The 65,077-nt window shown below is 32.4% G+C and overlaps 2 protein-coding genes across 3 annotated transcripts; one reads left to right on the top strand and one right to left on the bottom strand.

The window, feature by feature from the left end:
• Positions 1-9,690: 9,690 nt before the first annotated feature.
• Positions 9,691-46,386, top strand: VGlut (Vesicular glutamate transporter). 2 transcript variants are annotated; one of them, XM_013321444.1, is made up of 13 exons: positions 9,691-9,926; positions 17,762-17,899; positions 18,278-18,395; positions 40,746-40,858; positions 41,056-41,195; positions 41,486-41,740; positions 43,133-43,326; positions 43,734-43,896; positions 43,970-44,077; positions 44,209-44,394; positions 44,561-44,746; positions 45,423-45,599; positions 45,926-46,386. In XM_013321444.1, exons 3-13 carry the CDS (start codon positions 18,328-18,330, stop codon positions 46,121-46,123), a joined length of 1,788 nt encoding a protein of 595 aa, XP_013176898.1. In that variant the 5' UTR covers positions 9,691-9,926; positions 17,762-17,899; positions 18,278-18,327; the 3' UTR covers positions 46,124-46,386. The 2 variants fall into 2 exon arrangements, with proteins under 2 accessions (XP_013176898.1, XP_013176890.1); XM_013321436.1 differs by having other exon boundaries at positions 17,740-17,899.
• Positions 46,387-53,259: 6,873 nt separating this feature from the next.
• On the bottom strand, positions 53,260-62,713 carry LOC106124535 (phospholipase A1 member A). The gene is made up of 7 exons (XM_013321300.1): positions 62,479-62,713; positions 55,898-56,030; positions 55,495-55,720; positions 54,909-55,089; positions 54,588-54,779; positions 54,235-54,403; positions 53,260-53,990 (listed from the first exon to the last, which is right to left on the bottom strand). Exons 1-7 carry the CDS (start codon positions 62,534-62,536, stop codon positions 53,888-53,890), a joined length of 1,062 nt encoding a protein of 353 aa, XP_013176754.1. The 5' UTR covers positions 62,537-62,713; the 3' UTR covers positions 53,260-53,887.
• Positions 62,714-65,077: the final 2,364 nt, after the last annotated feature.

Here is a 65,077-nt window from a genome sequence, read left to right as displayed (position 1 = left end):
GCAGACGGGGTCGCGGACGAGAGCGAAAGCGTGCACGTGGCCCCGTCCCGATACGATGGAGGAACAGAGTGGTTTAGTGGGTATGCCTCCGCTATGGAGGAGAAACCCACATAACTACCGCGTCCCCCCCGGGGCGCGGAGTAAGCTTAAAGCATTCCTCTCTGGAAAAAAAGGTGTCTACCACCGTTAAAATGTAAATAAATGAATCTAGGAGCTAGATTGATAGAAAATTAGTGTTTAATTGGTCGTCTATACCTAGCACCATATAAAATGTTTATTATGTATTGAGAAATCATTATGTACCGCCCATATAAAAACGCATAAAAACTGTTTTATGCTAGAGCTATAGGTAAACTACGTGAAAAATAAAGGTCTAATGTAGTTGTGATGTTATCGAAAGTGCTGTAAAAGCTTTGAATGTATTTTTCTATAGAAATTAATGGTTGTGTGACCGCGTGACGAATGGCCGCTACCTCACCGTCGTATGGTTGACCGGAGGGCCGGAGTCCGAATCACATCAATATTATTTATAAAGTAGTCACATTGTGCTAGAAACATCCTTTTTTGTTTCTGGCACATTAAGAAAACTTTTAAAAACTATTTCATATTCATATTTTATTACTTTACTAAAAATCGTTTGAGCGAATTCAAACAAAGGAAATCTCTCTAGATTTGGAAGTTTAAGTTGGGTAACTTTAGTCCAAAGCTTGTTTTCGATTATAAAGCTTACCAGTTTTGTTAGTAGTTTATAAAATATAAATTTCTAAATAACTCGTTTCTCATCTTACGAATTCAATAATTTTTAATTAGTTATTTTTATTTGCTTAATTTATAAAGTATTATTGCAATCGACAAACCCAATGTTACCATTTTTAGGACACTTATTTTGGAGAACTTCTTTCTTAATAGTGATTTTAGATTGCTAAATAAGAATTAAGGCACTTAACTAAGAGACTTTTGGTTATGATTTGTACGTAAACGTTCTCATTACTGAGAGTTTCTGTATAAAATCGATACTGGCAATATAAAGATGAGTGGGCATTTAAGTATTGTTTGCTACGGTATAATAGGGAGGGAGGCGATATTGCATCCTTGTCAATAGACCGCTCGTCGACATGTTTCAAATTACGTACACATTTTTTTCTTTATAGCTCTTTTGCATTCACGGTAATAATGTGCCAATTTCAATGGTTTTTGTATAATAATATTATAAGTAATAGACTTTCGTATACGATTCTTAAAAAGCAAGATATTCAAAAACGTTAAGCGTAGATAAGCAAAAATGGATGGCTCTTAACAGATCTAGATTATTTAATTGGTAGATCAGAGAAGTTATTTTACAAAACTCTTACAGCCTCAAAATCTTTAAATATTTACTTAAGCTGTTCCTTAATGTACATTTTGTACAGAATATACGAATGATTTTGGTTCAAGATTATTTTATTCTGTTGTTTTCATTGTTTGCTACTCAATTTTGATTCCTTCCAATGGGAAAGTAAAAGTCGATAAGATTTCTATTTAAGTAGTAAAGTTTTCCTTTGCCTTAAAGTAGGCATCATTGTTATCTAATAGATAGGTTTCGCAATTCAGTCCTCGTTTCACGCTCGGTGACCATGTCCTTAAAGATATAGTAGAAGTGTTTGTCTTAGTAGTTACATTAAAATAAACGATATTTATCGTTCATAGTGCAATAATTCTGGAACAAAGAATCTTAAGTTTTTTCAAAACATAAGTTCGGAGAATTTTTTAATAGCAGCTTTTTTTATAGAGAATGCCAGAGATGACATTTTTTTAGGGTTCCGTAACTCGAAATAACGGAACCCTTATAGAATCACTTTAATGTCTGCCCCTCTGTCTGTCAACACCCTTTTTCTGAGGAACGCGTGAAGGTATCAAGCTGGAATTTATTGGTCATGAGTGTCACCAGTGTAAGCCCATGTTAATAAAGACAGCTTACTTATTTCAAATTTGTACATCTCTAGAATGTGTCAAAGATTGGATGTCTCTGTATTTTCCTAAGTTGTGTTGTCACTGTAGTTCATCGTGAACTTAAACTAAGGGGTCTGTTGGGAAGATGCTTATTGTTTCCGTTAGGGACTGTGCTTATTGAGGATTTCATTAGGATGAGAAGTCGCTTTTTTCTATCGCGAGTACAATTTCAAAGAATGTTTAATTTTGACATTAAAAATAAGTTAAGAAGCTCTCTTTTTACTAGTTTTAATATATTTATTTATCTTTTAAGAACTTAATTATTTAAGGGTAAGGTAATTGCGACAGTAAGCAGTCTGTTATTAACACCGAAAAGCTCATTAACACAAAGAAATAAAAACAAAATCATAATTATATTTTAACTAGACATTTCGTATTCCCTGCGACCCTTTTTATTGCAATATTTGTTATACGGAACTGAATTTAAATAAGAGATTTATATCCATTTGCAACTGCTTTAAAATTGCCCGTTTTTATTTTGGCATTTTTATTAGTTCTCGTTTGTCTTTAAGTAACAGGAGCTCGCTCACCCTCAGCTCGACTTTATTTAAATTCCTTTAAGAATATTCCCTTTTTCGGCTTCTTTCTTTTCGTTTGTGAAGTCTTAAGTGAGTTGGTTAGAGTTACTGTCCTTATTCGCTTTCTAAAGAGATTCTTATCTCGTTTTATTTGAATAAAGAATTTCGTTTTATAAATATTCACTTAGTTTATCCAAATGAAGGTAAATAGTACCAGTTTCTTTCTATTAATAAAATACAACATATTTTCTTTCGTTAATTAAATTTGAATACTTCTTAATCTTTTTTAAAAGTGAATCTGATATTTAATTAATATAAACAGTGTGAATTTTAAATTTCAATTTAAACTATACATTAAGAAGGCGTTGCGAATCACGGCGTAATGTTAATTGAAATCTATTCCCTTTTAGCTACCCCATAATTAAATGCTGGTACAGTTTAGTATGTACCCTTCCCTGGAGACTGGAGTGACACCAGCGCACATCAAATATTCACGCCCTAAAACCCGTTAATAGCCGCAGCTTTGGACTCATGTATTCTCTTTAGGTTTATACAATCAAATTATCTCATAGCTTATTTCAACCGTTATTTTACACTTTACAAAGTAATAAATAATTTTTATGCTTCGCTATTACATTAAAAAAAATAGGCTAGTATTGAAATTTGCTTTTTTTAATGCTACTCATATGTAGAAAATACAGCGCAGAGATGCGTTTAAATATCTCTTTATAAATGGCAGTTTATTATAAATTTATGTTTACTTTGAAGCCCTCGAATTTCATTTAAATCTATTGCGTATCGAATGTAGCCGTGATTGCGAGTACGTCATTATCATATCAAGCCCCGATTGTGGTACGGAAGCGGGCGGGCATCGCCGGGAGGCGCAGTGATATTGCTGTTTGCCGTCGACAAATATTTGCACGGCTCGCGAGCCTCCGCCTCCGCCCCGCTACTTACTGGAGTTAAATCAATATTTAAATTATTTCAAACTTTGATTAATTTGCAGATATATTGTTTGCTATGATGTCGTTCGGGATGGATTAACAGTATACTAATGTACGATTATTACTAAAACGAAAAGCAACGACGCAATTTTATTCGAAATTTTTTACATTTATTTTTAATATTTTGTTCAAAAGTTGTTAGGGTTATAAAGGACTTTTTTTTAAATTAATTAATAAATAAGTTACGACGTCGATTCTATTTTCTTTCAAAGTTTTTGTATCAATACGTAACAATCACGAAACGTACCATTGTGTTTCGTAAATTCGATGAGTCGAATGTCACAATACGTTTGGAATGTAATCCATTAAACTGATTACAGCATGATCTTGCCATTGTATTGTAATGTGCCAGTGAAATTAATAATATAGTAAGTTTGTAATCTGTCTAGAGATAATACTGTAGAAGATAATAACAACTTGACCTATTTTAGTCTCAACTGACCTGGTTTTGTAAACAATTCTTTCGCTCTAGATAAGTTTTTTATTACCGATTAACCTAATGTTTCTTATTTTTAACTTATGACTAATATATTATGTATTCATTAATGCGAGAGTTTAGATGGATGGATGGATGTTTGTTAGAAGATATCTCCGAAATAACCCTTTACTTCGGGTAGGCTCCGAGCCCCTCGGTGGGGACGTATAGTGAGCTGATGATGATGATCTCCGAAATGGCTCAATGGATCTTGATGAAATTTGGGACAGATGTAGAACATAGTCTGGAAGAACACATATTCAACAATTATTTCTTTTAATTACGCGCGGACAGAACCGCGGTTGACAGCTAGTATATACATACATTTCTATTTGGCTCAAAAATGGTAAACCTGCTCTGCTAGTAGATACTTCCAATATTCTATTGTTCTTGAACTAACAATTTTAATTAGAATGTAACTAATACTATAACGAGCCTTTGTGGCTTTGTAAAGGCAACGTTACCTACAAAAGGTAATTCTATAACATTATTGATCAACTTCAATCAGTTGTCAGTTTTAATGAAGCATATCTCACAAAGGACTAAAATGTTTGGATATTTTCACTAAAAAAAAAACTTATCTCTCTTTGATGTTTGTTTGAAGGTACCTCTAGAACGGCTGCATGGATCTCGCGGAAATTTGATATACATGTAGAGCATAACCTGAATGAACACATAGGCTAATAATTAAGTTTTTTTTAATACCGCGGGGACGTACCGCGGGCGACTGCTAGTATAAAAAGGAGTAGGTTATGTTAAATTCTGAAAGTTTTATATCAATAAAGACATAGTCATATTATACAAAATTTTAAAGTTGTAAATCATGAAGTTTAAAACTTTAAAAGCTCTACGCTGTAGTTTAAAATCTTAGCTGCGAAGGGTAATATTGGCCGTCTGTGTAAAAGCTCGTAAAGATCATCTCTAAGCTCCGATATCGACTCATCAAACTTTCTCGAGAGTAATGAAGACTTATGAGTCTGGCTTCGTAACTCCTAATTGTCATTTTAGTTATTTGTCGGGAGCTGCTCGTTAAGTGGCAGTGACGTCAGAGGACGTTGACACATTTCCTGAGAGTCGATTTTTAATTAACTTAATTACTCACCCTCAACGGAAAATGGCAGATGCTTTGTGAGCAGAAAACTTTGAAATCATATTAGGGTAATGGTTTTATAAAAATTATAAATGCTGATGTTTGTGGGGTAATATTGTTTGTTAATTATTTTTTAATAATATTAATCAGAAAAATTAATTACAAAATAGTAATTTTCATGAATAAGAGTCACAGAGATTCGTAAAAATGTTCTGTAAATGGTACTGATAATTGAATAAATATTATTCATTTGCTTAATTGAGATATACTGCAGAATTGGAAAAGTTTTAGCTATTTCGACTTTCATACAAAATGACAAAAAATATCTCGTCAGAATATTTAAAAAGTGAATATGGAAATTTTTAATGTTTTAAAGCTTCGTATAAAGTACAAGATAAACCCTTTGCAAGTCTAAGCCCTCTTCAGGCGGTTTATCGAGGCTTTAATGCGTTGTACATCGTTCCACGTGAACGGGCATGATTCATCAGGGCCCATTCACGGCGATCTCTGGATTCAGCTGCGGTTTATCTAGTGATGCTACTTTGAAATATATTCTTCCAATATATCGATATAGACAAATCAATTTCAATTAATGTCTTGTAGTAAAATAGTTATAAGTTGTTATAAGTATATAAGTTGTTCAAAGTCCTTGTGAAATGATAATAATTAAAATGTTGCTTAACCACTTTAAGAAATTAACTTACTATCTGCCATTTTATCCAATAATACGTCCGTTGTTCAAGTCAGTAGCTCAATGTTAACGAACTATTGTTTTGCTCATAAGTGTACTTTAATAATGTAAGAATAAAATAAAATTGTGGTTATCTTTGACGTTGTAAGTCACTATGTGGTAGATTTATCGATATCGACAGTATGCGGACATCACTATGTTCACTCGACAGAGATTTAGCCGACGCGCTGTCGACGCACGGATTACCGTGATTTCCCGGGGGGCTCGGACCGAAAAGACACCTCCGTTGCATCGACGATATTACTTTCCAGCGACAGCTTTTGACGTATCAACCAGTAATTATTTTGTGGATGATTATTATTTGTTTAGTTATACTCTAGCGGGTAGGTTTTCGCGTCCCGAGTGTAATCCTGGGTGATGAAGCAATGACATTCTGAGAATTAACGATGAAATATTGTAGCAACAGAACTTATGCAACCGATCAGTATGTGACATTGACTTTACGCAAGTTGGACTGCGGATTCATAAACAGATCGACTAGCAAATAAAAATACATGATATTTAAATTAAAATGTGGAACCATACATATTCAGACTTATTTTTTTTGGAAGATCGGATTCTTTTGTAACAATGATGGAACAAAATGCAGTTTTTATTGATGGAGATTTGAGCTGTAATTACTTCAAATGGCACTTAATGTTTTTTACATATTGAATTCAATTATTGTTTTTCTAACAAAGCCGTATATATTAGGGCAACATATTACTCTTGTAGATGGGTTAAGAGTGCGTCATCCGCGCGTTCTGATAACTTAATGTTATGACGAAAATGAAAACATCGATGTCCACCCTCCTAAGGCGACGACAATGCATCACGAGCCGACATCCGCCGGAAGTGGAATAACGAGGTCGTTGTTCCGCCCGATCCTCCCCCTCCCGCACTTCATCGCTCCCAACCCCGGACTATTTTTATCCAGCACCCCATGGAGATTATTTTTGGTTGGCATTCATTCGATCTCAATACCATGGTGATGAATACCGGTTCATATTAACAATTTGTCCGGAGGCTGTTTATGGACGTGAATACATCGATGTTATCAAAGTAATAACTCTTAATGAGGACGCTTTTGAATAGAATATTATGAATATACATACTCGTATTTTATGATACAAGATGATTCATATCAGTTTTTTTAATTATTTTTTTTAGACTATGATACGCTTCGTTGATGTAAAAACAAAATAATGTTTGAATTAAGAACCGAACTTGAGTTCCATTTTTGAAATTCATAGTAAAATGTCTTCTAATGAGCTTTAAAAGGCAACTTTATTTACAAATAGACTTTTGTACATCACACGTAAAACTAACTCTACATTTTGTTAAAAATAATATATTTAATTTGTTATTTATTTCACCTGTAGAGGTTCATAATACAATTTATTATTAGCGTAATGATGTTCTGGCTGCGCACGGGGCGCGGCCACTAGAGTAAAGCCTCTTAGTTATAAGCCTCTCTAATTAGGACCTTTGACGACTAACATCACTCGCGATCGCCTCGTTATTATAACTTCTGGGGATTTAACTTGATATTTTGTCAAAATTGTGTGTATAATTTTTTTGGTTTGTAATATTATCGTTATCTCCGATTTTTACAAATGAATTATAGATGTCAAATTATGGTTATGTACACGTGTTTGTACAGTAAACAACTCATAGTATGTCTCAATAAATAATTTCAAACGAAATGTAAAATTTTATAGATATTCCAGACTCTTTTGTAGTCCGTACAGTTTCCTGTTTCATACAATAGTTCAACTCCATAGGTAACAATGGCTTTCGTAAGTTACAGGTCTGAAAATGGAAAGGTCCTTTGACTCAATTATAAAATTTTATCATAAGTCTTTGCAGACAAAGTTGCATTTTAATTTTTCAATACGTTTCAACGGAAGGGTTGAAAATTGTTAAATTTATCACCGACATTACAAATCCAATCTCATAATTTGTACTCAGCGTGATACAAAAAAGGGTACCTTAATTATTTTGCTTTTTGTTTTGTGTTGGTGTAGTTCAAAAATGTGATCAAAAAAAATTTAAGTCTATAATGGAAACAAATTCTAGTATTTTTAGGTAAAACAAAATGCATTCGCTCCAAATTCCAACGAACTTAAAAAATGTATACAACTGACAACAACTTTCGATAAGTCATATGATTGTCGCGCGTCGGTTCCATACATTTTTAAAGTTCGTTATGGAATCGATTCGAAGCGAATGTATTATATCTAACCCTGCTTACCTATTACTTTTTATTGGCTTTGTCGATCTCATGTGTCAGAATTCAAGACCAGCCTATTTATTAGGAATACTCAATTTTTTTTATGATCTTGACAAAAGAAAATCTATCGTAACTTAATATAGCTCCCGAATATTATATAATAGATATGTTTATATTAAACATTAATCTTAATTTTTAGTTATCTATATACTGTTAAATGCACACAGTATAGTGGACTAAGTGATCAGTAATATACAGTTTCATTCACTGCCTCCACTGGACTGGAAAAAGCGATAAGGAGCTTTAAGCAATAAAAATGGGCTTTCACTGAGGGCGCAAATCGATTGTACTGCCTGGAAGACAAAGTTTAATATAATATGTTTCTATTAATAAAATCTGTCAAGTAAGAAGTAAAGTAATCCCTTAGAAGTAAAGTAAGTCCTTATTAAATTTGCAAAAAACAAGCTTGTCTTGTGTAAAAATTAGAAAAATATATTTAATCATACTAATATATTTATGGAGCGTCGGTGGCTCAGTGGTCAAGCACTTGACTTGCAATCTGCAGGTCCTGGATTCGAATCCCGCCATGTACCAAAGTGTTTTTCGATTTTCGATTTAGAAGATACGTGTGAAGTCAACCAACCCGCAGCAGGCCAGCGTGGTTGACTATGGCCTAATCACCCTTAACTTAGGGTAGGCTCCGAGCCCCTCGGTCGGGACGTATAGTGAGCTGATGATGATGATATATTTATACTTATACTAAATATTATAAATATTAATGTTAAGATGGATGGATGTTTGTTAGAAAGTATCTCCAGAACAGATCAACGCATCCTGACGAAATTTGGCACAGATATAGAACATAGTCATTAGGTTTTTTCTAATAATAGGGTGACGGAGTCGCGTGTGACAGTTAGTGGTAAATATATTAGAAATCAAATAATAAATAAGATTTGCGGCAATAAACAATGAATATAATTATTGTAAGATTTAACTTCGTACATTAAACAATGTTCGACTAATGCATTTCCGTCATTAACTAGATGTTTGACGATATCGCAACCTGTTTGTAGCACGCAATCATTCATGCTGACACGATACTCAATAATTATATTTCCCGTCATTTGATTTGGCGCGTTGAGACCATTTGTACTCTACTGCACGACGTGCCAACTCAAGTAACGGGTACTATTGCATCATTGTAATTATTTTGAAATACATAACCAACTATTCAGTAAACAATATAAATGAAATACGTAATTTTATTATTTTAAAAATGATATGCTAGTTAAGATCATACAGAAAAAAAATGGAATTCGTTTTTAAAAAATTATGCAAATAGTCTTCGTAAAATGACTACCATTATAAAAAAAAACTATGCATAAAATTGCAAGCGCAATGCTTTTCCGTCATGTTGGAAAAATTTTAACGTGCGGTGGTAAGTGGGGATAGGATGTTGGTAGGGGCGGGTGGATGCGGGGAGGTAGCGAGGGGTGAGGGATGGATGTAAACACAAAGGTTCCGCCGAGCCGGCAGTCACGTGGCGCGTCCGCCGGGGGCGCATCACTCTTAAGGGCGATTTCCACTCTGTACATAGCAACAAAACAAAAACAAACTTTAAAAAAAAATTAACATCTACGGACGTGAAATCGTCCTTAACAGTGATGTGCCCCGTGAGCTTTCGTTCATATCTAGTCACCATATCGTGATTCGAAATCCTTTACGAACTTTGAATTTGTATTGTCTTGGAGTTATTATTGTATATAATACAACAACCACTCTAAAGAATATCGATACAAAACATATCAAAATTAATTTTAACATATCTAAGGTTTAAAATTAATTTAATACTAGTGTTAGTTTATGTCTATGGGAGATAATACAGAGGTGAGTTTTTAATTTTACCCTACATATTTATATTTTAATCTACAGATGTTTCAGTTCTAAATAGAAATAAGTATCTTATAAACTCCCATCTTATCTTACTTCTTAGTAATATTATAAATGCAAATGTTTAGATGGATGGATGTTTGTTTGAAGGTATCTCCGGAACGACTTAACGGATTTCGCTGAAATTTGGCGTAGCTGTAGAACAAAGTCTGGAATAACATGTAGGCTACTTATTAAGTCTTTTTTAATCATTGATATATCATTAAGCAATTTTTTATCGCCTTTTTACATTTTAAAGAAGGTAAGCAATGTTAGGTAGTTGAACAACATTGATTTTATATAAAGTAGTTAATATTAAAATTATAGATTTTGTATTTATTCATTGTTTTCAATCTAAAAACAATAAAAAACATATTTCAACTATATTTATGCTAAACAAAGATACTGCGTACCTATGCAAAATTAAATATCATATTTCAATTGAATATTTACTTTTTAATATAATCTTAAAGTTGCTGCATATTATGCTATTTTCTTAACAATTAATTTATTCAGTTATTTTGCGCAATTTGGATAATTAACACAGATTTCTGTGTTATGTTAAACGTTTGTGTGAGTTTGGTAAATACGTAAAGCTTTATCATTCTGCTACTGCCAACATGAAATGCGTATGTAACTTTTATTTGCATATTTAAAAATAGAAATCTATACTAAATAGTATTTGATTGAATGATCTTAATTGTCTTTTAAATTCGATATATTATTTAATAATCAAATCAATACATACCGATCTAAGACTGTTTGTACACAAGGTGATGTAAATTTTCTAAATGTGCTGATTTTAGTCGAAAAATCGTAACGGGTGTAGCGGGCTTAAAGCAACAAAATTACATAAAACTTGTACTTAGGTACGTATCGTCGGCATGTCTATCTGTTATCGTAAAAGCCAGTATTTGTAACCTATTTGTCAAGATTATCTTGAGAGAAGACGTTGCGATTTGAAGATTATTTTTATCATAAGGTGGCAAATAAGCAAGCGATCGTCTGATTTTCTTGCTGTAATCGCGAAGTGACTGTTGCCCATAGACATCCGCAATTACTTTTAATCGAAAGAGGAGATAAAAAGATATCACGCCTTCTTTTGCGTGGTCGTGGTATTACACTGGGTCAGCCACACCATTCGTGCAACTAATATTGTTGCTGGCGTCTACCACTGTTAAGATGGAACAAATCTATACAAGCAAACCTATGGGTTAATACATCAGCCGTATCGTACGTCGCTATATCTGTACTGATCGAATGGACAATTCTTCGTTGTATGTACGAAACGCTACGAGATACGGGCGCAGGGATGCAATATTAGTTTGAATGATTTACGTTGCTTGTATACTAAGAGCCTCATTGAAGCCATATTGAATCAAACTTTAGTTGTTTCATGGAACTGTCAGTTGAAAGCATGATATCCAAAGGTATGGGTTTTTCATATTCACAATCTTTACTTCTTGAATATTTTCTGATGAAAGAAAGATTTTTGTACACATACGCACTCGTTAAAAATGACCCTTGTTGGCCATTTAAAGATTTTAAGACACATTAATAATTTAACAGGAAAATCTTTTCATAGATTAACTTCGATTGTAATAAATCTATAGATTAATAGTTACTTTCATTCAGACTGTTTATTAATATAAAGTATTGGTTGTTTGTCATATTTTTAATATCAAATGGTTCCTATTCATGATGCATATTATTGACAGAGAATATTTTATGGAATATACACTTCAATACTAGAATGTCTATCGGATCATTCCTCTCAATGTTTAAATAATAATGGGTTTCTAAGAGAAATATATTGGAAAATAAATTGGCCCCAAACTAAGAAATGGGCACGTTAAAGATTTAATTTTCCCAAGTTACAGAGAAAACAAAGAAGTCTCGTTGTTTCATATAAATATTGGTAACTAATAAATTTATTTACAAACATATATCTATGAATGTATATTTTTTCTGAACAATGTTTAGTTTGGAACTTTATTAAAATGTTTCATGACATGTTATTAAACTTTTATCTTATCTTTGATTATCTTCTGACATATCTAAACTATATCAAATCAATTACGACATAAAAAGCTCTCTGCACCCCCTTCTAAACATCGGAAGCTAACTCAATAAACGATCGAGCCCCTGAAAATATTTCAACTAGTGCCCGTCGCGAGTTGTTTATATCGTTGAAACGTTAATAGAGTTATTAAATTTAGCGTTAATTTATTCAATTTGCGTCGGGACCGAGACAATGGCAGCGAGGGGCGGAGTCGCCGGGGCGCCGCCCGCTCGCACCTGCAATCGATATTCTATGTATACGGTTAATTCATTCCGTACATATTATACATAAATAAAGGTATAAGGTACCTTTGTTATAATAGATACGTATTATTCATGACACAAGTTGTGTGGTTTCAATATACTTAGTTTCATGATATCCTACGATAATACTACTTGCCTTTGTGTTACTTATAGCCTTAGTAACTGGCATGTTTCTCGGTAAAAAAAAGTTAATGATGAGAGTTGACGGCTAAATTTGGAGAAAATAGTTATTTAAAATTTATTAAATTCAAATATAGGTTAACTCGTTCCCTAAAATCTTAATAAACAGATTAATTGTTTTATAGAGTAATTAATTTATTCAGAGTTTATGATATTATGTATTATATAATTTATTTATGATATTTAAATGAAATAATTTAAAAAATGGACACCATGTTTGTAGCATTTAAACTGATATACCTTGCTCGAGCTTCCGACGGCTAAATAGCTACTATGAATTTTTAACCCTTAGTAGCCTGATTTACATACGAAAGTTATTTATTTTTAATATTACTGTGTTTGCTTGATAAAATAAAACAATAATGAAATTTGTTTTTTTTTTTTAAATTTCGTTGGAAATAATATAATACAACAGTAAAATAGGTACAGCCAATCTATAAAAAAACTAATAGTAATGTGAACATTCGGTTTAAAAGATTGGTATCAAAATTGAAACTCTAGGCTAATAAGGGTTAAGCATTCTGATGCTTGGTTTGTTTGTACCATGCTAACAATAATTTTTATATTATATTATCATTGGTTAATATTTAATTAAATTTTTGGTTTAACCCTTTTTCTTTTACGAAAATACAGTGTTCTTAAATTCTAATTAACTCTCTCTGTACTATTAATTTGAAACAAATATTGTTTATATATAAATGTAATGCATCGATGATATTATTAAATACTCCTAGTTAAATCATATAAAAGATACGAATAAGCTATAACATTTTTAAGGAAATACAGAGGTATGTGTGTGGTTTGAACTGAATTTTATTGCGTCCCGAGCGAGAAAAGGTCTCGTCTCCCCAAGGAGCGATCGGTGGGCAAACATCGCGATCCGACGGAATCGAAGCTTTCGCTTATTTTGTGCCGCATCTATTGCTGTATTTTCTTTTAAAATAGGAATGCTTTACAATTTAATCGTTTTTATTTTGCAGTAAAAAGTTGAAATCATATTAGAGTTACACATAACATGCTAAATTATGTTATGTAAGATTTTATCTACATAAGGTTTAATAATTATATTATTTTATCATGCATTTAACTATGATCAAACAAAAATATATTTATTAAGAACAATCAAATATGATGATAATGAGGATAGGTGTCTTTTGTTTTGTATCATGCATAAAAAATATTGCGATCTCATACATTTTTTTAATAACAACAAATTAACTTGTCCCATTTTGCGACGTACTAAATGAATTGGACAGCATCAAAAGTGTAGGCGTAACGATGCCGAAAAATTCAATAAACTGCTTCTAAGTTATTTTCGGTTGAGTTCACAATTTTCTATATTAAATCGGCGTAGCTCGGGCGGGTTGCTACGATACCTTAGAGGAGTTAATAAGTCATAAATAGAAAGTTAGAGGGAGACGGGTGAATTCATTAGGCCCTTTGTAAAAGTGAGAGGGCAGCACCCCCAGGTAGCGGTGATACGCAATCGTCTGGAAAAAGGTGCTTTGGGAAAAGCTATGAGGTGTCTACACACTCTTTAATGTGATCTCTGACATGCGACAGTGATAATATAACGTCGAGTCATCTTCAATAAATTGGTACAAAAAATTGTATGGAAATAAATATAATAGGTTACTAGCTAATTGAGGCAATTCTGATTAGTAAAGTAATTTTTATTTAAAAAATAGGTTAGATTTCCTTTAATAAATTGCTAAAGAAAGTTAACACTTAAATAAATCTAGCTATGTCGAAAATATGATATTATGTAATCTTGCAAGATTTCTTTCTGTTCCTAAGTGAGGATTGACTTATAGTCAAGTCCTTGTTCTTTATTAGTTGCAAATTATTTTAAAAAAGGAGGAGTGACTATAGATATCAGCAGAATGTTGTTACCGAGTGCTTGAGCACACGGCCGGTAAAGTGGCGGATTATAATGGCGGATGAGAGCGTCCGCTCCGACTCTATCGGCGTTGAGTGCTCGTTCAATGTCTCTTTGCTACAAGTACAGATGCACTTATCCCTGTTATCGGCTAAACGGTACGTTGTGTATGGAAACTTTACATGATTAAAGGATAAAATTGTACAATATTTAGTTACTTTTGTCTTTTGCTGATATTCCATTTCTTTCTACAACATTTTTAAATTTGGTGAAGGAAAACAGTAATGAAGAGCATTTTGTATGAGTAGCAATTTCTATCAGCTTCTCTTGAGTTACTAAAATGTAGTTCAGTTAACATACTATTTATATGTCAAAAATTTCGGAATTAATTATCAGTTTTTGAATAAAACTATAACAAACAAATAATCAAAAATTCCACCTTATTTTACTAGATAAATTAAATACGTAAAATTAATACCTCGCAGTAAAATAAAACAAATCTAATCAGCATTAGAAAATGCGAATTATATTTGAGCGTTCAATTTTTTATAAAGTTGTTCAATCAGCGGTTTTAGAACTATTTAAGCAAATTGCGTTCCGCCCCTGCTGACGCTTCAGATTATGAGGCGAGGCATTAATCATGAGTGGAGGGTGGCTTCGCGTCGGCCGACGTTAGCGCGAATATATTTATGTACGACATGCTCATACAGCTATTGTTTCGCATGCATTTTTGTCTCGTGTAGTTTTTGTTACCGAAATATACTGAAGCATGAATTTTGTAACTTATTACGTTTAAAAAAAATTGAGTCAGTAGACACCATTTTATATCTGAGATGTCTTAATCCTAGTTACTTTTAAATTCCTACATAGGCCGACAACGTAGATATAACAAGAAAGGAGAGAACTTGATTACTTTCGAGGGTATTCATGACATTATTTTGTTATTTTTTGGTGCATTTTGTTTGAGACTTTTTTTGAAGTCGGTTTTCTTTTTTTACATGTTCAAAAAAGTTTAGTTCATATTTAATATGAATATTAAACTCTACTCTGTGAGATACAGAATACTTATATCGAAATTGTAATATGGGTACTAACATATGTAAAATTATGCAATAACCTTTAAATAAGTTACTACAATCTTCAACATTTATCAATTGTGTTAATTATTGGTATGTCGCAAATGCGTTGCTTACTTTAAAAAAAAATTAACTTATATTAGTCTTACAAATAAAATATTAATCATATAGAATGTAATAGTTTTAGTAAATACTGAAAAATTGATCATAATTTATCGAAAACCTTATTTTCAGCGATTTATGAAAAGAATTTAAAACGGTCTGATGGACAGATAACATTCTTTAAACGAAGTATTCAGTCAACGTTGCGGTTTGAATCATATTACAAAGAGCTATAAAATAATATTCAACATATTCTAGACAAGACATAGAAAGTTACCTATTAAGTAACCTTATAAAGGTCTTTTTTTTACTATTTATTTCCTTAATAACTATCTTGTTATGAAAAAAAACAAAGGAATTGATAACCTTCTTGAAGTCGGCTCAAAATGGATCAATATCTTTTCAGGAATATTATGAACTGATCAGGTATTGATTTTAGGTGATGTTTTACTATTTTTTTTATTTTAATTATGTTGCAATCCTTATAATATTTTTCCGGTTTCTTTTAAATTTAGAAGGATTCAAGCACATTTATATGAACAATTGGAATAATGCCACATCCATAACAAAAATTTATATAATAACTCTGCGAGGATTCAAAGGTTCGAGCTCAGTGGACCGAGGAAACTTCATTTGTGGCTCCTCTGGCCGTGAAATGAAGTCGGCTCGATATTGCGCCGATATCATGTCGCTGAGCTAACGGCCCGGGGTAAATCACAGATTTTATATCGGATGATTTATTATACCTCTTGCCTATAGAAATTTACATTTGCGTTCGTCTGACGTAATGGTTTAGTTTGCTAACATTTTTTCTGAAATGTCGATTACAAAATACAACAAATATAGTAAGTTATAAGACCAGTACCAAATTGGTTTTAGTTTACTTTTATTTTATATCAACACAATGCTACAACCTGAAGTTCTGTATGTCTTGATTCAATATGTTTTCAGTCTAAATATACGAACACTATATGATTAATTCTTAATGTTTTTGTAGTTCTAAAGAATAACCGCCATCCTAATAGGCATGGAACCTCAAAACTTAAAACCAGGTTTTGAAATACAACCTATGCTTTGATACACATAATAACGAATAATATCAGACTGCTTGATATGTTCTCAGTTATTATTCTCATAAATATCAAATTCAGGTCGCGGACGAGAGCGAAAGCGTGCCCGTGGCCGCGTCCTGATGCGTTGGAGGAACAGAGAGGTTTAGTGGGTATGCCTCCGCTAAGGAGGAGAATCCCACATAACTACCGCGTCGCCCCCGGGGCGCGGAGTATGCATAAAGCATTTCTCCCTGGAAAAAAAAATCAAATTCTCGTGTCTCCATGTTAGTTACTATTCTACTCAGAAATAGCTTAATTGACTTTAAATTTTATATGCATATTCAGTAGGTCTGAGAGTCGGCTACCATATATTTTTTTTATCCCAAGCGGACGGAGTCGTGGGCGACACCTAGTGAGATGTCAAAGCTTAAACCTTTAGGTACTAATTTACTACTACTTAATTCTCGATAATATTTTTAAATGGCTTTAAAGTTAGTCTTTGTAAATAATTTCTATAAGGATATTTAGGATCAAGTGTACCTCTATCTCTCTCTGTCACAATTAGTTTCTTCCATATCACTTTGACATCTTCTTTTGGGCCTTGTCACTCTCACCTAAGTACTTAAATCATATATGCTATAGGAGACAATGGTAAATTGGTGAATTCAAGATTATTTTTCTCCTGAATGTTTAAAGTCAATATTGTATGTTAGTTTTATTTGTCTGAGGTATGTGAATTTGGAAGTATTGACAAAATCCTACCGTCGGTGAAAAATTATACCTTGGCGCGACCATTGATTTTTTTGATTTATTAAGTAATAATGTGATGTTAATTTGTGTTTATGATTTAGGATTATTAAATAATGACAATTTCAAATGATGTAAATTTGGATTAATAATTTTTAGGTTATCTGGTTTTAAGATTACCTTTTTTATTAAGATTCTATGTTAAGTTATGACAAAAATCTAATATAATGTATAAAAATAGTGAATTTAGTATACAATGCTTTAATGTACTCCATTAACAAAGTTCATACAATGAATATAAATCCTGGATAAATCCGTGCCGAGGCATTGATGGGGTTGTTGCAAGCTCTATGTACTTTTGGACCTCCTGAAAATTTTCAGAAATATTACAAAACTCCGCCCCTTTACAGCTCGGTTCGCTATTGGTCGCAGGCTTTCTACTTCTGCCGAGTTATCGACCAATGACTGTCGGGGCTACGCGCAGCCGTAGCGCTACGATAGAGGAGCGCGGGGCGCTACGCCGTAGACAGAAGCTGCTACGGATCTGCTACGCCAGGCGACTGAAAAAATGTAAGTAGACTTCATTGTGTCATACAAATTATGTAATCAGTGCTTTAAGCCTTTGTTTTTTTTTTCAGATTTAAGCATTATGTAAAATGTTTCCATACATGTATATGTCTATACTATGGTATATGTATAGACCTATCTATATTACATATAGTTGTTTTTTAAATAATTGCTATTATTGAATAAATCAATAAAATGAGCATTATATCTCAGCTATTTCATTAACATTTCTTTAAATATTAACAGCAAGATTTTTCAAAGACATTTTTAGTTTAAATAATTTTGGCTTTAGGACTTAAGAACATTAACGCAATAAAACATTTAATGAAAATCAAATGCAATGTTTAAATTCAGAACTCTAATTATTTCTATTCATTTTAGGTGTTAGCACGGTGCGATAAGAAATTGATGTGGGACATCGGTAGCCAGCAATGCAGGGGCTCCAAGCCGCGAAGGAGAAGGCCTCAGGCCTCTTTGCCAACAAACCCCTTCTCTTCAAGTAAGTTCTAACATTAATCTTATAATTTTACTCATAAACTTTTATTTAATAGTGGAAGGAAATATTACCGCCGGCCGTCGGATTGTAAATTAAATATTTTCTAGGAACATAAGCTAATTATAGTTAATACGTAAGAACTTAATTAAAACGTGTAACAAAGTGGAGCTATTACGTAATAGACCAAAGCATCGAACAATAGTTATTCTATTGAAATAAGAAAGTTATTGTGAATCAATTTTATTTAATCTGATTAGCAATTTACTAGATTAATATAACAGTGTTATAAACAAGAGAATGACTTTGGTACCTTCCACAATATATAATATAATAGTTTTATAGCATGATCGGGTTCCATATTTGGAAGATGATGCAGGAATTTTAAAGTGATTAAAAGAATTAGCGCTGTCTTGTTAAAGACTGTAGGCTGTCTGTAAAGGAGAATCTTTAGTGGGATGCTTGTTCGTGGTTAGCCACTTTAACCTAAAGCTTGGAGGTTTCCGGCATTTGATTCATTAATCTAATATGTATGAGCTTTTTTTATTTGACAAGTTCTAAATCTATAATCGTCGAAGACCTTACGGCGGATCTTACATTTCATTTGGATAGTTTTGTTCTATTACGTAATAGATAAATAGCTTCATAATCAGATTTAGATTTGAGAATAATTTGATAGCATCATCAACAGTAAAATAGCCCACAAAATGGTTTTTCTTAGCGTTTTCCAAATAGGAAAAATATTTGGGCTTTGTCAATGACGTAACTTAAACAGGATCAGAGTCTAAGTAGATCTTATACATTCTCCTTTGCTAACATAATTACAACTTAGGTTATTTGGACTCGACAAACCTCTTAAGCTGTTGGAAAAACATAATTCTAATGGGGTCATAACGTGAATACAATTGCCAAATAGAGAGAAAGGCTGCCAAACCAAAAATGGGTCAACAAAATTAGGCCTTTTCTATGACATAATCGTATCTCAAATACATTTGCAGAACTGTTAATTTTACTAATATTATATGATAAATGCGAAAGTACAGGTGGATGAATGGATGTTTGTTTGAAGGTATCTCCAGAACGGCTAAACGGATCTCGATCAAATTTGGCATACATATAGAACATACTCTAAAAGGACGCATAGGCTACTAGTTATGCTAGTTTCATTCCGCGCGGACGGAATCACGGGCGCATAGCTAGTAATTCATAAATAAAGTTCACATATAAGAAATAAATAATGACGCTTTATATTAATATTCCATTAATTAAATCACTATGTTATCTCGTTACAATAAACGACAAATTAAATAGCAATAACTTTGGCAATAAATGCGTGAGTACGCAGTTGAAGAAAAACAATCAGTGGGTCAAGAAAACTTAGGGAGGCGAGGCAATTTAGTTGGAAGCTGGGAGTCGATCGTCGATAATATTGACAGCCGAGTAATACGTGTTGCAATAGAAATAAAATAAGGGTGCACTACCGCGCCGTCTGACATCGCTATCGTGAATAGGGCCGACACAATTACATATTCATTTATTTTGTGTCTTTTTCGTTAGTATCTTATATTTTAAAATCGTTCTCGTTGAAGATGAGGTGAGTAATTAAAATTGTGTCGGAACCTTAAACAATATGTACACAACGTACATCTTTTACACCAGGCGATTTTAATCGCTAACCGTTGGTTTCTGAGACAAAAAACTCTTACCTCTGTCATCTTTGACAAAACAGAGATAACAATATGTTTTAAACGGTGATTTCAGTCTCAGTATCCCACGGTACGTGACTTGAGGTACGATTAGACTATAACAGAAATTAATGACTACTATTTGCCATTCGATTTATACTCTTAGTGTACAGTGTTTAGCGTCTTAGTCTATATCTACTTATCCGCAATACAATGTCATATCGGTAAGTTCACACACACGCGTCGTAGACATTTTGTTCCTTTGTCGCCAAGACCAGTCACTCGTAACCAGTTTATCAATATCGTCGGAAGAAAAGTCGCTCCAAAATTCAAAATAATAAATGTTATCGTGTTCATAAAACCTTAGCTCTATAAACTGTTCTTCGGATTATGGATTATGTCATAAAATATATTAAGATATACCCGCGGTGGAACAAATTGAGCGAGGAAAGGACGATAAATAATGCGATTATTCGTCAGCGGATCGCAGCAGCCCTGGCGGGTACACAGGCGACTGCTCTGCGCTGATAACAAACAGACATCATCCGGATTTGTGTCGTCATGCGAACGCACCATGTTTGTAGCGCTTCGATTCCCCAACGAGACCTCAACTAAGCTCCGGCAAGATTTTCTATGTATTGTGTTTTATATTTCTATCTTTTCTTGTATCATATTTATTATATTTAATGCTTAGTAAGATTTTACTTGTTCTTAATAGAAATAAAATAAAATTTATTTATTTATGCTTCAAAGACTATTGATGAGGATGATGATAATCATTAAAGAAAATTTCAAATTTTATTTGATAATATTTGACTTCTAAGTTAAAAGAGCTCTATCCGTTCTTTTACATGTTTATTCAATTGTGGTAAAAGGAAAAAACATTTTTATCTTTTATACTTTCACAACATTTGCATAATATAAAATATATTTTTTTTTATTTAAGTTTTCTTTAAACATTAATATCCTAACAATCAAATAGACAAAAATAATTTCGAAGGGGAAATAATAAACGTACTTATACGTATCTCTAGTCATCTATAGGGCTTAAAGCTCATAAATTGCGTAGCGAGCAGAGAGAAAGGGTAGCCGGTTCATTATTTAGTCCGTTTAAATCACTAAGTCCTTAAAAGACATTAGCAGGCTTTGTAGAGTTATCGCTACACACAAAAGAGATTTGAAACTCAGTGACGGGGGGAGGACACGTCAATTATGGCTCTCAATGTTTAGCTTACGATGCATTTGTACTTTATACTTCGTGGATAAAAATACCTTTGTTTAAAGTTATGATTGACAGTATCTACTTTGTACTTTTTATAAAGCATTTTTTCGGGAGATAGGGAAGTATATCAAACTATCTTTATTAGTATTGACATCCGAACTTATGTGAAAAGTTCAATTGAGAAAGTATGAAATGAAATACAATTAAATTGTAAAAAAGATTCTGAGAAATAAGACTTTTTGTTTTTGAATTGCTTCAATGCATATTGTCAAATAGTGTATTTTATATTTTGAAGGACAATGGCTAGTGTAATCAATTACCACGAATAAGGTCTACTCTAGTGTTTACTAAAAGAAATACACAGTAACTGATAAAGTACGATTGATCAGATATCATTAGATCATACGAACACATCTTAGCTCTGCGCGGTAATAAACACTGGTGGTTTTGAATATTTGCATCATATTTTTATGCTGTAGATTGTCATTTGTGTGTACAATCTATAAAGAGGGTAGACAGCTCAATACGTGTACAGCACTCACGCTAATTGTTTCCGCCATTTGAATATTGCCGGCGACAATTACTGGATTGGTCCATCGCTCGGGGCCGCGGCTGCACAACGGACCCCTGGATTAATTGCTCCCCGACACTTTGTTTTATTTCGCACTTAACAATAACATTCGAAGAATTACTCTTCGTATTAATTTTAATCAACAATCGTTTTACATTTAATAAATAGATGTCTTTTAAATCTTATATTTTGTATTTTTCTTTTCATATTATAAGATGGCAAATGAGCAAGCTGCCACATGTATTCGCCCATAAACATTTGAAATTAAGATGCATTGCGTACCTCTAATAAACAAAGGAGAAGGAATCTATTTCCCCTTCTCATCGTTTTCTTATTATAAAGGGCGAGTTGGGTAGGTGGACTAAAATTAGGCCTCAACAGACGAAACGCGAAATTGTTGTCTTCTGTGTGGTTTTGGTATTCCACAGGCGGAGCCAACCCATTTATACCTAACAAATAATGTTGCAAGGTCTACCATTGTACGAAATTATGTGTACCGTGTGTTGCAATAATGGTAGGTACTGTGTTTATACGAAATACCTTTACATTGCACGTACTTGAAATGGCATTGCGTTAAAACACTTAAACGTATTAAGAGGAATGAATAAATGTTTTTATACAAGTGTCATGACAGTGACAACCTACACTAAAAAAGTTCTTTGTAATAGTTTGCGTCTAAAATTTTTTTCTCTAAAAAAAGTTTCAACATTGGCGCGCTGTGATCATCAACAGGGTCGGCCTAATTTATCTTCATTAAATAATTCTTACGCTTTCAAAACTTGATCATTTGTACACTTCAAGTTACGATCTGTGATCGATAGATGAGAGCGCCAGGTTGTCTGGCCGTCTGTCCGTCGGGACGGCGCGGCGCCGCGGCCGGCGCCAGGGGGCCGCGTCTCAGCTATAAATCTCATAAGCAAAACTGTGACTTTCACTAAATTATCTATTTGTTTTTCACCGCAGAATACTTTTATTCGGAACGGTAAAAGCATTTTATTTGGAAAGGAAATTGTAGGCTGAATTGAATAGTATAGCCTTCGAGTTTTTATAAAAACTTTTTAATATTTTAGTAAAATGTTGAAGACAAATATAATTATATGACTACAGCAGTTAATACTTTGCTTAAACGGGTGTTTTGATTTAAGCAACAAAGATACAAATGGAAAATGTGCGATGAAACTTATGAATTTGTTTTCTTTTAGTGATTTATGGATCTTATTGTCGTGGTCTTATTTAATCTATTAAAGCTTAAAAATAATTTACTGGTACTAACAAAAGATCTTTATATATTTTGTATTATACTTAAATTTATATTAAAGTTATAATTAATCCGCATCAGTAGTATATGATTTCAATAAGGCAACACAAATTGTCAGTTATAATGAGGTTGGTGAAAGGACACGGTTTTAATTTGCGGCGTGGACACGGGGCGCGGGCAGCGAGGGGGGAACGCTGCCGGGATTAATCCAACTTCAAAGGCCTCGGTTAAATTACAAAAGTCTAATGAATGCGACTTCCAATATGCACTAAATGAACACGGGTTTTACTCTTAATATTTAATTAGTGGCTTGATTAAATATTGAATTATTTTGATTTAAAAAAATATTGTTAGTTATAGTACGTGGACTGGATCTGAACAAAGAAATGATGAGAGATTGTCTTTCGGCTGAATTTTATACATAATATATGCTTCGTACTGCAATAAAATTTGTATCTCATTTGACTTGAATTTTATTTCTTCTTTATTTTCATTTGGATTTTATTGAAATTAAAATCTTTTTATCTTCAATAAGTGAAAAAGACTTGGTACACTAATGTATACCAAGTCTTTTTTCAAGTACAACAACGAAGACATTTTAAAGTACGCAGCGTCCTAAAAATTACAGTGTATGAGTAGAAAAAAGGATTGTATTATTCTCCTGGAGCTGGGTTTCTTTTTAGGATTTAGGTCACTGTTTCTCACCCAGTCATTAAATGGGACAAAACTCACGTTGCTGTAGCTCGTAGCTACGTCGTAGACGCCATCATTGTAAAGACGTAGAGATGTGAATTAAAATTCTAAAAATAACATTTTAGTACTAGTCTAATAGTAATAAATAAGCGAGTTGCTGTAAGCAAGAATTATTAATATTACGTTATAGCGAGTTTTTGTTTTAAGAATTAATGAACTTCAAGTTTTGTCCCCTTATTATTATTTATTCGTCAAATCGAAGTAATATTTTGTTCGTAACATTGGCAACAGTTTCTAAAGTAGCTAATATTGGGAGAAGAATGTCTGGCGCCTCGCTGCCACCAGACTTGGCGGCGCCCGTTCATTTATTTGTTTGTGATTCCAAAACAGCCTATGTGACGTAATTATGGCTGTTATTACTATTATGTTATATTGTATCGTATTGAAAATTAACGATCTGACGTAATATGACGTGACTAATCGTGTTAATCCTGATTATGAAATACAACTGTGGTTCTTTACTTTAAAGAATAAGCAATATTTTATCTTACTAATATTATAAGTGCAAATCTTTGGATGGATGGATGGATGTTTGAAGGTATCTCAAAAACGGCTGTATGGGTCTCGCCGAAATTTGGCATAGATATAGAACATAGTCTAGAAGAACACATAAGCTACTAATTAAGTTTTTTTTTAATTTCGCGGGGACGGAGTTGCTGGTGACAGCTAGTAGAGAATAAACCTGTAAACTTACATTGAAGTTACACCGTTGTGAGACATTCGTGCTATCGGCATCTCCGCTAATGTTCCCCGTGTGCAAATATTTGCTCGGCAGCCCTATCGATCAGGCGCGATCACGCCGCACTTTACGCTGCTTCTGTCACGTCTCGAGAGCTTGTAAGCCCGTGTGCGTGCGACTCTGTTGTCTCACATCTTACGCTCACCAAGTATTTTTATACATAGTATTGACCCTCTTTTCGTGAGTGGGTGTTATGAAATGTAGAACAATTCTTTATGCATTTTTTGTGTCGTTATGATTAAAAAAGTAACTAAGTTTACTAATGTTATAATATATGACTTTTTTGTCAATAATGATAAAATACATTAATGGTAATTAATTTAAAGACATTAAATAAAATCTTTACCTTAGTAATTAGGTCAGGTATTGTGTGTCAGCTTTATACTGTTGCAAAATAAATTGTGCCTTTACAAAATTTTGTAAAATTTAATTCTGGTCAAACGTCACTGTTATTACATCAGGCGTTGGGAGGCTCGATTGAATTTCCGGTCGGTAACGACGTTGGAGCGAACGCCACCGGAAATACCGCTAATGCATGTCAATTGTTGTGCCCTTAACTTTGTTACCGGGAAAATTTCGACGTTTAATGTTTTTACCTTTAAATAATAAACATTTTATATTAAAATAATCTTAGGAACTACATATGTTATATATAAAGTTGCTTTTAAGAAAAAATATTGGTGATTAATTTTACATTTTAGATCGTGCAGATTTTTTTATTTATTTTAGTATCTTGACGATAGCATAAAGTAAAATATTTATATTACCCTAAACACTGCCTGAATTAAAAACTTTGTATTATCCCGTAAGTAACATGTCCCAAGAAATGAACAAAGGGTTAGAGTAGCGTATTGCTTAATGGACAGTGAAGGTTGTGATAGCGGCGTGATAAATCACCAGCGTGATTACTGAGCCATTATCTAAAATCCAATCTCGGCGACAACTCGCAGCGCCTTAGTAAAGTTGTTGACGACGTAATTGACACGGACGTGGGGGAAGCACTCCAGTAATGGGATGGGTGTTGAGGAATCTTCAAAATTATACCATTCATAGGATGAAATAGTCTTAAGATATTTAAGTAAATGGAATTAATATAACTTTTTTCCACTCCTAACTTGTAGACATTGAATAAGAAAACTAAGATTTTTATCACGTTCTAAAAAGGACGGATAACGTACCTATCTTTGACTTCACAAATCTTTGTAGGATGGTCAATATCGTTGCTATGTTGAATCAAAAATTGCGAAGCCAAGTTGGAATACATCAATGAAATATGCTTAAAGGAAATATACCGTCTTATTGGCGCAGTTGCAAAGGAACGCCTTTGCAGGCTTCTCTTTGAGGAGACATTTGAAGGGCTTACACGGAATGGATTCGATTGTGCCGACACACTTATTTGTTTGTCGTCGATCGACTCCATCTGGGGTTCTCATGTTAAAACTTAATTTAGGGGAACGCTGACAAACTGATATAGCTTATTTTGAATACTTATGTAAATGTATAGGGCTATATTTATAGTCAAAATTTGTAAATACGGTGAAGGAATGTTTCAAATTTCATTTCTCTGCCATGTAAATAGAGTTGCGATTGAGGAAGTGCACTAACAAAGGCTTAGCGTACTTTTTAAATAAATCTGATTATGGGTGCCCTTTGTTTACAATGTAACAGACGCAGTACCAAAATAAAATATATTAACGTTTTAAATTATATTTTATAGCCTTGTTAAATTTAAATTTAGTAATAAGTGCTGTATATATCAATCATGGAAAACATGGAAAGGGCTCTTATACGAAAATCTTAAATGGTTTTTTTGTCATACATCCCAACCAACGTATTGAAACGTTGGCTTAGTATTTAAATGGATTCCCATTTGTAGTCTCGAAACATGAAAATAGCGTGGCTCTTAAACAGAGAGGGGTGCAACGTAGAGCTACGAAAATAACACACAGTACAGTTCGGATACAATATTCAATTTATTGAATTTAAATGCCGAATAGAATCGCCAATAGAATTAAAAAGTGACATATGGTTAAAGTAAAATTAAATTTATTCTAATTTTAATGAAAATATTTGGTCGAATTTAATTACAAATGAATGGAGGTTAACCATAATACAGTATAAAATGATTCGGCGTGTAAGTAATATACAAATTATTTAAATAAACTGGAAAATAATAGTTCTTACATCATTACAATTAAATAAAACATATTTAAGTTAAATAAATATTAGAGGTGCTTATTCTTTTATTATTTTCGCCTCTAAAAGTTTTTAGCTCTATGCACCACGTACTTTTAAAGTATATTGCGTATCCTCATACATACGTATAGAGGGTTATTGTTGTTTTTCAAAGCCGACGCTAACGGTGGAAACATTTCGCCTTAACTGAAAGGGGTTTCACTATGCCTCAACAGATTTGCGTGTGCGGAGATCTCTTAGATGTAGACTGCTTCTTTTTAACTGCGGTCGCTTTTATTACGAGTTTACGAACCGTAAAAATGTAAATCAGATTGTAAGATCGTGAATTATTGCTCCTTTTTTATTGCTATTAATATTTTGCAGACAGTACCACAAAGCATTAAGTTTACGATGTGTTTTTATTTTCTTAGGGAAGAAATAATTTGTCCTAATCCACAATCACATATTTTAGTTGTAGCTAAACTAATGTTATGTTTAGAATCATCAGAAATTTTGCAGAAATAAGTAGAAAATATATTCCATAGTTTGTTAGCAGTGATTTATTTTGTATAATACATTTTTCGCACGTTTTACCCATAGCTAACTGCATTAATATTCAAACTAGTCAGACAAAGTATAACAAAAGTTCGGAGATCATTAAAGTCTAGACAAAAGCTTTCAATCTTTCTTATCTCTATCTTATATTTCTTTAGCGAATCTTCCTTAACGAGGACTACTTGAATAGATAGCATCAATGGATGCAACTTAAATAGATATTAAGAAACATTTCCAGACCTCCTCTAAGATAAGTTTCACTTGATCCCCGGCCATTGTGATAGCCATCTGTAGAAAATTCGGTGAAAAGCCCCGGGGTTCATTCGCCATTCATGAGGCGATTTGATTTACTTAAGATCTTTTGCTCGATACTGTCTATTAAGCGAGTGGTTCGCCAGAGGATGGTCCTTTATAAAAGAATAATTGAATACGTTGACCGTTTTAAACAGTAACATGATATTTTTTACATTTATTTAGATTACAATAAATTATATAAGATTTGAGTTTATTAAGTCAGTAATTTTAAGAGACGAGTAATTTTAAATGAAAGCGTCGGTGTCTCAGTGGTCAAGCACTTTACTTGCAATCGGCAGGTCCTGGGTTCAAATCCCGCCATGTACCAATGTGTTTTTCGATTTCCGATTTACATATGTACATCTATCAGACGTTCTTCCTAGAAAGGAAAATATCATGATGCAACCTATCTGAGAAGAAATTCAAAGTTATGGGTGCAGTCAACCAACCCGCACTTAGCCAGCGTGGTTGACTATGGCCTAATCACCCTTAACTTAGGGTAGACTTCGAGCCCTTGGTGGGGACGTATAGTGAGCCGATGATGATGAATTTTAAATGACAAGAACGTAAACACAAATTAAGACAACACTTACATATTCTCTATTCACGTTCGGCCAAGCAATATAAGAGAGTTATAGTAACGAGAGAGTAACTCAATTGTAAAAAGCTATGGTAACATATTAATAAAGTTTTATGCGTATACTATGAGGATTTTATCAAAAGCTTTATTAAAACTTTTTATGATGTTAAGAACAAAGTTAAACTAAGTTTAACTTGATATAAAAGCTCAAAGTATTTTTCAACTTTGTATGAGATATTTTTTTATTTTCTGATGTTAAAGTTCGAGTCATTTGAGTATTTTTTTTATTTCCATTCATTTCGATATTTTAAAAGTGTGATAAAGGTAGGCTTTATCGAACTTAGGGAGGTCTAACGCGTGGTTCCGGGCGAGTGGACCGACGATTTATAAAATGAGTTTGCGGTGCAACCAAGCCGTGATACCCCATTGGTTACGTCTCACTTCTTTGTTAGGGATTGTCGATATCAAAAAATTCTTGCTATCGATATTTTGAACTGAATTTATATTCTGTTTTGTTATTAAAAGTTTTGACACGCAATAAAATACAGGATAATCGGCATCCCGTAATGATCCAGATTTGATTATCTTTGGCAGATTTTGATTTCGTTCGTTCGTTAAACTTTTTTTAGCCGCCTTTTTTTACCGCTCTTATGTTATTAAACTCGACTTATCGCATCTGTTTTTCCTTCTTAAAAATCTTAAATACTTTTTACTTTTTAAAACTTCATAAAATAGCGTAGAATTGGCTTTTTCTTAACTAAATTGAAACATAAAAGCTTTAAAACTAACAAACCATAAAAATGCAAATCAACTAATTGGTACTTAGTTTTCTAAAACAACGTTACTTCATTATCCTGAAAATAGCGTTAACTTTTTTCTATTATCCTTGTATTTAAATATGAACCGTTACATAACAGGTAAAGTAGTTTAATACTAAAAACATATTTATACCCTTTTATCGATAAATTTTCTCTAGCAAGGTATACACATCACTATCGCAAGGCATTTGTCGCGGGCCGTCACCATTTCTCCCTCGGCGCGCCATCAGTGGAAAGTTAAAAGCATTGAAAGACATATCGCGAGTTCCTTCCCGGCTCCATTGTTCTCTCGCCCTTTGTCCCGCGCCGAATGTTTTAATGTAATTGGCTTTGTGCTACATTTTTTTTATTCGGCAACTTACATATACTCCGTTGCCCTCAGTCCATTACTCTATTGCTTACATATAGGCATAACTGTTATTTTTTATCGAAGCCTTAAAATAATGTTTATTGTTCAAACTTTAAACTAAGTATAATAACAAGAATGGGCTGTGTTTTATTTTATATCGTGCTTTAAACTAGATTCAATATAATAATTAAGCTGGAATACTGGATGATTGGGTTTAAACCTACTGTTCTACTATTAATCTACTATATTTGAACGGTTCGAAGACTAAGAAATGACTTAGACACTTTTCTGGCGCTTTTAATTACCTCAATGAAAAATCCCAAAAATTACTATAAATATAGCATTTATCTTGATATATTTCACTAACCTACAAGCACTTAATAAACCATATTCAGTCATATTTCACCATCAGCTTACTAAACGACCCCACCGAGGTTGGTTAATTTCACTATCTTTGAATTTCTTCGTGGATCTTTGAAGAACTTCGGATAAATGTGTATATGTAAATCAAAAAGCACATTGGTACATGGTTGGATTCGAAACCAGGATCTGAAGATTAAAAGTCAAGTATTTAACCCGTGAGCCACTGACGCAATTAGTTTAATTCATTCATTCACTCATATTATTGACGATAAAAATATGTAGAACATTTATTGCTCAATAAATAATAAAAATATTACAAAGTGCCATTACCCCAATAATAGTAAGTGATGAGTGATAAGATAGATATCCTTTATCCTTTTCCTTCACTACCCCGACTGACTTCAGTAAGTGAGTTGGATATAAATTGGGGCATTGTCTGTGAAACTGGAGCATTCGCAAGCCTCCTAACGTCATTCTGCAATAACTGAGCGAAATAAAAAATGCTTTTAAACTCACTCTTTCTATCTTATTAAATTTCTTTAATGCATGATAAGGATAAAAAAGGCATTGATTAATAAATCGTCAGGATATTCTTTAAGAGAAAGATTACTCGTTTTTAATTAATTCTTTTTTTGTTTTCTCTCTCTTGTTATAGTCGTTTCATTCTATCTTACAGCACTTACCACGATACGGTCCTGTCACCGAAATGTACGATCAATCCGCAGAGTTATTCAGCACAATTTTGCTAATATATCCATCAAATAATTGTTACATTTATACGAAAGGACGTAAGTCCAAATACAAATAGCGTACCTTCGTTAAAACATCTCATAATGTTTAAGACAACGAATTGTTTTTTTTTGTTTTTTTTTGCACTTTATTTTATAAAATATAAATATTCCCATCTAAATGTTTCATAACTCACTTTTTATTAATTAGTGATAGAATACGCAATAAATTGTTGACAATGTAAATAAACAACAACCTTATCTTGTCTGAGGAAGTATCTAAAGACGATAGAACGTTTCGATATGAAATGTTTACGTTAACATCTTAAGATATTATAAATTATATCAATAAATGAATTTAAGGAAAAAATTGCAGAATATCACAGTGACTGAGACACAGAGGGAGCGTAGCACGCATTTCTGGCTAGTTTGATATCAGCTCCCGTGACGTCATGACCGTCTCGTGCCTCATTTAATATACGATAAATCAAGTTAGTTCCACTCAGTGTAATATAGAAAATTTTGTAAGTAATCGTATTAAAACCTCAATCGAATTAATATATTTATAAATAATCTGATCTTTATCGTATTTTCCTTTAAAGTTGTTCCTTCAGTAAATTTCTGTAACTGTATTTTATTTTGGGAAATCCACAGGTGGTTTTCGACTTATCTCCCTTGAGTGTGATAATTGAAATTGAACCTTTACCGTTTGTTATAAGGTGGTAAATTGTTTAGTGAGGGTTTAGGGTGTGAATGATATAACCTGTTGATTCATCGTGAAGAAAGCTACAGGGAAAATGTGGCGTTGGCTGTAAGTATTGCTTACTGTAAGACATTTTTGTTAGCTATCATTTCTTTTACACGGTTTAATATTATAATATTAAAAAAATGAAACATGTCATTAAATAAATGTAATTTTTAGTGCTTAAAAAACATAACATTTAATAATTTTTTATTCGTAATTTAATAAAGAAAGCAATCATGTTTTATGATATCCACTATTATCTAAGCTATTTTTAATATTAAAAATGTGGAGAGTATTATGCAATAAAAGCATATTAATTCTCTCAGACAGACACGACTGTCATCATAATATGCAAAATAGCATTGATAAAGTCTTCTTGCATAATGTGTACATGCATGTATGTACATTTACTTTGCTATGAAATGATAATATAATTTGACAAAATGATAAAAAATTACATTGTTATTTAGTTTCAACTTTGTGTCTTTATATTAAAATAGTTGGATATTTTTATGAGTATGTGCACAGTCTGTGATATTCCAAAAATACAGTTATACACTTGTTAAACACTTCTTTGAACACTTTGACTGCCGATGATATAATATGGACGTCATCATTGTTATGAATCAGTATGTTAAACCTCAACCTTAAATGCAACCTATGCATAATGACATTTCAATAACCATGTTTTCAGGTTATGTCTTATATCAGCATGCGATGAAAGGGTTCACATATGTTTATACTAAAACGTAAATAAAATACTATCTATAATTTTGAATCTAAGCCCTTAAAGGTTGTCTATTCCGTTAAATAATATTATTAGAAAGCCATCATTATATATTTTGAAAAAAGTACTTAAGAATTGCACGCTTTGATTACAGGACCCTATTCTATTATTATACTTAAAATCAATCTGATAGTGTCGTTCTTACTATAAATATATCCTGGTCGTATAAAAAATAAAACGATATTATTAAAATTATTACGTCAATATTTATCCAATTTGTCCAATACTAGTAGTTGCCTGCAACTTAGTTCACGTGTAATTAAAAAAAGACGTAATAAAAAAAGCCCATGTCATAAGGGAATAGTGTAGCGTCCCAACATTGAAAATCGAATCGGTTCAGTAGTCTCGTGGTCTATTCAATGTAAAAACAATCAAACCTTTCTTCTTTATAATATACATGAAGCTACTACTTAATTCTCTTGAGGCTAGATTTGAAATAGAGAAGAGTAATACTGCGTTACATTTAAATTAGCGTACATCTACACATCTAGTTTCCAATAAACCGAGAACAAAGGAGATGCAATCGACAACATGCGATACACGAAGCTGTAACGAAGTCACATTGATTTCCATCGCAGTGGAAAATCTTTTTAGCTTCATTTCCCGGTCGTGTGTGCAAAGCTTTATAGTTACACTACATCTATCTTTGATTCCCTGTACTTATATTTCGTACGTCTTCACATGTCCCTTACAGTTCCCGAGGGATTTTATTATGTCTCAGGTATGCCCAATTTATTTTTATGATCTAACACTGCGTGATTTTTTGGGGTTTTATTCTTTTACCATTAAATAATAACGAATTGTTCGTTTGTTTTTTATTTGCGTGTTATCTATGGTTATGAGACAATTTACCAATAAAATGATAGACATTTTTTTTAAATTATTGAATTAAGTCTTGTTAGATAAAACTATTCAAATTCGAATTTCTTCGTTTAAACACAATTGCTGTATGTAGCTGCATTACTAAACTGGGGTGGACAGAGTATGCAAAATTCATAAATATAGAGATATTTTTCCCCTTACTATCTTAACATAATGCGAATGTTTGTATGGATGGATGTTTGTTGGAAGGTATCTTCAGCGGCTGCATGGATCTCGCTGAAATTTGGCATAGATGTAGAACATAGTCTGGAAGAAGACATAGACTTCTTATTAAGTTTTTTTTTAATTTCGCGAGGACGAAGTCGCGGACGACAGCGACTTTGATAATAAAATGGTCCTTAACAAATTAGACTTATGATCCAATAAAATGCTTCTTTGAAAACAATTCAGTTACGTAATGTCCTTCTTGTGGATTGACGGAAAATCGATAGAAGCTCGGGGACTTACGATACGAATATTAAAATTAGCTACACAATTGTTCCCAGTTCTCGACAAAATTATATTTCATAAAAAAAAATCCTCGCGGGAATCCATCCAATTGCCTGCTTCTGTTCAATTTATCAATAATTTTTGTGACTATTCTTGATACTTTTTTTGTAGTTAAATATCCAGAGACTCTTAATGGCCCACAGGTATATTTTGGACTAACATGAAACTCGTGTGCTAAATATATAAATCTTATATATGAAATTCTCGTGTCACAATGTTAGTTACCATAAGCCTCTGAAACGTCTTGACCGATTTTTATGAAATTTTATATGCATATTCAGTAGGTCTTAGAAACGGATACTACCTACTTTTTAAACACGCGCAGCCGGAGTCGAGTGGCAAACGAGCGAGCGGCCACCTGAAATCACTGAAGTGACCGTTGCCCATAGACATACGCAATTGCATATGCGTTGCCTACCTTGGATCGACGGAGGAGAGGATGCCCAGAAAGAAAATAATTTTTCCTTTCCATGCATCCTCTCATCCGGAAAGTCCACTTCCACTTCCCATCCTTTCCTTATAAGAAAAAGGGTGGGAAGGGAAAGAGGAATTTTGGCCTCCGGGACGCACACTCATCAGACGAAATGCGGAATAGTTTTAAACATTATTAGTTAGAATTCTTTGGCGCGATTGGCGCGCTTTCGTTACAGAGTCCAGTATCAGAAATTAGTGAGGGGACATAAACTTCGACATTTTAGTAAGGCTAGTGTTGCGCCAGTACACCAGCACAGTGTCGGATATTTTTCCTAACACTAGTTACACAAGTGTCACCATAAAATATATAATTCTTTGTAATGCAAAAAACTGCTTCGTTTAGTCGAACTAATGCGCCGTAAATGCAAAATTCATAACTGCATATTAAAAACACTTATTTGATTAACATAAATTGATAAAGTTTTTTCGATTCGTAAAAAAAAATTGGACTAAATCCAACAACATTGTCGATGTAACTATTTTATTTTATTTCACCCTTAAACGCATGCAATTCATTCGAACCCGCCGAAGAGCATTACCCTCTAAGCTCCGGTATTTGCGTAATTGATATTTACAACTAACCTGGATTTCAAAACGCTTTTACCGGGATTAAATGGGGATTTGTTAGGATCTTCCTCCTTCGAGTGTTTCCTTCAATTTACAGCCCGTACAAAAAGCTGACATCGCTTACAGTTCACGGTTTAATCATTTTATATCAAAGACAAACGTCGACAAGAACATATGTATTTCTAATTTTTTATGTATTTCTAACCTAACCTTTGTATTAAAAGTACACAACTAAAGCGTTGATAATGTAATTTCCTAAAATCAGTTTTGGTACACGATGAATACGACAAATGAATAGTAAAATATATTTTAGTAAGTCACTATTAATCAGAGCTTGAAGTAGTCATAATACAAGCTGTCGCCCGCGACACCGTTCGCGCGAAATAAAAAAAAATGAATTAGTAACCTATATGTTCTTCGAGACTTTGTTTTACATGTATGCCGCTTTTCAGTAAGATCCATACAACTGTTCTGGAGATACCTTGTAACAAATATCCAGCCACAATAAAAACTACGTTAGTTATAGCGAATTTAAAAACAAATAAAATATATGCGAATAAACAGTAGTTAGTCTGTACAATAAAATATAGTCTAGAGAGAACTGAGCGTTGTGAAAATCAAGAAACAATAAAGGTCGATCCAGAACGTGAGATCCGACCGGGCGGCCAGATTAGACCCCGCCAAAGAGAATAAGAATCCACCGACCAAATATCATAGCAAATACAACACGCTGTTTTGTTTGCCTTCAATTTTTATGATATTCAATAAAACTCCTCGCGGAAATAGAATTTCATTTTTCACAACTCAAAAATACAAATTGTGTTTTGTTTTTTTTTACATTTTCACGTTGAGTCTATTTGATTTTATTCTTTTGATACTGATTGAAAAAGAACTTGATGTTTAACTTTATTTCATTGGAATTATCAAAGGTTCTTGGTGATTTTATAGTGAAAGAAATGTTGAAAACAACTTTATTAATTGTAAAAATCACTTTAATTACGTAGGAGAACAAAATATAATACGAAGAACAGTCTAACAAGATCAATGGCGGAAACTTCATAGGTTATGTTAAGCAGTTTTGACGTATATGACACATGGTTGCGTTCAATGTTATCACTTCTATTAATAAATCTTTAACGCACACATTAACATAGTTTATTAAAAGATAATCAATATCTAAATCGCTGTTAATATAAATGGAATAAAAGCCTGTCAGCAAAAGTTCACCATTTTACAAGTGCAAAGTGTAAGACAACTAGTGTTTCTATAAGTATAGAAACACTAGTTGTCGCCCGCGACTCCATCTACGCGAAATTAAAAAAAAACGTAATTAGTAGCCTATGTGTTCTTGCAGACTGTCATCTACATCTATGCCAAATTTCAGTAAGATCCGTGCAGCCGTTCCGGATATACCTTCAAACAAACATCCACCCATCTATCCATCTAAACATTCGCTTTTATAATATTCGTGAGATAGTATGCTTCATACTCAAAACGGGGTTAAATTCATATTAAATACGTTTAAAATCAAAACATTTAAAAACTATAAAGTTCACAACAAATCCTTAAGTTACTTTTATAAAAGTATCTCAATTTATTTACACGACTGTTATCAAATAAATCATAATTCTATCAGATTCGCAAAGCTCCCGCGATCTTGTCTATCCGCAGCCATAAAATAAATCTGGTCATAAATAAAGAAGGAGCCGCTAACAAGCGTCTCGGATTCACCCAGTTATATTTCTTGGCTCACTTCGCCATTTTTGTCATAACTCTATTATACTTCCCAGTGTCGAAATGTGAGATCACCGTGATTTATTTTTACCTACGATCTTATTAATAGCACAAGAAAAATAAAAAGAAAGCTATGATAATCCTTCATAATGATATATGTAACAGATGAATACTTAATTTACTTATTTAACCTTATAATAATAAAGTTAGTTGGTATAAAAACATGTCTGTTTAATAAAGTAGTCTAAAATTGTCTATGTTGTGATAAAAAAATCTTTGGTTCGCTCGTTTACTCTCTACTCTTATAAAAATGTTGAGTAATTATTGTATTTCAAATATCTACTAAAATATAAGCTTAAGACGAATTCATAAAGTCGTGAAAGCAAATTCCCGAATTTAGTTTGACAAAGTCAAAGCTTAATGTACATCTGTTGTATGCTAGACATGCATTCCCGATCGCAGGGTAGTCGGGAAACAAATTTATCCGACAATTGTAAATCAATTAGAGAGGGTGGCTTCGCGGGGGTGTAATAGCTACCATCCCCCTTGTTCGCCAGGGCCGGAATTGGAGCGAAATATTCGCAATGAATATATTTTAATTGATTTTTACGATTTTTTTTTTCGGGAAACAATAATTATCATTTCTATATTTCAAAGTTAAATTCAACATTACCACGTTTTAAAGTTATTTTTAAGCCATGGAATATATTAATATTCACATGTATTTCTTGTCACAGAGTGAGCTTCATCATCATCAGCTCACTATACGTCCCGACCGAGGGGCTCGGAGCCTACCCTAGGTTAAGGGTGATAAGGCCATAGTCAACCACGCTGGCCAAGTGCGGGTTGGTTGACTTCACACATATCTTTGAATTTCTTCTCAGATATGTGCAGGTTGCATCACGATGTTTACCTTCACCGTAAGAACGTCGGATAAATGTACATAATGAAATCGGAAATCGAAAAACACATTGGTAAATGGCGGGATTCGAACCCAGGACCGGCAGATTGCAAGTCAAGTGCTTGACCTCTGAGCCACCGACGCTCAGAGTGTGCTTAGTGCTGTATAATTTGTTTGTGTGCATATAAATGTCCCGTGTCCACTTTTAGAATTCACAGCTCAATCGATTTCTTTGGTGTCTTACGATTTGCGTTCTTCTCAAGTGTGCCCAAGTAGCCAGTCTGGTTTTTAAATCCAATATCAATAAGTTTTGATAAATTCAAAACAGAGCCTGTCCGAACCGGTGGCCATGAGTTAAACTAATTTATGACAGCACACTAGCGCCCTCCTGTCAAAGCAAACATCCCACAAGATCTGTGTCTAAGTAGGTTTTATATACAGTATTTATATTATCTCGTAGCACCTCTGTCACTAGATATTGATTTTACTTCAAATGGAATGTTTGAAAGTAATAAGCTCGCAACAAGTACGAAACTATGCGATGAATCTGTAATACACAACAATAGACAGTTTTAATAAAGAGCCACTCGTTCGTCGAGCGTTAATTAATTAATTAAGAAGTCGTAGCGTTCCTCCCTGGCTACTATAGGTATTATAGGTATTCATAGTGGGGAATGTTCGAGTGCATATTGTGATCTACGCAATACACCTCCCCTTGCGGGCGCTCCTCGCACTTCACGTCCGATTCAGGTCTCCAGTCTTCGAAAAGTCGAGAAAACTTGCATGGGTAATCACACGACTTGTGATAAATTTTAAGCATTTTAATCGAGAAATAAAATTATTCTTCTATTTCCTGGTGTTTTGCAATATCTTTTTTGACGCATCATTTATGTGATAAATTTATTTCACGGGTAATTGATTTGAAAAAAAAACTGAATTGTTCCTCTCATGTGTGCGGTCATCTTATATGTGGAGTAACGAAAGTCACGTAGAAGGCTTAGTACGTTCCTTTAGAGTGTCTGTCAAGTTATACGAAGCTTCAATGGAAGTCGGTCAGCTAATTCATTGAGGAAACTTTGTTGAATATACTTCAAACTATTATTTGTTGCTAGAAGCTTGAGGAAAGAAAAGTTGAAGGTTTTTTATCATTAATTAATTGAATATAACGCGAAATTCTACTGCAGTAGAATATGATAACAAAAAGTTATGACTTATTTTAAATATTCTCTTTATTATGTTTCACGAATTTAAAGTAATAATTATATTCTTAATTTAAATTTAAAAAATAATAATTAATAATAAACATTGCATGATAAATCTGTAATATATAATAAGATGTAAATAAAATACTCAGTTATTTCTTCAATATTTACACATTTACTTGATGAATAGAAATTATTATTAGGAGCCATAAAATAATGATAGTATACATTTTAGGGTGTAGATACACTGTGACAAAACACCAATTACACCATTTTAAGTTACATCAGATAATTACAGGCATCGTACGTGGGGTGCATTAGCTGTACAATAAAGAAAACGCGCGTCGTCGCTCGAGGGGACCGACCTCACGAAACAGCATTAAAAACACTGCCTAAGCTAGTTTGTGTATTTGACAATATTCACGCTTTTAATAAGTTAGAAACCAAACATCAAGACTCACTTAAAATTATTTATTTTAATTTGTAACAAAAAAATTAAGGTCACAAACGTGCGCTAGAGGGATCTGACCAAGGTTACAAAAGTTCACTGAATAAGGAAATAGTATTCCTTTCTAACGATAGAATTCTATGAATGATCATCATCAGCTAAATACGTCCCCTCTGAGAAGTTTGGAGCCTACCCTAAGTTAGGAGTGACTGGACCATAGTTAGCCTTTTAGTTAGATTTAGTGCGGGTCAATTGTCTTCACACATATCTATGATTTTTTTGTAAGAAATTTGGATAAATGTACAATCGAAATTTTAAATTGGATAAATGAAAATAACATTGATATACGACAGGAATCGAACCCAGGACTTGCACATTACAAGTAAACTGCCTAACCTCCGAGCCACCGACGCTCTTAATGGTAATAAATAAATGTTTTACGTAAGTACAGTAAATTTCACATTACTGTAGGATTACCAAGCATTTAGTCTCTTGTTAATTAATTCATGGAAACATTACGGAAAAGTTAGTCGCACTCGCACCAACTTTATAACTTGCATATGACAGTAAATTACAAAGGCCAATTTAGAAGTGGGACGACAAGGTGCCTAGTAAAGGAAATTTGTCGTTTAAATTAATTGTTCGCATTCATGTTGCGTAAATAATGTCGTTGGTAAAAAAACTATTAAAATTAAATAAAGATAGATTTTTCAAAGTTATATCTGGCATATTTAGCAAACATGTACAATTTTTTTATGAATAAGTAGAGAAACAATTTCCTGTTTCATTTAACAAATGAAAGAACATGCTGGAAGCCCAACAGATATTCATGTGTCCAAAACCATTTCAGTGTTCGAACAAAAGTAATTAGTACAACAATCGGTTTAGCTTTAACTGTTGATAGGAGTCCCGTCCAGTCAGATCTAAACACATTATCGCGGGGACGAAGTAGGGGCGCTGGCGTCGCGCGTCGCTTCCACTTGGTTATGCCTTTTATGCAACGATTCATTACCGGCAACGTTAAAATGGGGGAGCGAACAGATAGGCGCATTTATAACTTTTGTCAGCGGAAAAATGAATTTACACACCAGTAACCTTCATATCGTGATATATTTTATGGTGATGGTGCGATTCAAATGAATATCATTATGACAGAGAAACAATTTTTTTTTTGGTTTATGTTACTAAATAAGTAATAGTAAATTATCAGTGCTTAAATTTACTCCGTTCGCAAGGAATGAAAAAAAAAACCGTAGACTGTGTGTTCTTCTAGACTATGATGGACATCTATGCCAGGTTTCAGTGAGATCGTTGCGGCCGTTCTTTAGATATCTCTTACAAAGATCCATCCGTTCATCCAGACTTTCGCATTTATAGTATTAGTATAATTTCAAATTCGTATCAGATTATATTAAATGTGAGTCTGAATATGAAAGATGTTGGAATAAACGAAACTAATATTGTAAAATACTACCACGCATAACTGTAAACATTTTTATTCACAGCCATTCGTATATTTGGTTATCAAACTATCGCGATATATTCTTTCAAAATAGCTTCGTAATTTGTTTGTAAAACAAGTTTTTCCACACGTAGTTCAGGTGCGATCTTGCATGACGTTATTAAGGGGACCGGCGCATTTTAATCGCATTTCGAACGGAATACGTCCCCGACGATCGTTTTAATTATCCGAGAAAATAGAAGTAAAATGCTCTCGATGTCGTCGATCCTGATCGTGAAGCTTTATTAAGCAGCATTCAGATTAGCTGAATAAGATATTTTTGTTAATAAATTATTATTATATGTAGTTCGCTTTCGTAAAGACAAATTATTTACGGCAAAATATTGGAATCATTAGGAAGTGTGTAATAACATAAATGTATATTTTATATTGTATTTATATAAAAAAGGTCATGTAAATATAAAGAATCCAAGATATTGAAAATTGTGATTGGGTACTTTTTACGCCTTTCTTTTAATTTTGTAATTTCATGTTTTAATATTGTTAAAATATTAAAATTGAATAATTTGTTCCAGAAATGCTCAGTATGAGAACTTCCACGTGGAGCAGAAGGGCTATGATCAGATGTACGATGGCGAGGACCTGGAGACGCCACCGTCCCCGGACAGGCCGCCGCCAAGACAAATTGGTAAATACTAAGAAACATTGGTGTGCTTCAAAAGATGTTTCCATTTTTCTCGACGAGTCATGTGTCTTCCTTTTCTCTACATAGGAAATCTCTATCGGCCTTCAAATATTAATTTACTCCCTTGCACAATTTGTCCTCTTTCACACTTTTTTCCTGTCTTTTTACTTGATGGGTACTTTATATAAGCATGTTTTTAGACAAGTACGTGCGGCCGGAGTGCCCGTGTCTGAGCGCGCGCTACACTGTGGCGCTGCTGGCCTGCTTTGGCTTCAGCATCATGTTCGGCATGCGTTGCAACATGAGTATGGCCAAGCTCAAGATGGTCGGCAAACATAACGTAAGTTAATGTGGATTTTGTAAATGAAATCTGCACTAAGGAACAGTACCAATAAATATTGTGTCTGAGGCAGTTACTACTGAGACTATGTTGTATGTCTTTGTATATTGGAAAGATTAACTTAATTCTACAAATTGCTACAGTTTTTTTCAAATCTACTTAACGCTTTGATATGATGCGATAGACTTGAAACAATTTAATAGTTAACGTTGCTTAAAAATTTTGCTAGCAAAAATAGTCTAAACTTATTCTCAGACATTTACTGTTACAATTTGCATTCATAAATGTAGGAATCAGCGGGTGAACATACGGAAACACCATTCAACTGGACGGTGGAAGTGGAGTCTTCGATTGACTCGTCCTACTTTGCTGGCTACCTCATAACACAAGTCCCCGGCGGTTTCTTCGCCTCTATGTACCCTGCGAACAAGATCTTCGGCGCAGCTATAGTGGCTTCTTGTCTCTTCAACATGGCGATCCCTGGAGCTATGTCTATCGGACCTGCAGCTGTTGTTATGCTTAAAGTTGCCCAAGGGTTTGTTGAGGTAAGTACAGTTATGATATAATATTTGTCTGTTTACAGGATCAATGCAGAATGAATTCTTTAAATAAATTACTTCAATACAACTATAGTGTGTTTATTTAAGATAGATTAGTTTGACAAGTCATTTGACACTCCTCTAGATATGGCTTGAGTAAAATCGATATTAAGATTTTTTCAATTTTTCGATTTTCGATGGTTGTTTCCATAGAACTTGCAATCGAAAATTTTGTGATTATTTGTTTTTAAATTATAATACAAATATAATTTTTTCTTTTCACGTCAACATTATTTTTCAAAAGTAAATAGAAAATATAATATTAAACCAAAAATTGAGATGTGACAAACAAAAAGAAATTTTTCTTTAGTTAATTGCGTGAGACATCTAAATATCTGTAATAAACTCAAAAAGTATATGCCTAAGTTATAGTAATTATTTGTTCGATTAATATTATTACCAGACCTGATTCTCGATAGTTCATAGTTGTTCGTAATGCGCGTATGTCCCGACACTATGACAACCGTCCAAGAAGTACAACATTAATCATCATACAAAATTAATTCGATAATTTATAGGCGTAAGTTGTCAAACTCTATCTCTCTATCTATCTTAAATGAAGACATACATATATGATTAGAATTATATAGTCATTATATTCCATAGGGATGTAATGATATGTAATACACGCGTCACATGCTAAAATTTGAAACATTCGACATTCAGGACGTGATCTTGCATGATCGGGCTTATTATTGAGCTCGAAAATTCGCAAAACGATCTCTGCAAATACACGACTCGTCAAGTTTGTCATTCCCCTTCCTTTAAAGCTTTAAGCTATTAATTCACTGTACTTTACTGTTTCATGCAAATGAGTATTAGCTTTAACAAACAAATTTTATATTAGTATTATTCGCTTTATGAGATTTTGTTATGATAAACTAGGACGATAGATCTAAATGTGAATCTTGGTATATTTGAAAAGGGTATATTCTCGAATTTGTACCGATTTTACCTTTTTAAAATCAATAAAATTATGTTCAATTCCGTACCGAGAAAATGTATCGCGACAATATTAAGCATACCATTTATAGATAAGTTTTAAATTACATACACATCGATCGTTATCTACACTAAGTTGTACTTGAGCTCAGTGAGAATCGCTTTTCGATGTACAAAACCTCTTTAGGATTACGGGCCCTCCGTCTCCATGGTAACGTATTTATTCGCCTCCTTGTGCCGAGCTTAGCCGGGTCTTCAATAGCAATGCTATCCTATTAAATCCGACTGATTTTAGATTTTCAACATCTAAAGAAGCTATAAATATATCTACAATTTTTACTACTAGAAAAAATGTGTAAAATCAGCTTTTATTTTAATTTTAGTAACTATTTTTAGGGTGTCACCTATCCATCTTGCCATGGTATTTGGAGAGTCTGGGCGCCACCTCTAGAACGTTCTAGATTGGCCACACTTGCCTTCTGCGGAACTTACGCTGGAATTGTGATTGGCATGCCCCTATCTGGCTTACTTACTGACTTTATATCCTGGCAAACACCATTCTACTTCTACGGCGTTTCTGGAGTTATCTGGTAAGGGAAAGAGTTAACCTAGTTAACAAAGCTATTGAAATTATAAATTCAGAATGATTAGGAAATGTAATTGTGATTTCGGGAAGAAATATTCTTACGGTGAAGGAAAACATCGTATTGCAACCTGCACATATCTGAGAAGAAATACAAAGATATGTGTGAAGTCAACCAACCCGCACTAGGCCAGCGTGGTTGACTATGGCGTAATCACCCTTAACTTAGGGTAGGCTCCGAGCCCCTCGGTAGGGACGTACAGTGAGCTGATGATGATGATGAAGAAATATGGCACTATGGGGTCCACCGAAAAAGAAGCTTATGGTAAAAAGTCTGGGAATCCCTTTAGCTGGTTAGCTGAACCGTAACCCATTTTTAAGGATAGAATGTTTACTATTTATGTTTTATTTTAGGTATTTCGCTTGGCTATGGTTGGTGTTTGAGAAGCCGAGTAAGCATCCTAGTATTTCTGGCAAGGAGTTGACCTACATTGAGCAATCTTTAGGTACCGCCGCACAAGCAGCTATGCCCGGATTTTGGAACACTCCGTGGAAGGCTTTTGCTACCTCTCCACCTGTATGTATTATCACTTAAGTCTTTTGCTTTAACATCCTTTATTACATAACACATTTATTTTCTTTTCTTTTAGGTATATGCTATCATTGTAGCAAATTTCTGCAGGACATGGAACTTCTGTTTGCTTGTCATCTTTCAATCGGCGTATTTTAGTACGAGATTCAATATGAAAATAACTGAGGTATTATTTTAAACTAACGGCATCAAGAATTTTAATCTTAAATGTATATAAATACCGGAGCATAAAATGGTTGATATTATATCGTAACTATATTTTCTGTTTTTTTTTAATATTTTGTTTATAATTTTCAGTCCGGTTTTGTGGGCGCCATACCTCACCTTATTATGACGTCACTGGTCCCCATCGGTGGTATGATGGCGGATTACTTGCGCAAGAACAACATCATGTCGACCACAAATGTACGCAAACTCTTCAACTGCGGTGGATTTGGACTCGAGGCTTTCTTCTTTGTTCTTACTGCTTATGCCGATAATAAGGTACAGCAACGAATCATACATTTTTAGGTAATAAATTTTTATAACCATAATACAGTGGACAGCATTTTTTTGTTTGAGTGATTTAATATTCATTTCATGTCTCACAATCGGCGGCTGATAAATGATAATGCATTAAGTGTGAACTTAACATAACTTATTCTTGCAGTACGTAGCAACTATCGAGCTGACACTTGGCGTGGCATGCAGTGGCTTTGCTATCTCTGGATACAATGTGAACCATCTGGACATTGCTCCGCGGTATGCATCCATCCTGATGGGTCTATCCAACGGTATAGGAACCATCGCTGGATTCATCGTGCCTATTGTTATCGACTACATGACTCAGGATAAGGTAAACAGTACATCATTTTCATATTACAATTTAAATAACAAAACCTGTGAATTACTAAGCTCAAAAATGACTTCAAAAATGATTTTCAGTTTACCAACTGATCAACATCACCCTAAATTCAAATTAAACTATATGAAAACCATGAAAGTTATCTTCATTTAGCAGTCGTGCGTTCAATTGAAAACTGTGAGTGACGCACCCCCGTACCATAGAGTTTCTCTCCTCGAGCCGCGAAACAAAAAGGACATTCGGCCGTGGCTAATTTAAAAAAGGAAATCGAGCTCAGCGGAACGCGCGTTCTGAATATAAAACGCGACGCTTTGTGGGTGCGCGCCGATGCATTACATTGACTATATTTCGCGTTGAGCACTTTATTATTCTTACACTTTGGATGAAACGAAGTTTTCCAACAAAGTCGCTCCACGCTAATCACAATTGTATTTGGAATTTTATTGATGCCAATTTTTCGAATATAGCTGAGTTCATTGTAATATATTCCTATCATGTATATTCTAAAGATTTGTGTTGAGTTTGTAAAAAAATTCAAAGAATGTTTTTTTTTGGCAAATATATTTATTTTTCATTTTCATTAAATTTTCACAAACTCATAGAAAAGTAAATGTTACTGGATAAGCTAACCACATCGAATGGATTTATTTAGTTTTTAATCGTGTAGGAAAATCTGGAAAAGGCGATAACGGAATGGCGAGCGGTGTTCCTAGTGGGTGCCACTGTGCACTTCATTGGCATCACATTCTATGCGATCTTTGCGTCTGGGGAGCTGCAGCCGTGGGCAGAACCTACACCACCCTATGAGAGTCCCATGAAATCCTTAGACAATGAGACTACTTTCGTAAGTTGAAAATGTACTTTTGCGTACATTGACGTAGTTTAGATGTGTCTAATTTCTTGTTTTGTGTTTCGAAACGCATTTTATTACAGATATCAAAAGGCGTTTTAACATTACTTACATTCAAAGTTAAAGTGAAGACAGGAAATTGAAATTAAATACGTATTTGAAAAACTCTATGAAAACAAAATTTGTTTTCACAAATATTATATTTAATTTATAACTTTTAAAACGAATATTTTCTACTTAAATATGAGTAGAAATTACCTCGATTTAAAAGTAAAATACAGTTTTATAACTACGGCATATTTGCCGTATATTTATTTTAGACGCAAGAACCGTCGGCGCCACTAAAGGGTACGGACGCGCCAGCGTATGGTGCCATCGCGGCACCTCCGCCGCGGCCCCCGGCACCTCAAGAGCACGTCCCCAACAACCCCTTCGTATCCGGTGCCTTCTATCAGGCGGAACCGGTTCAGCCCCCAGCGCAAGAGTATCAGGAACCGAGTGAAGATGGCACCTACTAGTCGACTTAGGTAAGTATCTCAAGTTGATCGTCTCTTCGTGTGAATCTCCCTTTTTATAGTTAGGTAGGAAAATTACATTGAAATTATTGTTCTCACTGTGGTTAGCTTGTATGTATCGTTATAATCACTTATGCATACTAAATCTATGTACTTGTAAAATAAATTGTTCGTTGAAAGTTTTGTGAGTTAGAAAGTTTTTCTGTTACTTTAGAAAGTTACCGATTAATATTCGAAATAAACAAGTTACCTTACAATTTATAGCTTATTTATATAACAGCTATATATCTAGTGTACAAATGTATATAAAGTACATTGGCATATCATCATATGTTTACTTATTTAAATTTTATGTATTTAAGTTAAATGTTATCATTATTTACATTTTTATGAGGTAGAATATTATTTATGTGATTTACTGTTTGTACTGTTCCTTACTTTCAACATTTTCCATAAAACTCGTCCTTGTTACTGCACCTCATAAAATTGTTGTATAATGTTTATGGAAATATTCAATAAATAATTATATTCTAGATCTTATATATTTCAGATTTGAACTACAAAATGTAAATGTATTATAGTTGTAGTGATTTGAATAAAATGTTAATAACAAAGGGAATTAATGTTATCATTCTTGCCGTTAATATTTATTTAATTGTATTATAAAATATTGATGTACTTGCTACTCAGAAACGTTACTTAATTGTAACAATTAAATAGCAGTACATATAACCTCGTAATAACGTGAATGAAGTATCAACTTCATCCAACACATCCAGGTTCCCTAGATGTCCATTATACTTTCAGATATAGCATGTAATAAACTCAAACTACACTAAGCTACGGATTTTAGACAAGCCTTGCCAAAAGCCATATATCTATATATATTTAAGACAAGTATTATTTCGCGTCCGCGAAATAATACCAGTCCCACTCACCCCCGATGGGCTCGAAACTAGTCGGTGCCGCCACCGGACGAATATACGTGAGTGTTTAGCCGTTTTTATATAAGTTTAAATAATTTGATATTTAAGACGCATATAATAAAAGAAAATGTTGTCGTATTTGGCAGTAAAATCTGTAATAAAACAATATAAGGAAATGAGTCAATGCTAACAAAATGTTTAACCCGTTTTAGTTATTAAATTTTAACATTATGGGCTATTTTAAGTTAAGTATAATCTGATGATGGAGAATGTTAATTTAAGCGAATCTCATTTGGAATGAGTTTTAAGTAGAAAATTTAAACACACCGCTAGTTAAGTATTATGTTTTACTATTGTTTCTATTCATGTATGTAGCACATTTCTACAATTATCTGCTTTCAAATGTACAAATATAACAGTCATTAATAGAACATAGAGCCATTTATTTTAAAGATTCTTTCATAAATATTCTTGTAAAATAAATACTATTTAATGCTTACTTGTAATCGACAATAAAATATATTTATAATGTAAGATAAGAGCTACTTTATGAATGCATTTACTCTATATAGGTAATTTAAAAAAAAATGAAAATAAAAAAAAATGTATTTTGTGTGCTTTCATTGCTTAAAAGATATGTAACTTACTTTTATTATATTATTTTCTTATCACCATCTCAAAGGCCGGCAACGCATCATTGGTTCCTCTGGTATTGATGATGTCCATGGGCGTCGTTGAACACCTCGGTGTTCCCGCTGCTAGTTTTCCCCCTTCTGTTATATAAAAATAAATCTTCGAAATGACTTTTTGTCGAATATTATTTGGATTTAAAATTGTAATTGAAATATTATTATAATTTAAAAGATTCATTGAAAATTTTAATACACCGTGTTTGTTATTGCCAAAGCAAATACCAAAGAGGTACAATTTTTACGCAATATATTTTATTCTAAAAAGAAAATTGAATGCCAATATATAATCAAAGTTTTTGTAGTGAAACCTTACAGTAATAAATCAAAAATTTGGTTAAGAAAATTTATGAAAGTAAAAATTTATAAAAGTAATTAAATTTTTTATATTCTAAAAAAACATAAAGTAATGATAAAAAATATGGTAAAATTGTTAAAGTGGATAAAATGTGTGGTTTTTCCGAGAATAGAAATAAAAATAAATAGTTTGTAAGAAATAACTGTTAATGATTCTCTGATTTCAAAAGTGCATGACAAATAATAAGTCCTTACTACTTATGTTTTCATTTAATTAGTTCCAAATTCAGGCATATTTTGATATTAAAAATTCTAATTATGACAATAATTTTAGACTGAAAACACATTAAGACCAATTTTTCTTAAATTCACTTGTTAGTAATTGCACATTTGAAATAGTATGATAGACGAGGGAATTTGGAAACGAAAAACATACGAAGAAAATAACGAGTGATCTTTTTTTATTTTGACATAAATGAACACAAATAAATTAAAAAATATAATAATACTCTATTCAAGTTGTATACCCAAACATCCACAAGATAAGAAACTCTTTTGAAAACCCAGACATTGTTCATTACACAATTTTTTTTTCATAAATTTTGAATTAAGAAGTTGAATATTTAAAAAAAATTTAACTTACTATTCTATGTATTGTATAAAAGAAGATTAGTTTTACCAAAAGCATAATAAAAAATCGCCGAATATTGTAAATGAAAATATAGCCTTAATCCATTGTAAATTGGACTACATGTCGTATATGTAGTATTTAAATAAAATAATGTAAAAATAGTAATCAAATTAACAATTAATTTATAAATGTGGCGTATGAAATCGACTACCATTATTCCGATAGTCGTATCGGTGAATGGACTTATAGCGAAGAGTTTCAACCAACATCTCAAGAAGCTCTCGCTAAACAGTTGGATTAAGGGCCCGATACAAAAGGCAGTTATCCTAGAAACCGCACGCATCGTGAGAAGGTTCCTGTCTCTGCAGCCCTGACCGCTGGTTGTTTGAGTCATAGGACTCCGCAGCAGGTGGTGCTCTATTTTTAATATAATATATTTTGTATATTTTTTTATTTTATATATGAAATGTAATATATTAAGAATAAGGTTAATAAATGAATAAGTATAATAATTTAATAATAAAGTAGACGTAGACAGAAAGAACAGTATTAAACATTTAAAATAACCTCATTAAGATATGACAATAATTATTTCATTGGACATAAGTGAGAATTATCAAACTATTTTTAATCATTTTAATTATTGCATCTATATATTAATTTGTAATTTTTTTGTATTTAACATTTCATTTAGCTACATTTTAAATGGCAAAACAAATTGTTATACTAACCGCGTTGTTGATTCCAAAATCTTTGTATAAAATATTAACATCCCTGTCTTTCATCTTTGACAAAACAGAGATGACAATATGTTTTAAATGTTGATTCTGGACTCAGAGACACGAAAACTTAAATAATAGTAAATTTTAAAAACCTTATTGGTTTTTGTTTCGCATTACTTTAGTGGATAGGTTTAACTACTATTGTAAAACTAAACTATTATTTTTAACGATTCTCTACGCCGTCAATTGTGTTGTATAAAAAGATTTTAAAATTAACTTTCTTAATGATCGTAGCAATTCGAACATCGTATTTTAACATTATAAATAATTTTTGTATTATTTTTGTGTCTTCCTTAAAGTAAGATTGATGATATTGTTCCTTTTAACAAGCGAACTAAATGTTTTATAATTGTCTGAATATTTTTATAATTAAAAATGTGTTTTTATTTTATTTTTCAACATAACTAACAGATCTCTCAGTTACAACTCTAGTTCATACTCAAAATCGAAACTTTAGTGTATTTTCTGTATCTTTAGCATCTTAGTTTTTAAATAGGCATATGCAATTACGTATGTCTATGGGCAACGGTCACTTCGCTATTTCAGTGATTTCAGGTGGCCGCTCGCTCGTTTCCCACCTTTGGATATAAAAAAAAAAATGAATTTATTAGAATTGAAACCAGTGCAATATAGTAAAAGTGATTGCTATTATTTACTGTGAAAACTTTTTACAGAATTTGTTTATTTTTTCTATTTTTGCCTTTAATTTTAATGTAATCTTCAAGAATAGCCGGGAGTTGTGCATATAATATTAAATTGCATAGGTTAGTTTTCGCTTACAATTTTCATTATCTGATAATTTTCACGATGTCCAAAGTTATGGTGCAAAGGGTTAAGGATCCCCCTTCACTTGTTGAAATGCACTATTCAATTATGTATTAATGAATGTAAATAAAAAATAATAGTAAATTTGAAATGATATATAAGATAAAAGTTTTTTTAAAAAAAAATATGTTTCAATTACAAATTTTTTTTTTCGTCGGCTCAATTTATTCAGTTTCTATTGTTTTTTTTATGTACTGCGGGAAAATATTTATGGGATTTTTTTAACAATAAAATTAAGTCATTAGTTTATTTTTCTATCCCCTTTTAAAGCTACGTTATGATTTCAGTTTTAAACCCTCATAAAAGTATGGAAATAAAATTTCAGAAATTATTTAATTTATTATATACGTACTTATTAATTTAAATATTTTTAAGATTTTGATATAAAATACGGAAAAATAAAAAAACATTATATTGATAATAACATAATAATAAGTAATAATAACATAAGTTAGGTTAATTAAAATGGGGTGACCTCACTCTGTAAGGCTGTGTCGACAATAAAGCTTCGAAAGAAGCCAGTAGATTATTAGATTTAAGAATATAATAATTTAAGTAACATTTATTGTAAATTGTTATTTAAAAACATAATAAATGTGATATTATTAAATTACATAGTTATTAAATGTATGTACATTTACGTGCAATTTAATAATTTTTTTAATTTATTTAAAAGTTGAGTTAATTAATTTTATTTTTAAATAACTTTCAAAGATTTCTGGCAAGAAATATGATGACATATATAAATAATTTGAGATACACAAAACAAGAATCGCCAATTTTCGAAAAAATAACCATAAGTAATTTATATAAAAAACAGTGACCTTTTTTTTCGACAGATAAAATTATACTGTTTTCATTTCTTTTTTCGATGTATTATTAAGACATTAAAATCAGTTTGAATTCTATAATAAAATTATGTTTAAGTGAATAGTGTTTACGAACGGATAGTTGTAATTACTCCGTAAGTAATCTTGCAAGGAGAACTGATTTGTCAATTACTGATTAGAATTTTGCTTAAGGATTTTCTTTTGAAGTCCTCTTTCAAAGCTGTAAATAATTTGTGTCGCTTAACATGTTTCTGTTTATACCGTAAATTATATTTTGAAAATAGTCATGTCAGTTACGTTCAATTGTGTTCAAGTTACGTTCATAAAAATTACGTTAGCTAAAAATCATTGCTTAATTAAAAACAAAGGTTTATGTTTTTCAAAATTAACTTCTTTTTAATTTATTACTTGTTTTTTTTTAAATGTTATTTTACCAAAGTTTAAATGGACAATAAAATTTAACAATAGGATGTAATTTAGTTCGCAATAAATAGAATAGATGGAACAGTGTTATTAGTTGGTCTTGTTATTGTTTCGATTTGTTACGAAAGTTTCAATTTGGCCTATAAAATAGCTCAATATAGAATGTGTAACATTATATGTGTGTTGTATGATATTAAATGTAACAAAGACAATAAATAATATAATTTGTAAATAAATATAAAGAAATAACAAAAACAAAAGCAAACAGTTAAATATTTTATCGAATAGTTTTTCAATCATTAGATTTCAATTCGAATACATCGAATAGAATCATGAGATTGAAAAACGATCAATAATATATTTAATTTAATTTGTGTATATTATAATCAACTTTAACAATCTTATTACTGTCTATATAAAATAGTGGTCGTATCAGATGAATAACATTAATGCATTTCTTTCTCTCTTCTTTTATTGAAAAATAAAAATGGTTAAATTATTCATCATTAAATTTTTTATTTTCAGCCAGTGTCATGTTAATAATATTTTATTTTAAACTTTATGAACATTATTGTCATTATCAACTCATTTATAAATAATTAAGACAAAATTTATATTTAAGTAATATAAGTAGGTTTACAAAATAAGTTAACGGTTAATAAAATAAAAATATAATACGATGATCCTAATTACTTAAGACATACTAAAAGAGAGTGGTCAAGCACTACTTTATACATTGTATCATAAAAATTATATATTCATAACAAACATTTTGTTTTCGTCGCTACAAATCTACGAGAGGCCGGTGTCAAAAAAGCTAAAGGGAAATGTGCTAAATACATATAAATTTACGTAATAATAATTGTTTTATAGGTATGACAGTGCAAATAAAATACTTCTTTTTCTTATAAACACTAGCAATAAAAGGATATAGACAATGCCAAAGTAATCACGCGTCAATAGCCCAATGGTTAAGGGTACGGATTTCCGATCACGAGGTCGGGGGTTCGAATCCTGTCATTCGACTATTGTCGTAAACCATATCCTAGCACAAGCCTAGAGCTTAATTGGAATGGTAAAATAAATATTAGTGAATTGACAAAAAATCTGCTAATATTTAAAAAAAAAGTATTTTTGTACTATCAAATACTATTTTAAACTAGCGGTGTGTTTTAAATTAAGTATAATTAAATTAGTTAAGTTTTTTGTTAAAATAACTTGACTTATGTTCAATCTAAATTGTATTATTTATTATAGAAAGGTATATTATTTTTACTAGTTTTGTAGATTTATGTAAATGTTACGTTTTTGTGTTTATATGGAATTAAAAAAACTTTAATTTTGAACTAGAATCGTTTTACATGAAAAAATCTTAAGATTGAAATTTTTAGGAAAATATATATTTTTTTGTTTCCAATAACATGTATATGATAAATGTAATGATAACATTATATTCCCTAATATATGTTAGAAATTTTTAAAGTGTTTTATTCAATACCTTTACTTGGCAGAAATGTCTGATGCTTTTTATTTAAGGTACCAAATATAAAAACTGTAGAACTTTTAAAAAGTTTTTAAATCGATTAATCAAGTTCACCACTATTTAGGGTTTTTCTAGTATCACGGGAACCCTATTTAATATGAAATAAAACCATGGAATTTAGAAATAAATAATTTATTTTCCTTACACCAAAAATTTACAAACACGTATCAAAATGGTAACTGTAAAATCCGCTTATGAATGCAAGGCAAGAGCACTGGAATAAGGCTTTCTAAAAACGAAAAACAATTTAATAGAGTTTACTCAAGGTTCATTGTAATAAGACAATAGATATTGTGCCGTACAATGAGTTAATCAAGCCATTAATATTTTGAAGGAACATAACGAGCAATGTTGTTGATACTTACAATCTTCAAATCGTGAAAGATTTTCAATTTACAACTTTCACCGTTTAACCTAAAAAAGGTATGCGGTCAGGACTCCTGACGGAGTTTTATGAGAATTAATTCTAAGCAAAATCATTTTATTAACTTCGATAAATGGTTATCTCTATTAAAAAACTCGATATTTTAGAATACAATTTGTAAAAAACTATTTTAAATATTTACGACAACTCGCAAGCGGATTAATATTATTTATTTAATTAATTAATTCTCATATTATAATATTATTAATATCACCGAAAGCATTTAATGCGTCCAAATGGATATGCGATTTAATTTGCAACACTCCATGCTGATTAACTAACTAAAATAATCTATATGCAGACAGACAAGAATATGACACTATCGTTAATTCGTTACTATTGTAGTCGTTGGCATCAGTTTCTTTATCCTATAGTTTAAGCGTTAATTAAATTACAATCAACTGTACGGTGTGACAGATCGCAGGCGTCTCGATTTACCAGGGAAGCCTCTTGCATATGGTGGTTTTGCGTTTGTGGTCACATAGTACACACCTCGAGCTCTGTAAAAATATATTGAGCATAAGCTTTTAAATATGATAAAAAATTATGTACACTAAATTTTAAATCAGCGCCATCTTTAGTTTAACGTATTTACTAGAACGTAGGTTTTTTTTAATTTCGGAGGCAAAATCAAGATGGCGTGGATAATAATTAATAGGACAAGTTATAGTGTGAATTGTTTAAATAAATGTTAACTTAATGTATTACTTTTCGATCAATATTCAGTTTTTAAAAATGCATTACCTGTGCGTGACGTGCTCTCCCATGAGTACATATTCGGTGTCCTTTGGCTCACACCAGCCTATCAAGTATGAGAACAGATTGGGACAAGGCCCAGCCCAGAAACCAGTTGGACTGTTAATAGACTCGATGAAATACGGAGTCACCTTTGTATGGTCGCAGGAAAGTGTTTCTAAAAAAAAATAGAATTATTGTTGTCTCCTCCATTCTTACAGTTCATAAGAAAAAACGCCATCTTTTTGTGAAATACTGTAACAGATAACATTGTTTGTCTCATTCATAGATGGCGCTCAATCCATTTTTTCTACAACAAATCTTTTTAATTATATATGGACAAGAAAAACAATTAAACTTACGAAAAATAGTATCATGCGCGCATCCTGGTTGACTCGAGCCGCCGTTGACATAAAAATCAGCATGGCCATTTGGTCCCCACTGACCAAGTATACCAGCACCTGTATGTAAAATGTCGACAAACAGAGCGTCCGTGTGATCCAAATCTCGAGACCGATTGTTACCCATGTAAAAAAATATGGTGGGATCCAAGCCTGTAATTATAATTGGAAATTTTAATTACATTAAATTGAAACTTAAGTAATTATTGGATCTAAGATGATTTTCTACAATAAAACGTATATTCTAAGATTATAATCCAATTCGTTCTAAGCGTTACTAACCTGTGATCCTCCCTAGTTTCCCATCTGTGAGGTGATTTGCCACTAGTCCTAGAATATGAGCTCCGACGCTGTACCCGATCGTGTGTATCCTCTCTGGTGCTACGGCCTTCTTAGGATGATACTGCAGGTAGTCCACCAACTGTGCTATACACATGCTTGCAAACCGAGGAGCCCATTCTATCTAGAAAAAAAACATCAATGAAAAAACATCCACGAAGTGTCTATACAATAGCCTTCACCTTAAAAGATTTTTGTTCCTTTTTGTACTCATTAGCGACATTCCATTTAACTAATATTATAAAAGCGAATGTTTAGATGGATGGATGGATGTCTGAAGATATCTCCAGAAACGCTTATCGGATATTGATGAAATTTGACACACATATCGAACATAGTCTGGAAAAGCATATAAGCTACCTAATAAATTATTTATTTTAAATCCGCGCAAACGGAACCGCAGGCGACAGCAAGTAAAGAATTAAGGTCTACAGAGGAGTATGATTAAAAAATCAGCATTTTGTTTGCTTGCTACCTAAAAATATAATTTGAGATTTAAATAGGGATTGGTTTAAATTAGTGTTACAACCTGGCTTAGACAAGGTTCCTTGACTAGACTGCCGTAATCGACTATGATGATATTATAATGACCCCTTGCGAAATAAGCGTTCCTCATGTCAGTGCTAGGCGACAGGTTTCTTCCTCCACCAAAACCGTGTACGACAATCTTTGTTGGATACTTCGGATTAAACTTTGAATTCGTCAACGAGTCGTTATCCAAAGTATTAATTAATTCTCCCTTTTCTTGCGTAGACCTGAAACGATATTAACATTCGCCATTTAGAGATACATATACAAAGATGTCTTAACAATTAATAATACAGTTTAATTGGGCTTACAATAAAATCATGTTATGAGATTTTTGGACAAATTAGGGCAGTAATTTTATGAACTGCTTTATTTTTAGGTTCTCTTTTGTTTCAAATCTTTACCTTGTGTACAGAAAAAACTGCATTTGTGGATGTGGACATCTAAACGGGCCGGGGATACATGACTTAGTGTCGAAGAGATCTCGCACCGACTGCGGTTTCTTCTCACGTTCATCTTTTTCTTGGGTTTGCGAAACTGAAAAAGTAAACGGCAAAACGTTTTATAAAAAAAGGTTCTAGAAATTTCTGCCAGGTACAGAATGCTGCACTGGAAGATTTTATACAATCAAGTCATGGTTGAGTCAAGAAATTTATTGAGGCAATACATATAATAAAACAGACTATTTTATTAAGACCACGATTAATCCTTTCAATTTATAGTTTATATCATTCCAGTACAGTGATCTTATTTAACACCGAATTACTGAAAAAATGTTAACCCGCACAGAAATGTGTGGGTATCATTTTTCAAGTTGTGATCCAGCGCTGAAACGCTAGGCTGGAATAATGTAAACCGGACACAATCAGTAACATAAGAGGATAAAGCAATTCAAGACCAGGTAAATAAAACAAAATGAATAAACAATTTCTTAAAAAAATATTAAAGATTTTAAGCAAATTAATTAAGACTCGTATAATTTCATCAGCAAAATATAACATACCACGCTGTTATTACCTACCTATTATTAGTTAGATCGTTAACTTAATGCACCACATTTATGTCATGGTTATGTAATTACTCAGCAGACTATTTCATAACATAATCCCACTACAAATAAACCACTAAATAACTACTGATATACTAATAAGCTTCATTAGCAATTTTTTTTTTAAATATAATATTTTGAAGGTACATTTGTTTAGGCACAATTGAGTTGATTAAATTTATAAAATACTATATTACAACTATATAACTTAGATTCGCTCATTATAACAATATCTTAGTCGTCAGCAAGTTAAGTTAACGTACGAAAAACTTTGTCCAAACTTTAACAAAACATTCCTGTAAAAGCAATTGATATAAGCCTTTCATACCAGTAATATTTTCAGTCCTCTTTCCCTATCCACGATCCACGATTAGACAGAGGACACATAGGACGTTCTCTATTCACATAGAAATATTCTCTATCTGGTCGTCCCCTCTTCCATCGACTAAAGTTAGGCAACGCATCTTTAATTGCGGAGATATGTGCGCGTTAATTCTCGTTTGCTAATTTATAACATAAAGAATACATCATTTAACTCACTAAAAGCTTGTATTCTTAATAATAAAGCCTAGTATAAGAGTTATATCACTTTATTACTATCTTAAATACGTATCAATTAAAAAGGCCTGTAGTATAATTATTATGACAATGGCATTGGCACACAGAGCAAGGTGGCGGGTTCCGATGACGTATGTATAAAGGACATTAAGGCAGGGCTCACAGGAAAGACAACTTCACTGTAATGTTTAATTTCCTATTTAATTTCATATAATTTATTACCCTGGCGATCACTCGTTACTTCGTCAACGCAGAATTAAAAAAAGCTTAATATATGCCCGCGTGTATTAGCTTCCTTTCATTCAAAGTACCATCAAAATCCAGTCCAGCAGTTATAGAGATTAAAAACAAAATAACAGGACTGGATAAGTTTCTTCTGTCACCAATGAAATTAAAACAGTTTAGTGTTATTCTCTCTAAACTGTGCTGAAAATTCTAACCTTACTATAGTAGTACTATAGTATTGTTTATCTTAATAAATAAAGGTTTTTTACACTGAAGAAATATAAACATACAAACAATTTAAGTATATACTTACCTAAACAATGCAGTATGGAAGTGAAAATAGTCTATCACAGTGGACAATGACAACAGTCCAATTTACTATAATTTATTCCACCATCTTTACAAATGCTTAAGTCTCGTTGCCATTGTTAAAAAACAACAATGTAACACTTTGAAGATTGCAAATCTTTTTAGTAAAAACTTAAATTGATAATTGTACTTTACTATCTCACTTCTTTCAAATATTATATTAATAATGTTTGGATTTACGAATGCATGGGTTGATGGATGTTTGTTAGAGGGTACCTTCAGGACGGCTGCATGAATCTCGCTGAAATTTGGCATAGATAATTAAGTTTTTTTTAATTCCGCGCGAACGGAATCGAGGGCGACACCTAGTACGTACATAAAAATGTTTAAAAATTTTAAGTTTACCTCCGTTAAATTCATTGTAATCTTGGTTATTAAAATCTCATTCAATAACTTTCATTTCTAGTTGACAAAAATTAACACACAATTGCCTGCTTTGTATGGCAAAAGAATTATATCGTCACTTAAAAAACAAATAGAACACGTTTAGAACAATGTCACAAGAAATGTAATACAGTTGTATAAGATTCCCACAGATCGTATCCCGATAGACCATTATAAAATTACCTGTTACCAATACTAAATTGGTATCGGCAAAAGGTTCTTGACTAATTGGATAGCATTTAAACTACAGTGACAGGTCACACTTTCACTTATGATTCATATTCATAGCAAGTCTAGAATCATTAATATATGATAGGAATATTATAATATCAAGTTATAAATATAAAATTTTCTTGTCACGATGTACGTTCGCAATAAACTCCGAAACTACTAAACCGATTCTTATTAAATTTTGTAAGCATCTGTTATTTGGTCCAACATGTGAGATAGGGAACTTTTTAACTCAATCATTGAAGTTTTTTTTGTTTTTAATTCTGCGCGGATAGAGTCGGGGGCGACAGCTAGCTATTATAAAGTTGTAGACAATAGTATCAAATATTCATAATTTATAGTCGCCAGTAGTACTCAAGAATTGATATTACGAAAAGAGGTTACACGCGTGGGCGCATAATGCATAGACTTATCAATAAAATGCCATATTGTTGCAAGCGACGATGCAGCATTTCTGTCGTATTAGGTGGATCCTATTGCAACACGGAGGTCAAGAGTTTCAACACCAATAGACCTTCTAATGAAATTGTAATTTTGGAGGTTATGTTGAATACTTCACTTGACTCTAAATGATTTATAACCTTAAGATGCGCATTATAATGAATTATATTCCAATTAAGTGTAGGTTAAAATCAAGGTACCACAATTTATATTTATTAACAAAACTATATTACCGGACATACATCCCACCGGTACGTTTATTGAAAAAAAAACACTGTGTTGTGTTTTATATAAATATATATAGAAACGCGTCAAGATATCAAAATGGATTTTATATCAAATACCTAGATTTAGTTACCATTGGAGCTGTGAAAATAATTAAATTTCCAAACTAACGCAATCACAAGATATAGCCTTTTATGCTGCAAATTATGACACTTGCAAAGGAATCAAAACCTACAGGGTACCTGTGAACACAGAATCATGAAATTTGGCACGAAGTAACATCTTATAGCACAGATAAAGGAAAAATTGAAACCATACATTCTTACATCCTAGTACGAGTACTTAAAAATTATTTTTAACCTCTAGTTAAGTAAGAATATGAAAAAGAATATACAATTTGTCAAGGTCATTATAAAGTGTGTCATTACCAAATTCGTTCATTAATATTCATTCATATTGCACAATTACTTATCCAATAGTTATTTACATCCACTTCGAGTAATTAATAATATTGCAACATTATTGGAGAAAATAACAAATTATACGTAAAGATTAAGCGTCAATAGCCTAACGGTTTAGGGTACGGATTTCCGATCACGAGGTCGGGGGTTCGAATCCTATCCGACTATTGTCGTAAACCATATCCTAGCACAAGCTTAGAGCTTATTTGGAATGGTTAAAGAAAAATTAGTAAATTTACACAAAAATCTGCTAATATTTCTTTAAAAAAAAAGATTAAGTTAAGACACAAACGGACTTTTTGAGTACAGATCAATGAAGTACTCAATAAGGACCGGTATTAAGAGTATCTGAAACCGACATGTATGTATCGGTAGATGCTTGTAGAAGCGAGAGAGGTGTGTCAGTACCTTGCTAGATGGAGGTCCATGATCTCTGCCTACCACTGTAAGTTACGGGCGTGTGTTATGTTGTTCTTGTTTGTTAGAATATAAAATTGTTCGTTGTCGCTTGACAGAAATTTAAAGAAACAATGCCCCTTCAAGTAAAATATGGTTATTTTTGGATATACTCTTATGTGCCTTAATGTTTCATAACATTTCATCATTTATTTTATAATTTCAGTAAAATGGTTGGAGGTATCATCTTCAGCTTAGTATACGGTGGGTACGTATAGCAAGCTAAAGGGCTCGGAGCCTACCCTAAATAGGCTCCGAGGAGTGACTAGGCTGTAGTCAACCATGATGGCAAAGTGCGGGTTGACTTCACACATATGTTTGACATTCTTCTAAGATATATGCAGGTTGCATCACGATGTTTTCCATCAAAAATCTAATTATATTAATTATGTAAATTTAATATCAATAAAATATGATATATACAAGTAAACAAAAGTGTTAACATATGCAAACTCAGTTCAACAGCCTTCAAAATAAATTACACGATTTCTTTATTATTTCACAACAACTTTCAAGGTAAATGAGTGTGATAACAATTTTTATTGCTTTGCTTAATATAACAGTTTTATAAGGGTTCTCATACTGTTACTCTTACCGTTGGTTTCCGAGACCAAAATATATGACAACGCAAATATGACAATATGTTTTAAACGGAAATTTTGGTCTAAGAAACCCACGATTAGTCATCTAATAGTTACTTAGATGGTTCCTTTGTATAGGCTTCTCTTTATGCTTATTTTTAAGAGATATAAGAGAAAGCTATTGGGGAAGCAAATCAATCGTTGATGTAAAAAAAAAGTTTTAATAAAACGTGGGAGAGTGCTTCTAACGATAAATATTTCCGTTTACGCCGTTGAGAGTGTTTGAATGAACTATTTGCGACTCCCTGCGCTGCTTTTTGCTTTAATAGTTACACTAAGTATAATAGTAGTAGTACTAAGAGAGTAAGGTTTACAAGAATACAACTATAACTTAGCTTTGAAAAAAAGCTAATTCTCGTAATGACATGGCCTCGCGAGTGAGTGGAATCCAAAAATCTTCTCACGTCAAAGACCAGAATCACAGCTATTTATCATATAAATGTTTAACATATATGCAATTAATTATCATATATGGTGTAAATAACTTCACATTAACATAAACCTTTTCATTTAAGAAAATATCACATTTTCTTCACTGTTAGTTAAGGAACAAGCAAAAACTTTTTGTGTTTACTAAATTAAAAAAAAAAACTTTAGCTGAAACAATAGAGTTTTTTGTAGTAAAATTTAAAAAGGCGGAGTTACATAAACTTTACTGTTGACCTTCACAATGCAAACTATATTTATATAAGTTCTATATGTATATAACCTTATTTATATAAAAAGTAACTGGCTGATAACTCATTCGTTCAAATATGAAAACATAAACCTAAATATTTGTTCTAGACATTTCAGTTACAATGTAAGAGATTACTAAGAAAGGCTTTTCATCTATACCAATATACTTTGTTTAAACGCGCTAATCTCAGGAAGTACTTACTGGTCAGGTGTGAAAAATTCTTCTTTTGTTGGATAGTTCACTTATAGAGGAAGGCTTTAGGTTATTTATCATTACGCTTCGACTATTTTTTTTTAATTCCGCGCGGACGTAGACGCGGGCGACAGCTAGTCATTCATATAATTTGAGTGGGCATTTTAGTCATAATATGGATTAAATTAATATACTTTGGCCCTTACGTCGCGGATGTAAGTTTTGACCGCAACAAGCATATTGCAGTGAACTTATATCTTTCGTAGTGAAACGAAAATACTTAATGCAACAATAAAAAAAAGAAAAAACAAAACCTATTGATTGTAATTTCAGCCTTAGAGCGGGTAAGAATACGAATCAATAATAAAAAGTTTTATTTAACCTGTTCTGTCTTACTTAGGTCAAAACTAGTATATAAAACCCATTTTAGTTGATAGATTAAATACTGCACATCTTTATATTACGTGAAATGTGCGCCAATTTTTTTAAGGAGTTTTAAACAAAGGAGGTCAAGACTGAACCGACAGATATCCTAATCAGTTACACAAGAATATAAAATTGTTCAGAAACTAACAAATAATTATCACATTCTTTCAAATTTGTATACAATATTCGCGAGTGATAGTATTAAGTAAGTCGAAAGAGCGAGGCGCTGTTACGTAACTCGAATGTCGGCCGAACGATTAACGTAACATTCGGAAGTAGCGCGCACGATCATTGTGCATACCCGGTATGACTCGGTACAAGTTTCATCGTATTTTTGCATCAATTAAACGTTTATGTACACACAGTATTTAATTATTTTATTGCAGTATTAATATTTCGAATTTCTATAGAAAAGCACGCTCTTTAACAGACAATTTATAAATTTATTTTGGCTAAAATTCGCAGTTACATTTTATGTCACGTACTAAAATAGAGTAAGAAAAATTTTAATAATAAATAATTTTAATATTCAATAACTTGTTGCTTCTTCAGTAAGTATAATAAATATTGTAAAAATAAAATATTGTGCGCCAATTATTTATTTAAAAATTATAAAATTTATATTTAATTTTAAAATTGCATCTCTTACCGGAAAATTGAACCGCAGTAATCCCCAATAAAAAGAGCCATTTTACATTTGTCACCATTTTTTTTTATTATTAACACTATTACACTTAAGAATACGCAACTAGTAAACCTTATTTTAACTTATAACCGACAAAATTATTCAAATATCAAATATACATCACTAAAAATATTTTTTTTAATTCGCGCACTTATCGATAGTTGCTATAACATCCCTTCACGACGTGTGTCTTGTGCGATAACTTTGAAGGAACTAAAAGCGAAAGTGGTCGGCTCGTGTTGACCCTCGCCTTACGTAGGGTCCCCTCTTGCGGACGTCTCGGATTCCGATGTTACAAACGCATTAATGACTTCATTAATGTAACTCTGCCATTGTGAATTACCGATTTTGATGTCATTCAAAGATACAAGATTGTAGAAGCGCCATTAGCCGAATGATTACGGGTCCGGACTTCTGATCTAGCGCTCGTGAGTTCGAATCCCGCCACTTCTATTGTCGTTAATCGTAAAACAGAAGCTTTTTCGTCTACTTCGAACGGTTATAAGAAATATAAGTAAATTGAACAATACATACTAATATTATAAAAAAAGAAAAAGTCAATCTGTACATCACTATGACAGAGAATGGTCGAGTATTATATCTCTTTTAAAGCTGGAAACTTAGCTAAATAAGACTATAATTCATTCGAAATTAATAGTCTATGTAGTCATAAACCAGCAACAAAATTCCTTAGTAAATATCCAATAGCAATTAGTAGTAGAGTTGCATTCCATTTTATTACTAAACAACTAAAGAGTTTTAAATCTGTATTTTGAACATAATTTTTGCTGCTTTCGAATCTTATCAATTAAAATTGTTTGGTTCAAAAATAGATTACTGTCTAATCATTGCTTTCAAATCATTTAAAATACAAGATAGTTAATTAAGTTAAACTTGCTGGTGTTCTTTTTATTTAAAGATATAGTTTATTTACTGGGAAATACCCCAGAGTCGGTTTAAAATATAATAATACTTAAATTTCGAAAGTATCTAGAAGGAAAACAGGTATCATTATACTTAGCCAGATTTTACGTAACCTCAGTGCGGTCACTTTACCTAAAGCGAAACGTAAATATAATAAATTATGCATCTCATATCTACGTTTACGTTTTACTTTTTGTTCAAATCCGAGATAAACGTTTTAGACTTTGAATAACAATAAAGTTACTAAAGCGAATAATAGCAAATATAAAAGGTGGGATTACAATAAATATAACTAAAAATGTAACAAGATTAAAATGTTTTATGCAATTGAATCGATATCAAATGTATGCAAGTCGGTCACTGTAAGTAGAGTTTGTGTAAATTATAGGATACGTATTGAGTAGTCGATAACACATTGCTAGGTTATAAAACCAAAAAATAAACTTACTATTTTACTTCTAACTAATATACAATTATTTTTATAAATGCGAAAGTTTAGATAGAAGAATGAATTTGGTATTTGTTATTACGTATATCTCTAGAGTGATTACGGGGATCTTGCTGAAATTTAGAAGAAAATCATGAGAAGTATAGCGCAATTAATTGCTTTTAGTCGTTATTTTTAATTTACTTTTATATTAATAAATTTAATCAACTGAATGTCGAGACAATAAATTACAATATTTACATATCGAGGATGACCTAAAAAGCCTTGAATATTACGTAACTGTTTCAATGAAAACAGCATATGGATGCATTGCAAAACATCGAAGGATAGTATTATGTGTTGCAATAAAGGCAATCGTCAACAACCTCTGGTTGCCCAACTCACGGATGTCCGAAGATACTACGTCTTGGAAATTAGTGGCTTGCTGTCAAATGCATGTTTCATGTACTGAAGTTTGTAATTTAGAATGTTTAAGATTTTTTTTAAATAAGTTTTCTTGTGTCTGTTTTTAATAGTAATTTTAATCGTGTAAAATTATAGATTTTTGTCGTCTCTTAAGACAATTATTCTCAGGTTTACTTACTGATATTTGAAACACTATTGTAAAGCTAAAAAAAGAAGAACTTCACCTTCATATTTTCAGACATTATTTGCCAGAATCCATTGTCACGAATGACTTTTGTTACAAAGTCCAGTGTTAGAATGAATAATGAGGGGACAAAAACGTCGACATTTAGTGTTGAGTCAATACACTGGCTTAATATCGGATTTTCTTCCTAACAATATTAATCCTCAATTGTATTCTGTTACTATTTTGGGTTAAATCATAAACTTTAAATTGTACAAAGCTATACTTATTAGGGCTAGTACTTAAAAACCGGTAAATTGTCTTAACAAATTCCATTAAAACTATTATACGCTAATATTTTTTTTATTAAAATGTACAAACGCTATAACAATCATCATAACAATTAGCATCCTTGTTACCACTTAATTGAATTAAATTTACTTAGGACCTTTTTGGTTACAAAATAATACGTAAATACTGACGTCATTTTCATAACCAGAATTTAATATAATATTATATAGTAATTATACTTCATGTCAGCAAATACGGAAATCACAAGGTCTACCAGTTTAATATATCCAATCGAAATGCGGAAGGGTGTTAACATCTAAAATAATATGAGT

The sequence above is a fragment of the Papilio xuthus genome, unplaced genomic scaffold, assembly GCF_000836235.2.
Source record: "Papilio xuthus unplaced genomic scaffold, Pxut_1.1 DF828952.1, whole genome shotgun sequence".
Classification (NCBI taxonomy): Eukaryota; Metazoa; Arthropoda; class Insecta; order Lepidoptera; family Papilionidae; genus Papilio; species Papilio xuthus.
This window is presented reverse-complemented; position numbering and strand designations above follow the sequence as displayed.

Coding starts and splice junctions, on each gene's coding strand:
- VGlut (XM_013321444.1), top strand. CDS start 18,328: ATGCAGGGGCTCCAAGCCGCGAAGGAGAAGGCCTCAGGCCTCTTTGCC. Junction 18,396..40,745: donor AACAAACCCCTTCTCTTCAA/GTAAGTTCTAAC, acceptor AATTTGTTCCAG/AAATGCTCAGTATGAGAACT. Junction 44,747..45,422: donor ACTACATGACTCAGGATAAG/GTAAACAGTACA, acceptor TTAATCGTGTAG/GAAAATCTGGAAAAGGCGAT.
- LOC106124535 (XM_013321300.1), bottom strand. CDS start 62,536: ATGGTGACAAATGTAAAATGGCTCTTTTTATTGGGGATTACTGCGGTT. Junction 55,721..55,897: donor CAGTTTTTTCTGTACACAAG/GTAAAGATTTGA, acceptor ATATCGTTTCAG/GTCTACGCAAGAAAAGGGAG. Junction 54,404..54,587: donor CGCGCATGATACTATTTTTC/GTAAGTTTAATT, acceptor ATTTTTTTTTAG/AAACACTTTCCTGCGACCAT.